Source organism: Nilaparvata lugens, chromosome 1 (assembly GCF_014356525.2).
Source record: "Nilaparvata lugens isolate BPH chromosome 1, ASM1435652v1, whole genome shotgun sequence".
In the NCBI taxonomy this organism is placed as follows: Eukaryota; Metazoa; Arthropoda; class Insecta; order Hemiptera; family Delphacidae; genus Nilaparvata; species Nilaparvata lugens.
The window spans coordinates 49,464,079-49,536,167 of record NC_052504.1 but is presented as its reverse complement, the minus strand read 5'-3'; the positions used below and the strand labels follow the sequence as shown (position 1 = coordinate 49,536,167).

Sequence of the window (72,089 nt, the reverse complement as noted above, 5' to 3'; positions counted from 1 at the left end):
ACGAATCTTAGCCTACAACATAAGTTATTGATGTGTGCATCCCACCTCAAGTGTTGGTCAAGGATAATACCTAGGAACTTTGTATTTTTTTCACTTTTTATGCTAGGGCAGTCACAGGTTCCATTGACGTTAAGCAAACAGGAAAAAATTTTTAGGTCATTAAGATTTCCAGGGAGACTTATTAGGTGAGAAAGTTAAATAAATACTTTTCTTTGAGTTCAAAGTTAAGGTGTGTTCCAGATAGTTTTTTATTTTTCTCAGACCATTTTCACAGATGACCTCCATGTCTTCCCAGGAATCAGCCGAAAAAACAAGTGTAGTATCATCTGCATAGGACAAAATTTCACAGTTTTTGACTCCCATTCTAAGCATATCATTGATGTAGATCAAAAATAGTATTGGAGATAATACTGTCCCCTGAGGCAACCCATAATTCGATAAATTAATAGTACTCGTTTTACCATCCAATGTCAGATACTGAGAGCGTTCTTTTAAATAATTAGTGAATAATTTTAGAGGGATGCCACGTATGCCCAAATATTGTAGCTTTTCGAGTAGTCTGTCATGAGGTATAGTATCGAATGCTTTACTGAGGTCGATAAACACAGCTAAAGTCTTCTTTTTATCATTAAAATTCTTGTATATAATATTTATTAACCTAATTATCGCATCCTCCGTACCCCTACCCACCCGGAAGCCATATTGATTATCCTGAATTATTTTATGGTAATTTAAATATTTAATGAGGTGGCATTTTATTACTTTTTCCATAATTTTAGAGAAAACACTCAATAAACTTATTGGCCGATAGTTGGAAGGATCCTTATGGTCACCAGATTTAAATAAAGGGACAATTGAAGCAATTTTGAAATGTTTTGGAAAGACTCCTTCAGTAAAACATTTGTTAATGATCAAAGATAATGGGAAAGCAATATAATGAGCTATTCTCTTCATGGTTAAGTTAGATATTTTGTCTATACCCGGAGATGAATTATTTTTCAAAGAAAGAATTAATTTTAAAATCTCATTTTCATTCGTAGGAAACAGAAAGAAAGAGTTAGGAGAGTTTATTTTTGAATCTGAACTCGACATGTGAGATGATGGGCTACCATAATTATTTGTGTTGTTTTGCGATTTAAGTATTTCCGCATATATTTTACCCACATCGGCAAAATGTTTATTGAGTACATCAGGGTCGATTTTTGGAGATGTAACTTTTTTTCTTTGCCTAACAGTTCGTTAATGCAACTCCAAGTTCTATTACTGTTCCCTTTAGCGCCTGAAATTTTGTTCCGGTAATACATTATTTTACATAGTTTGATGAGTTTGTTTAACCTGTTTCTGTAATCTGTATATTCCTTTTTAAGAGTGACATTATAAGGTTGTTTAGTAAGAGTTCTATGCATTTTATCTCTGGTGCGGATAGATTGAATAAGTCCTTTTGTAATCCAATTTTTTAATGGTTTTAACTTATGTGGGATGGGCTTTTTAGTAGAAGCGATCTGAATAAAGTTTTGCAATCTGTTTATTAGAATATCAGATGATTTATTTGCATCGTTGAGGGGGTCATTTATATCCACCCACTTTTCCGACTCTAACATTTTAAAAAGTGTATCAAAGTTTATGATGTCTCTTTGGGTTTGGGTTTTATTATTACATGTTATTGGTAAACTTATATGTAGGCAAGTGGGATAGTGATCTGTTATATTGGTTTTAAAAATAATCCCCAACATATCGTTATCCTTTAGATCGCGGGTTTTAAGGAAAATGTGATCAATGCAAGAAGATGAATTTAAGTGAACTCTAGTTGCTTTATTAATGTAAGACCTGAAGCCATAGGAAGACATTGAGTTGAAATAATCATCTGTGTATTCATTGTTTGAATTTAAATTTATGTTGAGGTCCCCAAGAATTATAATATTTCTATGATCTCTAAAAAAGTGTAAACAAATATTGAAGCTATTTAGAGAGCGTTCCATGTTAGAAGATGGGGATCTGTATAATGCTAAAATAGTTATATCCACATTTTTCAAAGGCTGAGATATATTTAGTATAATGCTATTGCATTCATCCAAACTATAATCTACTCTGGTGACATTTAATGAATCTTTGAAAAATATACAAATACCATCACATTTATTCAACTTACTGGGCTGATTGAGTACGCTATATCCATTAATAGAGAAATCGAAATAGTTATTATCTGTAATCCATGTCTCCGTGAGAACAATAACATGGAAAGTAGTTTTGCTATTTTGAATTAAGTATGCAAATTCGTCAAAATTCCTTCTAATACTACGAATATTCAACTGTATTATATTTATGCCACTTATGGTTGATTTTTTTGTATATGACTTAGGATCAAATGTAGTGATGTCATCAACCAGTAACGTATCGTAACATTCTTCTGTGATTTCATGATCAAAATCATTGAGAATAACCATAGAAAGCAGAAAAGTATGTATTAAAAGAGAATAAAAATGAAAGAGAAGAAAGAATTGATTGTTTGACAATCGAAGAAAGTGTGGGTTGAAAGGGAAGATTAGGAGAATAAGAGATAAGAGATAATAGTGGGTTGACACCGGACTGTCGTGCTGAAAGTTAGATAACTCCAATCTAAGCTAGGATTGGAAGCAGTTTCAAAATGTAATACGCCAATTCATATAATATGTGATTGAGTTCAGAGTACGGTTCGTAAGAGAAAAGAAAAAATATATAATTATAAATTTTGTAAATTAGTAAATTAGTTTTAGCTTCTTCAATGTATGTATGCCAGGAAAAGAAAATGCTTGTGAAATAAATCATTAGTCTACTATCATACGACTCTGATTCACTTAATGATAGGTAATTCAAAACGTGATTACATAGGAAAATTTTTTTTCCAATGTTAGAGAAAAATCACACATTTCATAAAAGAATTCACATATGAGTTCATATATAACTGTAATTAATATAAATAAATGCACAAACGAAAAATGAAACCTTCAGCAAATCAAGACTAGATTTAGAAAATTAGAAAATATCATTATTGTAGAGGAGGAAAATTCAGATCGACTTCATTTTTTATGACGAATGTCTTTCCTTCCGCCTCTTTTCGAATCTTTATTGAGCCGACCTGGTCGACCCAAACATCTTTGATTTTGCCGTCTCTCTTCAGCTTACGAGCCAAGCCGAGTAGCCTCCTTCTGCCAGACGTGAGGCTGCGGTTTATGTAGACGGGTTCCTGACCAGTAAACCCGCCAATCTGGTGTCTTCTCAGCGGCCCCATTTTTCTTCTCAGCTCCATCATAAGATCAGCATGATGACTTTTCATGAACTTCACGATGATGCCGGGGGGAGGCGGCTTCGTACCCAGTCTCGCTTTGATCGGCTTTAGACGATGACATGCGGCCACCATGTCCTGCGATATTTCCAGGCCAATTGAATACTGAGATACTAAAGATAATATGTAATGTTACAAAGATTCTTGTGAGTCCAGATTGGAGAATAGACTTAAGAACAAATTGATTGAGGCTGTTATAATTGAATTGATTATCTAGAGTTTGTAAAAAAGGCTTGGAATTGCCAAAAAACAATAACATTCATGATAAAAATTCTTATGAATAGAAACAAGAGAATGGAATTAAGAACCACAATAATTGAAGCTGATAATTGTAAAACAGATTCTTACGAATCCAAACAAGGGAATGGAACTAAGAACCAAAATAATTGAAGCTGATAATTGTAAAAAAGTTTCTTACAGATCCAAACAAAGGAATGGAACTAAGAACCAAAATAATTGAAGCTGATAATTGTAATCAAAAGTCAAATTGTAATAGCTTTGACTAGAATGAAAGATAATTGAAAAGATTCACAAAAATTTTGTGTGTAAAATACATGATAATTCAGGTTTGAACCAGTGAATGGCAATAGGAAAAAAGTTGCTGAATTTCAAAATGACACAATGTAATTGGCCAATGAATAAATGGTCAATAAAATCTGATTTTTAGGTTAACTATTTTGAAAATCAAAAACAGTAGATAATACATTCTGAGTAGATTTTTGCCCACACCTTCTTCTACTAGAACTCCCAGTGTCGCTCTGGGCCGGCTAGACTCAGTCGGCGTCTGGGGTGGGCTGCAGCAGGGGACAGGAGTCTTGGTGGGGTGTCCACCAACCACCCTCGTTCGAGTCGGGGGTTGAAACAGGGCCTTGAGTACTTTAGAGAAATGTTTCCCACTTTTAGGTAAGAGGGGCCGTGCTTTCGCACTGCCAAACAGGGTTGGGTGTGGAGTGAGAGGAGTAGGATCGCTGCGGTGTCCGCAGTGAAGGAGGTCTCTGTGAAGGGAATAACATTCCCGATTGCCACAATGTGTCCTCTTGTGCGTCTTGGATCTATTACTGGAGTCGGTCACTGGGTCACTATTCTCAGGAACCGGATGTTTTCCGGAAGTCCAGATTGAACTCGGGGTTCTCGCAAAGGCTTTCCCTAGCCTTTCTTGAGGTCCTCTTGCGATTCCGGATTGTATCGGCAAGCTGCGGGAGCCCGCGCACCGGACTTCTCTAAGTCCTAATCCTCGGGCACCGGGTGTCTTCCTGGGGTCCGGATCGGTCTCGGAGTTCTCGCAAAGGCTTTCCCTAGCCTTTCTTGAGGTCCTCTTGCAATTCCGGATTGTATCGGCAAGCTGCGGGAGCCCGCGCACCGGACTTCTCTAAGTCCTAATCCTCGGGGACCGGGTGTCTTCCTGGGGTCCGGATCGGTCTCTGAGTTCTCGCAAAGGCTTTCCCTAGCCTTTCTTAAGGTCCTCTTGCGATTCCGGATTGTATCGGCAAGCTGCAGGAGCCCGCGCACCGGACTTCTCCAAGTCCTAATCCTCGGGCACCGGGTGTCTTCCTGGAGTCTGGATCGATCTCGGAGTTCTTGCAAAGGCCTTCCCTTGCCTTTCTCGAGGTCCTCTTGCAATACCGGAGTGAATCGGCAAGCTGCGGGAGCCCGCGCACAGGACTTCTCTTCTGAGCACTAAGTCCAAGTCATCGGGCACCGGGTGTCTTCTTGGGGCCCGGATCGATCTCGGAGTTCTCGCAAAGGCCTTTCCTAGCCTTTCTCGAGGTCCTCTTGCGATTCCAGAGTGAATCGGCAAGCTGCGGGAGCCCGCGCACCAGACTTCTCTTCTGAGCACTAAGTCCAAGTCCTCAGGCACCGGGTGTCTTCCTGGGGTCCGGATCGATCTCGGAGTTCTCGCAAAGGCCTTCCCTAGCCTTTCTCGAGGTCCTCTTGCGATTCTGGAGTGAATCGGCAAGCTGCGGGAGCCCACGCACTGGACTTCTCTTCTGATCACTAAGTCCAAGTCCTTGGGCACCGGGTGTCTTCCTGGGGTCCGGATCGATCTCGGAGTTGCCGGAAAGGCTTTTCCTAGCCTTTCTCGAGGTCCTCTTGCGTTTCGAGGTTCCAGCAAAGATGTACCAAGATGTAGTCAGGTTTTAACCAAAACCTGACGTGTCGCTGCTGGTTGTAACAGGCAGGTTAATGCCCAAACTTGTTGAAAAAGTCGAACAACACTCGTCCAAGTGTGTGTTGAACTGCGGAGCTTCCAGTGTCTGAGATTAACCACCTTTAACCTCAGACACAACTCCCGGTCGTCGAAGTATTCGGAGTACACTCAAAGCACGAGTTGTAATACTTTGCTCGCTGCGCGCTGCTTCCTTCACTCTCTCTATCAACCACTCGCACTGGACTTCCGAACTAGACTGCTTGCCTACCAGCCTTTTACGAGCCTCCCTCAGTGGCCGAGATGGAGGGGAGTAAGGATGCGCATCACTGCTGAGCGGTAGCCCAGCGGCTGGCTTGCTCATTGACCTCTGTGATTCCATCAGAGATAACTGAGCGTCTTATAACAAGCCCTAAACTCAATTCCCTTCATCAGTTACGATATACATCGTGACAACATGTATGTAAAAGAAAAGGTAAAATTAATACAAAATACTTAGCTCAATGTAGAGTTAGCAGCTTCAAAGTGCCAAGAGATAGGACATGCCCAGGCCAGGACATGTCGATGGGAAATTGCAACAGAGGCAGGACTACCAGAGGAGCAAATGTTCTCACGAATCAAGAGAAACATGGAGTTGAGTGAGGATCCAAAATGATGAAGTCGTTCCAAGGGAAGAAAAATGGCAACAATGTAACTGTTTAGTGTTGAACAGCTATGACACAGTAAAGCCACAGTGCAACATGATGCAACAGCAAGACAATCTTGTGTGAATAACTTGGAGCACAACTCAAATTTGTAAAAAGGGAGTTTGAATTGCAGAACGAATGTTTGAGAGATGCAATTTGATTGAAATTCATTGAAACCTGAGTCCAAAGTAACTTGGAAAAAACAATTGAGTAGACATGAAACACGTAGTTGCAACGCACTGAATTGAAAGTTATGAAAATTTAAGCTTTCAAAGTTTAAAACTCAAGATTGATTGTTGACTTGATTGTAGACATTTCATAACATTTGAAAAGTGATCTGAAGATTGAAATTGAGTGCAAAAGATGGTTTCAAAACTTGAAGAATGCAGAGCTACATAATCCCTGGACAAAGCAAGTTGGAGCAAAGACAAACGAACAAAACAAGTTTACGAGAGACAAAGCAGGGGGTAAAAGCAGTGTTGTACGCAGAACCAAAAAAAACAAGCTATAAAAGTTTAGACCTGAAAACAACCTAATTACTAATTAGGACAATCATCAAAAACCTTTAAAAAATATGCAATGTATTCTAAAGATATAATTAAGAAAGAATTATGAAAAACAAGAAAGAACAACAAGTCAGCTGTTCAAAATAAAGTTGGCAGTAGAAGCATGCCAAGATTCAAACACTGCCAGCGCGTCTACTATGAAGAAGCTGATAAGTGAAGAATAGATAGCAGACGAAATCTAACACTTACAATACATCAATATTATAAATGAATTTACGTAATATAGACTAAGAAAATATTTATTGAACTGCATATGATATGAAAAAAGCAATTGGTAATAGCCATAGATAATATTGTTATGCATCTACATAAATTGGCAGAGCTTTGGACATATCAATATCCATTCTGTGGAAATAATATTCTTCCCACTAACTCTCTACCATAACGTTGAATTCATTAATTTAAGGAAGGATTTATTTGTAAATGAAAATATTGTAAAAGTTTTAATTAATATAAAGATTTGAGAGAAAAAACTGGAAATTGATAAAGTAAAATAATTATACAGGTAGATAAGATCAAATCATTGATTAATAAAATGGAGTAGGCTGAAAGTAGATCAGGGTGATCAACTTTTTTTTTTTCTTGAAATTCCGTATCAAAATCATGTATCGCATGACCACCTTCCTATTTCAAAAAAAGTTGCATTCAAAATGGCGGATCCAAGATGGCAGACCAGATTTTTAAAGTCATAGTGAAGTAGTATTTTCAATTCGAGTAGCCTAACATCCCCAATCACACCCACCTTGGAATCACTTCTTTTTATGAGATACTAAGCCATTCTCAGACTTGTTTCTTTCTTTTCTGCTTTGAATAGTATTGATTAATAATGTGAATATTTCAGAAACGGTTTGAGATATCGATATACAGTCTCTGCCATTCATTTTTTCTTGAAATTCCTCATCAAAATCATGTATTGCATGACCACCTTCCTATTCAAAAAAATGAAGTTGCATTCGAATGGCGGATCCAAGATGGCGGACCAGATTTTTAAAGTTATTATAAAATAGTTTTTTCAATTTGAGTAGGATCCCCAATCACACCCACTGTAAAATTACCTTGTGTATGAGATATTAAGCCGTTCTCGGACTTTTCACCCACTCTGTATATACATACAATTTACTCTATAACAGGTTTATAGGTTTGTATTGGTGGGATGGGTGAGGGATGGTTGTCATGTGATCGTTCTAGGGTTGGACAGTTTCAGTCATTTGTTCCAAAAGATGTTTTTTTAATGTCAGGATGAAGCTCGCTCGGCTCTCGCTGGACCTGATAGAAACAGGAAGTGCATTCCATGCACGACAGGCACTGACTAAAAAGGATTTTGTGAAAATAGTGGTTTGATGGTTGGGTATCCTTAAAGTACTTTCTCCGGTTCTTGTATGTGAAGCATCTATTCTCCTACCTTCAGAAACAAATTTGAAATCATCTTTGAAATAGTTCAGATTCCCATATTTCAAGTTATCTCTAACAAGCTGGACTATTCGAAAACGTCTTTGATCGGGAAGCTTCAATGTTGCACTAGCAATGTGGGCTTGGGTGATTTGATCATGGAGTTTTAGAGAGCAGACGAAACGTAGACAATAATTTTGGCAACGCTGTAGTTTATCATTCAGAGTGACTTGCATATCGTTGAGAATGAGAACAGAATAAAAATACATCAAATGTGGGAACATAAGAGATTGAACCAATAATAATCTAATGTTTCTAGGGAATATATCGTGCATTTTCTTGAATACCTTTTTACAAGTTTTGTTCTGACCAATCAAGAGTATTATTCATAACAATGCCTAAATTTTTAGCTGAGCTACAGTAAGGAATGTCATTACCATCTACACTAATTTTGTGAATCGATTCAAGGTTAATATTATTTATAAGACGAGAATATCCTATTATAATGGGTTGTGTTTTGATGGGATTAAGCTTAAGGCCATTTTTCTTTGTCCATTTAACTATCGAATTGATATCCTGATTCATTATGTCAACTGTTTCATTAATTTTTGTTATGGGACAGCTTAAATAAATTTGAACATCTGCATAACATCTGCATAACATCTGCATAAGTATGGAAGCTGGAGAACTTGATAATGGAAGAAAGGTCATTAGCATACAAAGTGAATAGGAGGGGGCCTAAAATTGAACCTTGTGGTACTCCATGCTAGGATAGGTAGGATTTGAACCAAACTATTGAGTTGTGACTAAAACCAAGAATAGCTAACTTATTAAAAAAAAACTTTATGATCAACAGTATAAAATTCTTTAGAAAAATCAAATAGGGTGAGGATGGTGCATTTTCTTTGGTCCATAGCTGACCTTATATCATCAGTGACACGAAGGAAAGCTGTATCAGTTGAATGGAATTTCCTAAAGCCTAATTGAAAGTTATAAAGCTTTCCATTGTTGTCTACAAATTTTACAACTTGAGCATGAATAAGTCTTTCTAGCATTTTGGACAATGCAGGTAGAATACTGATTGTTCTGAAATCCTCAACTTTATTGGGTGATGCAACTTTATTTAAAGGGCGAACCAGAGCAAACTTCCAGTTTTCAGAGAAATTGCCTTCTTCAAGTGACTTGTTGAAAATGTATGTAATGGTTGGTAAAACAGCAAATAACATCTTCTTAATAAATTTAATAGGAATTTTGTCTACACCCATGGCATTACTATGAATACGTTGAATTGCTCTGAATGTGTCTTCTTTTAAGATTGGATGGAGATGAAATTGATCAATAAGTGGTATATCTAAGTTTGTAACCTGCTCTTCAAGATCATTGATATGATTACCAATGACAACTTCGTCACGTTGGTTGGAATGTGAAACGAAATGATCATTTATATTGTCCAATGGTAAATCAATTTGGGGTTTTGATTTCTGTTTGCCAAGCCCAAATTCTTTTATTCCCTGCCAAAGTGAGTTAGAGTCTTGTCTATTGTTTGTCATGAACGAATTCAAGTACCTAATCTTTGAGTTTCGTAATTCCTGTTTGACTCTATTTCTAAGGCTCCTATACTCTATCAAACTGTCCAAGTCGAATGTCTTTTTAAATTTTCTATGTGCTTTGTCTCTACGCCCCATCATCTTAAGTATGTCTTCAGTCATCCACGCTACTCGTCGTTTTCTATTAATCCTCCTTGTCACATAAGGTGCATGTTTGTCATACAGAGTTTAAGTCCAATTCTCGAAAGTCTTGACCATGTCGTCAACTGAGGGTAATGCTTCAATTTGATGCCATGGAGTCTGAGCCATATCATTCAGGAAGGCGGCTTCATCAAAGTTTTTGAAATCTCTATATGTGATAATTTTCTGTTCTGGCTTAGGTATCTTATTGGAAAGTACACAGTAGATCAAATCATGTCCAGAAATAGCTAGAACTGGGATTTGACCTGTTTGAACAACCTCGTTGGGATAACTAACAATGAGAAGGTCAATGAGTGTGTCTGATTCATTAGTATGATGAGTTGGATCGAGAGGTAGAATAGTCATGTTCAGGCATTGGAAAATTTTAGTCAGTTGAAAGTAGTCAAAGTTATGATTTGTCATGTTCAAGTCGGTGTTCATATCCCCCACAACTAGTATACGTTTATAACAAGGCATAAGAGAAAGCAAGGCATTTTCGAAATCTGTAAAATGACCCATTTTTGGCGGGCGATAACAGATACCAACAAGTAATTTATCAGAACTGGATAAGGATATTTCAAGTAGCAAAAACTCTGGTCTGGAACAATACTCCTGTTTAGATGTGATTAAAACTTTTGTTTTGATACCATCTTTCACATAAACTGCTACACCCCCACAAGCTTTATTTAATCTATCATTTCGGAAGAGATTATATCCAGGTAATGCAAAAAGATTTGATGGAATACTAGGCTTTAAAAATGATTCGGAAATTCCAATTATATTGAAGTCCTGAAAACGGAAGATTGCTCTTAGTTCATCAATGTTACAGCTGAGGGATTGGATGTAAAGGTGAGCAGCCTTGAAAAGGTTTTTGAAAGAGTGGAGCTCATTTGATAGAAACAAACCTGAGTCATTATTACTATTATTGAAATAAGCAAACTTGTGGGCGAGCGAGCTGACGTGTCAGTGAGAGGCATCATGGAAACAGCAGACCAACCTTGAACCTACTCTTCTGTTCTATTAATAATTCTTTACACATTGCTTCTATTATTCGAGCTGTGACAATAGTAGATGATATCATTATGTACACCTAACATAGAAGAGAATACAACCTATAACATATGTTGATTATCCAATTTATTTGAAATTCAGCATTTCGGAAATTAATTATTTTAGAACCAATTTTGGTAAGAGATGTAATTGGTAAGAATAGAGATAATAATTTTCTTAGTACCCTCGGGAGTATAGCAGTTGATTCATAGAACGTAATTTGGAAAATTAATATCAAGATAAATTATTAACAAATGTGGATTTCCTTAATTTGAAATAATTTCCGTATATACAATCATAAATAACAGTGGAAAGATTCATTTATAGAACAGAAAGCCAGCTCATAAAAAATGCCAAGGTAATGCTATGGTGAAATTTATTAATACGATTTTCCTATTATTTTAGTGAAGGGCACCTGAGTCATTGCATGCTGAAATGATTCAATTTACCTTTAGATTTAGGAGGTCGGTCATCCTCTCGACTGTGTGGCCCCTCTTGGATCCTCCATCGCCGATAGAGATCTTGATCCTCTCGTCAGATGACCAGACATTCCTATGTCCATGATGGTCAGCCACAGCGTTGTGGATCTTGAGACGCTCCGCAGTCAGATCCTCGCGAATGGTGACGCTGGAACCCTTCAGCTTCCTCTTAGCATTGAAGATCATCTTTCTGGTCCGGTAGCTGCAGAGTCGAACTATGATGGGTCGGTCCTTAGGTTTTGCTTGCCCTTGTTGAGGTGGTTGATGCCTTCCAACGCGATGCAAGCGGTTGACATCCGCCAGAGTCATGGGCACGTTCAGCTTCTTGTTGAAGACATCAAGTGCTAGCAGGTCTGTGTCTTCTTTGTCGCTCTCCAGGATCCCAAAAATATGTATTGGATGTCGGCGCCCGTATTGCTCGAGGTCGTCGACCTTCAGGTGACAAGACACCTCCAGCTCACGAATTCTATCGTGCAGCTGTTTGTTCTCCTCCTTCAATGCCTGAAGTTCCTCGAAAATAGACTTCACAGCCATTGAAACAGCACTATGGACAGACTCTTCGATTTGCTGTCGAGTAATGAGGAGGGTCTCTTCGGACAATGCTCCAGAAATAGCTGGCTTTGGAGCATTGACCTCATTCTTTGGCGTGCCTCTGTTCGGTCGAACCATCGTGTACTGTTAGGTGGATTTACACTTTTATAGGCGAGAAGGTGAACTGAAGAATTAGGAATGTTTTTCAAGATAAATAAAAAGAGTGTGAGTTAATCAAAAATATAATTTCACTATTGGATTTAGCTCGAGAAACTGAATAACTTGACGTATAATTTCTAGTGAATTGAACTGTATAACCCTATGAAATAACTCAAGAGAGTGAGAGAGAGAGAGAGAGAGAGAGAGAGAGAGAGAGAGAGAGAGAGAGAGAGAGAGAGAGATGTTACATATAATTTCTGTAATAAAATGTTTTGATGTGCAATGGGTCTGTCTAGACCTAACACAAAATAAAAATCAATCAAAAAAACATAATCTCTCTCTCTTAAACAACCGGTCAAAACAATATATCAAACAGATATCCTTCTCTAATAAGTTGGAAAACTACACTGTTTCGTGTGAAAACATTACTGTTATAGGTCCACCACAAGTCGTTATATTTAATCACTAAGGCTATTTTACACCGCCATAGCGTCTTTTAAAAGATGTCGCCGACGTATCTTAATTCATTTTATTCAATTTCATGCAATGACCTCCTACAAAAAGGGTACAGTATATGGATTTGTCAAATTTATACCACATAAAATGTGTGCCATTCTCTTAAACCTCCTCCAACTTGAGGTTTGTAATTTCCATTGAACTCCTCCACTGAGTATGCACCAATTGACAGCAGCTCCATTCTCAATTGAATTCTAAATTTTCTTCCTGATAATTCTTTCAAGTGGGTGGGTGGCAACAGGATTCGAATACCTGAGCTCCGTACACCTCGTTCACACAGCATGGTACTGCGGTGCGCATCCTCTCTCAAGTTACTTCTGTACCTGGTCAAGTATCTATGAAAAGCTTCACTCGTTTTGAATAATTGTACATAGCCTAAGGTTTTTTATGAGGCAGTTGTTTCAAAAATATATATGCTTGGGAGTAGAAGAATTCCAAGATCTCTGAAGTAGGGCCGACATCTCTCAATCTGTCCATTTCAAACCGGCGTACATCGCATCGTCGAACGTATCTCGGGTAGCAAAAGCGCTCTGAGCTGAACAATGACACTCGACCACATATCAAACTCTGATCAAATACAAATGAATGAAAACATATATTTCGGTGTAAGGGCCCTTGATTAATATGCTGAGATACGTGCTACGTCGCCCGAAGTCCTGAAGACGTCGCACAAGCTGGTCTAAAAATAGCGACAGTGTAAAATAGCCTCAATTGCTCCAAATAGTCTATATCAATGGAAAATTATTTAGTGGTCCAGTCACGAGGTAGTGAAAAAGGCCGTTAGCGGAATTAGTTCCGAACAAGCTAAATTATTCGTGGAATGAGTATTGGACAGCTTAAATATAAAAGGTTGACCTATCCCTGGAGATTTTACAGAGTGCCCCTTAAACCACGGATTTTCAGTTCACTGAGAATCCACCGAAGTTCGGACCACTTTAAAGTTCGAACCACTTTTCCAGTTCATTGAGATTAACGCAAAATCGAGTCATCGGACAGAAAAATTCACTCCCAACTTTTTTTCAAATAATAAAATTTTCAATAATATGAAATAATTCTGATCTCTCTATCTTCAACGGGTGCTGAGTTACAATTTTTCAAAAATGAGTTAAATTTTAGGAAAACCGGAATTTGGAGGAAATACAGTTTTCAATCAACCAAACTCTCCAATTACCACAATTTGAATCTATGATTCAAAATCCTGGACGTAATTTTGTGCTCTACAACCTGAGACCAGGTAGGCCGTTCTATCTCAAACTAGCTGTCCCGGCGAACTACGTTCCGCCAAATAGTTAATTCATCTCATGACAAACTTTAGCTTGATGCACCCCTGAGGAGGCGCGATGCGGCATTTTGCACCCAGGTGCTTCTTGCGTATTGGTTTGAATGGAAGAACTCACACACACTAAATTGCACATGACGTGGAACGGTGTGATAAGGCAATCTCCATAAGATCAACACTTTGTATCACTAAGCCGCGCCTCCTCAGGTGTGCTTAGCCTTAGCTTAATCTAATGAACTACATTTTTATGAAAATTATACAACAATCTGTATTTACATTTTTATTTCAATATGGACTTCCTATATGCTCGATTAGTTGTGCAGCAATTTGTATTTTTAGATATAGTTGGTTGCAGCTTGGTGGGAAATTGAATGGTATATTTATTTATTTAATCATTCAGGATTACAAAACTTACAGAAAAGTACCACAAGCTTATAAGCCCAAAACGGTTCCAATTCTAATTTATACAACAGCCTAAATGTAGCTAGGTTATGTTGTGTTTTTTAACATTCTTCAATTACACACTCAATTCATATCTCCTTGCCCTACTGACTTTCCCGTGCATATTATAAATTTACAGCATTTCGAGTTCTACGACCCAAGTGTGGACGTCGTTTGTAGCGCGGCATTATTATTGGAATTAATTTTTTTTCAGTTTTTTACTTTCCTTGCCCTATTACCATAGGTAAGGAAAGTATTGTTTTCCGAAAAAAATTAAGGTACCCCAATTTCTAAATTTCTATACGTTTCAAGGTCCCCTGAGTCCGTAAAAGTAGTTTTTTGGGTATTGGGTATTTGTGTGTATGAGTGTATGTGCGTCTGTGTACACGATATCTCATCTCCCAATTAACAGAATGACTCGAAATTTGGAACTTAAGGTCCTTACAATATAAGGATCCGACACGAACAATTTCAATCAAATAAAATTCAAGATGGCGGCTAGAATGGCGAAAATGTTGTCTAAAACAGGGTTTTTCGCGATTTTCTTGAAAATGGCTCCAACGATTTTGATCAAATTCATACCTAAAATAGTCATTGATAAGCTATATCAACTGCCACTAGTCCCATATCTGTAAAAATTTCAGGAGCTCCGCCCCATCTATGCAAATAGATATAATATTTGATTTTAGATTCCCAATTATCAGGCTTGAAATAAAATTTAAACAAGAAATTTCAAGTGGAAAAGATTGAGCATGAAAATCTCTACAATTAATTTCAAGTAACTTTTTCACTCAAATTGAAAATAAGCTCGAAATTCGAGAAAATGTTATTATTTCAATTACAAACTGTTGGCAACTATTGATTCTATTAAATCATGCACTATGAAGAGATAGCAAACTTCGTGTGTCTCCAGCCTTATTGTCCTGTCACCAGCTGGCTTGGATCTTTGAATAGTAGACTTGAGATGCGCGTGAACACTAGCGACAGGTGATCAATTTTCATAACGGCAAGGAAAGCTGTGTGAGTGCGCCCAATACCTACTATTACTTCAAGTATTAGTAGGTATTGGTGCGCCACACCAGATTTTTTTTTCTTGAAAGAAAATAGAAAAACAGATCTACCGACAACTGTTGGATGACGCAATGATTATAACAGCTGATTTTTATTTCTGTGTGTGGCCAGCTCATAAATCTTCTCCCCATAAGGATTACATGTAAACTTTGATGGACCGTAGGAAAGAGTCCTGAAGTCGGATCATAAATTTTATAGGCCATAAACCTGCCCCTGAACATAATAAACACAACTAAGAAAAAATAATCAAATTCGGTGGACACATAAAAAAGTTATTGAATGTCAAAATTTGAGGCTAGATTTTTATTTATAGAGATAAATTTCCAGGTACACACGATAAAAAATTGCCTTGCTTTCGACCAGTTGGTTTCTATGTATCCAACTGTTGGTGGTAGTATTATTTTGATGGGCATTTAGCGCGGAAAAACGTACATTATGCAGATTAACTGGACAATTAAGATTATATAGGACATCAAGAAAAGTATGATTTATGAGACACCATTTTGAAGGTATTGAAACGAGCTATAATTTTTATAATAACTTTCAAACATTTTTTTTTTTTGAAAAACGGAAGCGTTAACTTCCGTTTATTTCGAGAAAATATATGAGGTGAAAAGTTTATTATTTTCTGGATTTGTATGAGAATAACTTCCTGAACAGTAGATATACGATAAATGTAATAAATGACATCAAATTGTAGTTCTATTCATCCTTGAAACGATGAAATCAAAGTCAGCTCGATACCTTGGTACCGAGATAATATACTAATAGTTTTATGAAACCATTGCTGTTTCAAACTTGGAGTGGGGCGGTCCCTTAATTAGTTGCGCGAAATATAGTTTTTTCTTTGCCTTTGTTGACTGGGATAATATTAGGAGATGTTTGGTCAATTACGATCTTTCGATTAAGCATGGTATGCATGGTTATTGTAAATTAATATTTTTTGTGAAATACCCGATATGAGAAATTAGAAATTTGGTCGAGGATATAGAAAATGTTTTCCTCTTTTCACTCTGATAAACGATTCTATTTTTACGATCACAAATAAGAAGTTACAGCTGAGTAAAAAGATGGCAAATTTAATTTTTCTCTTTTTTACGATTCTACTAATGATTAATTAACAACCTCTAAATTTATTTATTTATTTATTTATTTATTTATTTATTTATTTACAATGTCAAGGAAGACTACAGGCATTACGCCCAAATCAGTCTTCACTACTATTTACCAACAAAATGAACATGTAAGAAATGAAAAAATAAATGGTTATACAATGAAAGATACGGAAGATGATATTATGATACCAAATTCATACAGTGTGTGCTGTGTAGCAATTAGGTATAAATAACATGGTATAAATATAAGCATGGTGAATGGTAAGCATGTGAAAGTAGAGATTGATTAAAATAAAAATAACTAATAATAATACAAAAATTGAATTATGTTAAATGTAATTTAAAGCTACGGATAAATAAATTGGAAAACATTATTATGAAGCAAAGAAGAGAAAATATTGAGGTTAACAAGTCAAGCCATACTAAATAAAATATAAGTGTTACATACATAATCATGTAAATTTGAAAAAATTAGAATAATGAGAGACTAATCTAAGAATTACTAGTTTGAAAGAGAGACAAGTATTATTGAACAACAGATTCATTTGCAAAAATAATTTACAATGCATGCTTCAGAGAGAAAAAACAAAAGAAAATGTAAGTGAGTTATACTATAGTAACTATATATCTATAATAATAGGCTTGGTTAATAATAGGCATGGGGGAATTTACCTTCTTTACCTATAATACGGGGGGAAATAATGGGAAAATATATTTCCAAGAATAAGAGAGAGCATCAGAGCAACTGACTTTATCCCAAAGACTGAGATTGATGTATTCAGTGAACAATAGCGTCATTGATTCGCCTTCTAGCCTCACTGGCAGGACCATGTACATCAACTCCATCACAAAAATCATTGAAAAGCCTAAGTGCTCTGTTTAATGGAGAGCAATAATTATGCAATGTTCTTGACCTTGGGACATGAAAGGTCCTAACTCTTCTTACATTGAAGGAGGGCACCTGAAAACCAATCCTTGTGAGGAGACTAGGTGAATCGACAGTACCCCTTAACAGTGACAAAACAAAAAGCAACGAGAACCTGTCACGCCTAGTTCCCAAAGAGTCTAAATTGAAAAGGCACCTCAAACGTCCAGAGGGAAAACCCAGAGGACATGCTCTTCCGAATTTCATGTAGAAAAGGAAGCGGAGAAGCTTATTCTGCACCCGCTCGATTCTCAATGCATCCAGATGAGTGGAAGGACTCCAAACAATGGATGCATACTCGAGAGCACTCCTGACCAGAGATTGATACAGGGTTATCACAGTATTAACATTATTAAAACTAGCAGAGTTTCTCAGGACAAAGCCCAAGAGCCTGTTTGCCCTGCTTATGACGTGGTCAACATGTGCTGAGAAGGACAGTTTACAACGAAATTAGGAGCATAGTAGGAGGTTTATGATATAAAAACTCGATTGCACTAGGTCTCATCCTTGGGAAAACTCGTTGAACGACATTAAAAGGATAATTCATCCTTGGCTGTGTAATATGGTTTCAATTGTAGTTTTTTGTGCATTTCTTTCAGGTTGTTGAACTGATCAAAAATTGAACTAATTTTTTCCGATATGAACTCTTAGTGAACTTTGTTTTTTATTGTTAATGAATTTATTCATGCACAAAGTAAGCAACTAAATTTTGCCTCGCCATAAAATATTTGCTAACTTACTTCTTATTCATCCAAATAATTATTGTTTCTTCTAGCATTTCCATAGTACTGGCTTGGATTTCGTAATGAAATTAATGCAAACGTATTTAGAAATATATTTATTTGAACCGTGCGACCCCACGACGTTTTATTTTAACCTGAAATTAGGCCGGGTGCTCCACGTATTTTCTTGAAAATTGGAAAATTTGAGTGGAAGAGCGGCAGTTCTAATCGAGTCGTCACCGCGAGAAGATGTAGTCATAGAACAAGTCTCGGCCTCTAAATTAGGCTTCGGCCTATTTGGATGGAAAATATCCTTATTTTTATTTTGTATAAATTAAAAGCTTGTAGTCTGAAAAATAGTATCGTAGTTAAAATGCAAACGTGAGTAATTGTGAGTGCCGATTTATTTGTTAAATGTTCGATTCCATGGAGAGTGCCAAGATTATTTTATTAAGCTCAAATAGATTGATCAGATAAATTGACCGAGGCCCTAAATTTATTGTAGAGTGAGTTAGCGAATTCTCCTCTAAATATCAATTATGAATCGTTGCGATAAAGTCTTTGAGAAATATTATTTAAAATTAATTTTTTTAATGTTGTAATTTTGAAACAAGTAATTGAATAAATAACCGGATTGATTACAGTGAAGATGATGATTCGATGTAACAGAATTTCAAACATGACCGATAATTCTATGTTTGAATAGGTACAACTAATAAATTAATGTCAGTAGCATTTCTAACAAAATCTTTTATTCGAAGTTCCTGGCTCGTGTGCTAAAACCTGTGTTGTTAAACAGTAGTGAAGATCTTGGCATTCGCATGAACGAATCCATCCAAATTTCCCAACCGTGGATTCAAATAATTTAAACAGGTTTATAGTTGAGTGGAGATTTTAAAAACAATTATTATATATTTTCCTTGTTACAAAATGTGGGACTAACAAAGTCCCCCTGGCCTCCCACTGTTACAAATGATGTCAAGTGTGGGGTAGTGGTATAAAAATACCTCCACCCCTTACAATGGTGTCAGGTGTGGGGTAGTGTTATAGATATCTCCAAACCGATTACAGCTGAAACAGCTGAGACTTTCGTCGTCTGTGGATAGTAAAAAGTGAGCGAGTGATTCTGTGGAAAATCAAAATATCGCATCCCCAAAATTCATGAGCTGATGTATAGCCAGCTGTAAAATATAAACACGATTATTTTAGAAAATTGTGTTCTGTTTATAAATAAATAAAAATAAATAGCGAAGCTCGGTGCCCCAATATTGATGATGATAGGAACTTGCGATTGGTCTCAAATTGTAGATAACTCCATGCTCTACTTGCTTAGTTGCCTCAAATCCATCTTCATCGGAAAACTACGGAGAACATAAAAATGAGAAGAATATCTCCATTTTAATGATTTTTTTGAAACGATCTAATCGCACTTTCCCAATATATATTTTTTATGAATTATTCACGTCAAATGAAAGAGAAGATTCTGTCCTATAATTTAAGTCCAAGTAAATTTTTTATAATAATGGGTTTCCGAAATAAGCAGCTTCGAATAAAGAAATTAACCATTTTTCATGTATGAAAGTATAGGTTTAAGTACAGTTGGAGATAAATTTCCCATTTTTTGACCAAATTTGACTTATGATACACGATTTCGAACCGCCTGAGGGAGTTCAGAAGAATGAGAACTGTAGAATGAGGATTTGCGATCATTGAGTCAAAAGTTATCATTGTTTGAAATTTTGATCCTTGAGGTGTCCTTATGCGTGCCCTCCACTAGAAAATACTGAAAAAAGTTCATCTAACGGGTGAGTTCAATAGAACATGATTTCATTGACCTTTATTATTTTAATAATTCTCAATAAGACGATAATGCAGTTAATGACGAGGGTTAAAGTTCAAAATTGGGTGTTTTTCGAAATACAAGGAACATTGTTATCCGGCATACCTGGGAAACTATATGAAATAGAACGATCTATATCACAAATTTCAATAGAATCGGAAGATATAGTTGATCAAAGATGGAATTTCGTCAAATTTTTTGTGTTTCCAATGAAATACTCATTTTTGAAAAATTGTAACTCAGCACTCAATGGAGAGAGAGTGCTCCAAATTATTTCATTTTATCGAAATATTATTATCCAAAAAAAATCTGGTGTGAAAATGCCGGCAAACCGGCTTAAAGTTTGCCGCTATAGGCTACACTATATTATAGTAGCCTACATACGTTACCTGACTTACAGGCCAGTTCGATCAAAAGGAGCAATGGCCGAGAGTGTAAAGGCGTGTACTCAAAAGCTCTAAGCTCAGTGAATTACAAACATGATCTAGGTTCGAACCTCGGTCAGTGACATTTTTTTTGTCGATGAATTTCGACTTTTATTAGCTATTTTTTATATTAGTTACCGTAATTTAAATTTCAATCAATTTTTTAGATATATTTGAGACAAAACTGTGAAATATGCAATTATATTAATTTTTAATCACATTATTTCACAATAGTAATGAAAATTCTATTCATCCATCTATCCATGAGATATTGCACCAGGCGCAAAGCGCGAGCTATAAAAATTCAAACAATTATTCGAAATATTAATAGTATAAAAATATTGTCACTATTGTAAATCATTAATTAGTAATATTGAAATTAATTGACAGTGAAAGTTGTCATAACCAAGATTCAAACTATCAAAATAGGCTGTTTGAATTTTATTTATTTTTAATTTCTTATATATTGGGAAGTTTTTTTTTGGTGTGGCGAAAAATAGCGTTCGCACCATGGGCAAAAATGTATTTCCGGCTCTCAATCTTTTCTAGTCCTCGGCCTACGGCCTCGGACTTAAAAACCGATTTCGAGCCGGAAATATCTCATTTTCGGCCCTAGGTGCGAAATATACTATTCCGGCTTTCAATCTTTTCTAGTCCTCGGCCTACGGCCTCGGACTTGAAAACCAATTTCGAGCCGGAAAAATATCATTATCTGCTCTAGGTGCGAAATATACTATTTCGGAAATCAATACTTTCCTTACCTAAGGTATAATAGGGCAAGGAAAGTAGAAAGGCAAGAGCGATCTTTTCTGTCCGATGAATCGAATCGGCGAAGGTCTCAAAGAACTGGAAAAGGAGCCGAAAATCCGTGGTTTTTGGGGCAGCCTATAAAAAGCTCCAGGGCTAGAAGGTCAACTTTTTGTATTTAGGATGTCCAACCAAGTAGTTACACTTACGTTTAATTAATTTTAACGCTAGAACGTAAGCTGATATAAATATGCAAAGGAATCTTTATTCAATTAGGATTTAGATTTTGGATTTTTATAAGAAGTTCCTAAAGAAATGCAATGGAAGCCTTCTTATCTTCACTGTAATTTCCAAAAACCTCCGAGTGAACCGCAAGATTTCACATCTGTGATGCTGGTGTGGGAGAAATAATAGTACTATCCATGGAAAGAAATGAGGGAAGTCAGTTTGGTGTAATTGGTTAAAAATCATGCCTAACCGGCAATAAAGAGGTGCTAGGTTCGATTAATCGAAATAATTTTTGGATATCACCTCTCACCGAATTTCGTTATAGCTGTTCACCTACTTGTCTATATTTGCAGTAGCCGAAATCTTGAGGGCGGATGACCCGTTGACAGCATCTAATTTGGATTTTCATTAAATAATTATTTCAATTATTCTATAAAACTATAATAATGATTCTATTGAAAGCAAACCTGATTTGGACAGTTACGTGACAGCTAAAAGAGTTGGTTTACGAGTATATATTTTTTCAAGTATTGTATTTCTTTTGGGGCGAAATCGAACTGATTAAAATCGAAGTCCAAGTTCAAAATAATAATATGGGTTAAAGATTTATTTATTTGTGCGATGCCCTACATTAAACTATAGTGCGTCAAGATAAGAACAGCTCATTAGAAGAACAATTACTACCGTATTGTAAGGGAAATGCATCGCAAAATCAAAGAATACTGTCTAGAGAAAAATGCAAACAGTTAGTGATTGATGATAATATTATTCATGCAAATGAACTTTGGATTTTCGCCCATGGCTACACTTGACCTAGTATTATTTTGCTATGTAGGTTTTCTTATCTGATTTTATTTTTGGCTCCTACGCTTCTTACAAGTACTAAATTTAAATTTCAAGTGATCCTTTCGCAGTAAGTTCCGGTGTTAGATAAATCAGCCAGTTTCAATATGATAAACTTGCCTCTCCTTACATTAAGGACAATTGGGATATTACAATGTGAGAGATGTCTGGATTTTGATTTATTTTCTGTAAGCTGTCTAAATAGCCGAATCATTTCAACAGAAGTAAAATCAAAGAATACTGTCTAGAGAAAAATGCAAACAAATAGTGATTGATGATAATATTATTCATGCAAATGAATTTGAGACATTAGAATTGTAATTATGTACCAAATGTACATAATGTTTCGGATGGACACGTTAAGTCGTCGGTTCCTGCTGCCTAAAAAGCAGTCCTTAGGTCATGTCAGAGGCCCTGAAATTGATCAGTTGCGACCTAAAAACTCTGACACCAGACCTGAGCCAGCCAGATCACTCGATATTATTGTTATTATTTTTATTACCAAATGTATAATTTTCGTTCAATCAACATTCGTTGGTACATTTTTTAGTATTATTTGACCATTGAAATAATATGAGAGAGAAATAATGTGAGAGAGAAATAATATGAGAAAGAAATAATACGCAGGCTGAGCTCGAAATAAAATGTCTCTCCAAATCTATATGAATAACGGTTGTCCGAAATAAGTTGATATTAAAAAAATCATAATGAAAATAAATTAACAAGTTCCGTTGAATGGAAATAAAATGAATTGGAAAAGTTGAATTTTAAAAACTGGTTTTATCTGCTAAAATTTGGATTTTGCATTAGCAATATTTATTAATGAAGCTTCAAAGTCTGAACATGAAATGGCTATTAAGGAAGTGAAGAGCATAGACATAAATCTATATTTATTGAAAAATAATTTATTGACTCTTGATAACTATTAGCAACATTGTTACTATTCGGTTATCGAACAATAATTGTTAACACTTGAACAACTCGTGTTCATGTTCATCATTAGTTTTGATATTCCATAAGGATTCAAAACTCGGTCATTCTCATTCCCAAAAACCTCTTTAAACAAATAATTCTTGTTTCAAATAATACCAAAAACATTGATTTATATTTTCAGATTCAATACTGAAATGATCTCGTTTTTACTTTCCTTGCCCTAATACCATAGATAGATAAGGAAAGTATTGTTTTCGGAAAAAATTGAGGTACCCCAATTTCTAAATTTCTATACGTTTCAAGGTCCCCTGAGTTCGAAAAAGTGGTTTTTGGGTATTGGTCTGTATGTGTGTGTGTGTGTGTGTGTGTGTGTGTGAGTGTATGTGCGTCTGTGTACACGATATCTCATCTCCCAGTTAACGGAATGACTTGAAATTTGGAACGTAAGGTCCTTAGACTATAAGGATCCGACAAGAACAATTTCGATCATATGCAATCCAAGATGGCGGCTGAAATGGCGAAAATGTGGTCAAAAACAGGGTATTTCGCGATTATCTCGAAAACGGCTCCAACGATTTTGATCAAATTAATACCTGAAATTGACAAGCTTTATCAACTGCAACAAGTCCTATATCTGTAAAAATTTCAGGAGCCCATCTATGCAAAGTTTGATTTTAGATTTTCAATTATCAGCCTCCATATACAATTTAAACAAAAAATTTCAAGTGGAAAAGATTGAGCATGAAAATCTCTGCAATTAATGTTCAGTAACATTTCCACCTAAAATTGAAAATAAGCTTGAAATTCGAGAAAATGTGATTATTATATCATTCACTACGAAGAGATAGCAGACCTCGTGTGTCTCCAGCGTTATTGTCCTATCACCAGCTGTCTCATAATATCTTTGAATAGTAGACTTGGGATGCGCGAGAACACTAGCATCAGTCAGGTGATCAATTTTCATAATGGCAAGGAAAGTTGTGTGAGTGCGCCACACCAGATTTTTTATAATGTGATATCATTTTTAGCTTTTCAAGTAACTGAGCAAAAATCTTGTGTGGCGCACTCACACAACTTTCCTTGCCGTTATGAAAATTGATCACGTGACGCTAGTGTTCCCGCGCATCTCAAGTCTACTATTCAAAGATTTGAGCCTGCTGGTGACAGGGCAATAACGCTGGAGACACACGAGGTCTGCTATTTCTTCATAGTGAATCATTTGATAGAATCAACAATTGCCAAGAGTTTGCAATTGGATAATCACATTTTCTCGGATTTCGAGATTATTTTTAATTCTAGGTGAAAATGTTACTGGACATTAATTGTAGAGATTCTCATGCTCAATCTTTTCCACTCGATTTTTTTTGTTTAAATTGTATCTGAAGCCTGATAATTGAGAATCTAAAATCAACATGAAATTTTTACAGATATGGGACTTGTGGCAGTTGATAGAGCTTATTGATTACTATTTTAGGTATAACTTTATTCAAAATCGTTGGAGCCATTTTCGGGAAAATCGTGAAAAACCCTGTTTTTGACAACATTTTCTATTTTTTAGCCGCCATCTTGAATCGCATTTGATCGAAATTGTTTGTGTCGGATCCTTAAATTGTAAGGACCTTTCGTTCCAAATATCAAGTCAATCCGTTAATTGGGAGATGAGATATCGTGTACACAGACGCACATACACTCATACACACACACACACACACACACACATATACAGACCAATACCCAAAAACCACTTTTTCGGACTCAGGGGACCTTGAAACGTATAGAAATTTAGAAAGTGGGGTACCTTAATTTTTTTCGGAAAACAATACTTCCTTACCTATGGTAATAGGGCAAGGAAAGTAAAAATTAATTTTCATAATATTGGTGATCAAAAACTCACGCAAGCCATAATAAACCTATGGTTTGTGATGCACGATTTTTAAAATAGTTAAATTGAACAATCAAGTCGTAATAAACAATTTTCGAGTATAATATGCTTTGACTAGTAAAATATGAATTGGTTTACATAGACGTATAGAGACTTAAAAATCTTGATTTTTTAACTAAACGCCATCAGTACGATCTTTGAGAATTAAGTCTTCCAAGTTATCGTTCAAAATTTATGAGAAATCTTCGATGGCATGAAATTTGAAACAAATCTAAAAATTGTTTCAAATTTTTGAAAAATAAATTGTAAAAATAACCGACCGTTGAAAGAAGAGGGGAAACTGATGATCAAAAAGGTCATGGAAATGAAAAGCTCAATATTCAACGTAAGTGCTTGTTTATTTTTTGTAACAATAAAAAAATATTCATAAAGACAATAATTTTCATTGAAGCTTCAACAGATAGAAAAAAAATATCTTATCACTTCGAAACTACGGTGTAAATAATAAATATACAGAAACAAATTTTCAACTATCTAACTAGATTTTAAGTATGTAACATTTTTATTGCACTCCCCTTCTTATAATCATGCATAACCGTTCACACACACTTACGTACAACTCACGCACGCACGCAAGCATGCACTGAAGCGCACTACAATACAAATTTACAACAATAAATACCCCTCTCACTACACCTAATTGTATAAAGAATTTTCTAATTATTATTATTATTAATAAAACCTGATTCGTGCATCATTTGAAACATGTGGACTCAACGACACAACAAACTAAGCAACAATCCATTTATTAGCTAATTCCATTGCAGTATTATCGTCACAACTCTATTATAATTATAATAATTGATCTTGTGCTATCAGTAGAAAAATTACATTCACATCTTCAACATTATAAATACTTAGTTTTACTTTGTTGAGTTGAAAATTTAAACTAGAATCGAATTGAGAAAACATGTAACTGTAATAATATTATTAATATTCGCTGAGGCAGTATCTGCTAGTATTAATTATTTATTATTCAAGAATAAAAACAGATTTTCGATAAATGTGTGTTTATTTCGTTGATTGCTCATTGAGCGAGGATATTACTTTAGATTTGGGTGGATTGAGGTGGATTTATTGTGTTAAAGCTGTGTTAAGCTAGGTTGTAGTAAATGAGAGAACATGCAACGATAGAAGAGAACTTGTCTTAATGGAAAGAAATCACAGATTGAACCGCACTAGCAACTAGAATGAGATAGAACTAGGATGGATGTCACTCGTCGTCCGAGTCGCCATCACTCGAGTAGTCCTGCACCGGGATTGGTCGCGCGCTCATCGGCGCAATCGACATTTGCCTAAAACAACACCAATCACATTACTCCCATCTTCTTCTTCTTCTCACTACATGAATGCAGAGTGATTCCATTCTTCTCCATCTACACCTACTATTACTATAGTGATATTTACTTCAAACTGTCAGCATTAGTTTACTAGGAATCATTGATGCAAGGTATGCTGACAGTTTCAAGTGAATCTCACTACGGTGCCATGAGATGCCATGTGTCTGGATTGTCAGTGGCATACGGCGAATATAGTAAGTATGCGAAATGTTATTGAAATACTATTGTTGCTATCTCTGATTTGTTTGCACAAAGCGCGATATTTATAAACGGTTCTTTATAATATGTTATAGCCAGTCGTAATTTACGCCACTTATATTCTCAGGTTTACTGATAGTTACAGTCAGTACAATGTCGTTAACAATATTCGAGTTATTTGTCAACTTCTGTTATTCGTTAAGTTGGCTTTAAATAAAAGTAAAAGTAGTACGTTGAAAATAAATAAACAGATAAGATAACAGGTAAAGATTGTTTGATTCAGGTGAGGGTAGGGTCAGGCGGGAAGTAAATTGCCGCAGTTTATTCCAGTAGAATGTCGCAACAAAATGGGTTGATTGAAAATGGTAGGTGGGCAGACGCGCTGTAAAAGGACAAAAGTTCTATTTATTTCATAAATAGTAAATGAACAATTTTTGCCTGTCGCTACAATTTGCTGCTGAATTGATGCGGCGGTTTGCTGCCCGTCTGGCCCAACCCTTACTATTACTCCAACTATTTTTGTTAAATCATAGAATTAAAATTTTCGTAAAGCCAGGTTCATAATCCTTAAAAAAATTATAGCAGTTAATTTAGGATGAGGTTTTCAGAATATCAAGTTGGCAAATAACAGCTTAGCATGTAAACTTTAGAGGTCTAACAAAATAGTGGATACCCCTGTTATGTAATTCGTTCAACATTCACAATAATACATTAGGCTTATAAGTATGCTTTGCACGCATTGTTGGCAGCGGAACTCTTCATTCCTTTCTCCTGGATCAGAATACCCAAGTCCTACTTCTCCTTCATAGGGTGTAGAGTAACTACATTCATTACGGTATTTAAAAGGCCAAGTTGGAAATGGCAACCGTTCAAGTATTTCAACAGAACAGAAAATGGTATTCAGAAAATCTGTTGACAAAATTCCCACCTGGAGCGCTGTATGTTGGTCTGATTGTACTGGTCCAATGTTCATTTCAAATAAGTTTCAGTTGTATTTTTTATGGATAGAAATATGATTATTTGAATTAATAATGCCAGATTAATTTAGTTCTACTTACGCAAGCCGCCTATAGTGATTGAGCCACTCTTCAAGCATTTGGGCGACTAGAAGAGGACGCTTATTCAGGCGTTGCTTAGCAACCAGAAGACCGTTGTCCGTCAGGCACACGTCCATCCACTGTCTCAGTAAAGCCTCTTCACCTCCCGCCTTCAAAACAAAGCATTCATATAGTAATACCATTTTTACAAACTGTTCAAATAAAAAGAATTCATATGTCAGATATTCATTATAATTTTCAGAGATATTGTAGAATAGTTCCCTGATAACTGGTCTTATTTTACTAGAATTGATAAGAAGTAGTACTAGTTTTCAGCTACCCAACATTTATTATTTGAGGACTTATCTTGAAATTTTTCCTGAAAACACGTGACAGGGGGTAGTAATTCTGTTCTGTATCAGGACTGGCTCATTTAGTAGCATGCCTACCGATCCTATTATAGTAGCTGGATCTCGAGAATACGATTGGCTAGCGCAGAGGAGGTTCAAGTTAGCTGCTGCTCTGGCAGTTAGTGCAAAACAGATTCCAAGAGATAAAAATACTTCTCTACTCCTCACAAGACGTATAGTTCAATTTGAAACATTCTCATGACTAAACTATCTATATTCATTTATTCATTTACATTAACCAATGCACAGATCAAATACATAATTAGAAAAGGACCAACAGGTCTAGCCCAAAACTTGTTCCGTTTCCGAATATTGATAGTAATGAGATATTACAATTTTCTCCATATAAAAATCGAATCTTCGATTCGATATTTCAAAATCGATAAAAGTCGATAATCAATATCAATGTCTCTATAAACGAGAAGTATGCAGATGACTTATTTCTATCAGCTGTATACTCGAGAAATGTACATGACGCTTTTTTCATTAGCTGTTCTATGATGTTGGAATACTTGGTAAATTTATTTTTCTGAATTAACAAATAATTATGGTCAAGATAAGGGTTAAATAAAATTCGAAACAAATTAAAGCTGCGTTTACACCGGAGTTAATAACACGAGTTATCAAAAAAAAAAAGTTATTAACTTGAGTGAATCGTCAAAAATTTCTCTTGACAAAAGTTAATAACTCATGTTTCTAACAGAAAATTCCTTGTTATTAACAAGATCCTGTTATCAATATAATTGACTTCCATATAATTTCATTTAACGAGAGTATATGATATAACAGCCGGAATAAAAGGCAAAAAATTGTCTTCAAAATACTTTAAATTGAAACATGTGTGTGATTATCAACATAATGATCTTCATCTGATCTTAGTTAATAACTTTGTCACGTGTTTTGTGTGCAGCTGTAGTTATTAGGGAACAGCTGTAGTTGTAGGGTAGGGATGCTGGGCGAGGGGGTTGCGGGGAAGATAGTAACCTGTTATTAACAAAAGTTGATGCGATAAAAGAGGCTTTTGTTATTAACATAACACATTTCCTTTGATCTTTACCGACTCTTGATGGATAACATAAATCTTGTTAATAACAAGGAATTTTCTGTTAAAAACACGAGTTATAAACTTTTTCACAAGAATTTTTTATCGATTCAGTCAAGTTGACAACTTTTTATTAATAACTCATGTTATCAACTCCGGTGTAATCGCAACTTAACATGATGTTATTGACTTTTTTAATTAACATCAGTTGATAACAAAAATGTTAAAAACTTGTGAACTCAATATGAATTTCTATAGTAAAATCCACTTCAAACTGTTATTATTCCTTATAAATCAAATCAAAGTTTATTCATCAAAAACAATTACTATACAAATTAGAATACTATAACAATTAATACAATTAAAACAAACAATGAAGTTTTGTGCATTGAATAATTTCTTAATAGGCAAAGATAATTCAATGAATAAATATACACCCCACTATAAATGCTATGTGTTGGGATAATCGTATCATTAGTTCCCAATTGGATCTTACTATACCACATTATAAGCTTCACGACTACAATGAGTGACCATTTCAAGTCTTTCAATTTAATGTAGTTATTTCTAAACATATTGATAATACAATTTACTTGAGATATATATTTATTTAAAATGTAAATTGCTTGAAACTATTCACCTATGAATATCAATTGCTAGTTTTCTATACTTACTTGTGATAAAGCAACATTTTCCAAGTTACTTAATTAATCACAAGTGAGTTTAGTTCTATACAAAACTGGCAATTGATAATCATATATTAATAGTTTCAAACATAAACAATTACATTTTTTCCTAGTTTAGAGTAGAGCCTTCTTATTGTTTCATAAAATTTTCCATTATTTTCTCCACTTTCACCTTTCATCTTTCCTTCTGTACAGCCTTCTCTCCGTGTATTTCAATAAATTTAGTATGATAATTAAAGTACCTAAGTCTCAGCTAACCCTCATCAGTTGTCTTCCTAGTCTTAATAATAGAACACTCGGACTCTGCGTTCACGTTTTAGAGCCTTGCAGGGACCTTTTCCTTTACATATTTACTAATCTTCTTCAATGATTTTTATTATACAGAGTGTCTTAAGAAAGGTGTAACAGCCGACAATCATAGATTGTACAATCTATGTTGAATTTTCATCAAAATATGTATAGTAAAATTTTGTTATATCGACATCAGTTTACGAGATACTTTTCGATATTTCTGAAAAACATCAATAACTGGAAAACTATTAGTCAAAATCTAATTCTAAGGATATGGTTGGATAGAGAAAAAAATTTCCAATACGATTCATATAATTTGTTCCTTTGTTTGACGTTTTTGAACTTGTTATGAGCGTACAAACTGTTTGAAATTTCGCTTTGAATTCGACGAGTGTGCTTTTTCAAATTTGAGCGCTCATAAAAAATTAAAAAACGTCGAACAAATTATATGAATCTTAATATTGGAAATTTTCTTCTCTTTCCAACCATATCCTCCTTAGAATTAGATTTAGACTAATGGTTTTCTAGTTTTTCAAAAATACCGAAAAATCTATATAACTCGAAAACTAAGGTAGATAAAAGAAAATTTTACTGAACATTTTTTATTGCAAATTACATGTAGAATCTATGCTCTTCGGCTGTTACAACTTTCGTGGGATACCCTGTATATTACTCTAATAGCGATTGTGACTGACCTCGGCGTGCGTGACAAAGTGTATGGGCAGCAGCTTGCCGTCATGGTCGACCAGAGGCAGGAAGTGGCAGGGAGGTGGCGCAGAGTGGTTGGTGGTGGTGGCGTGTGGTGGTTCAGGCTCAATGGCCACCAGTGCCGAGAAGTGGCCGCGAGTGTAGCCCAGCGCCACCGGCGACCGAATGCAGAACGACGTGTCCCACAGCAGTGGCAGATACACGCCTACAAGCACCACCAAATCATTCACCAAATCACTAACAAGTCAATCAAATTGAAAATTACATTAAACCTAGAAACCTAGTGGTCGTTGAATTCAAAGGAAAGAGACAATAATCGAATAGTTTACTATTCATAATACAAATTTATATTCTATGAGTAGGAATCACTCAGTAAGAAAATACATTAATTGGAGCAGGCCTGCAACAACGTATCTAGCAACCAATCTACGTTTCGAGTATTCATGTATGTTAGCAGGACGTTTATTGAATATTTAGCTAGTTAGCTCTTCAAAGTCGATCCAAATACCTGTTTCATAAAACGTTGAACAATAGCTCTTTTAAATTTTAATCGAGATGAAATGCCAAGAGAATCAATCAGAGAAGGCAAAAGAAGGAATTCAATCATGGTTTTGTGCAACCAAGCCTATGCCATAATGCGGTAGAAGTATATAAATTGACAAAAATAGTCCGAGAACGAATTTGAATTCACTTCAAGTTCGAGGTATTTTTGTACTTTGGAAATATGTGGGGTCTCTAGCTCAATATGACAACTCATTTCTAAGTTCTCTAGTTATTCCCAAATTAATATATTTTGGCACAAATTCATTCATTACATAATTCCTTCCATTAAAAGCTAGAATAACTTTTTCAAACGATTTTCCTTAAAATAAAGCTATAATAACAAGAATATCTGGAAACCACTATCAAAACAAATCGTCTGAATTCTGGTGGGAGGTGAGATTTTATAATTGAAAAGTATAGATTCAAATACCAAATTGATTCATTTTACTAAATTGATAAATATTGACCAATTTAGATAAGGTTACATGAGTAACTAAAACGGGCGGGTCTCAGATCGTCAAGATCGCAGTTTATCAAGTCTATTTTGACCATTTCTTGATACACTGAAACAAATGGGAAGTTGAGCCATTCAGTTCGTTGTAGGTTGCTACACAATCAGCTAGACCGCTGCACACTAATTTGGGATTAGTGAGGATAAGTTGGATAAAGGTTAATGGTTAGGGTTAGGGAAAGGTAAGGAAAGATGCGGGTTATGCCGCATCTAAATGTTGGCCCAGTCTGCAATTTGACCAGTGCTAAACGAATGCCAATGATAGCCAGCGCTGGCAAACCACCCATCCACACATTGGCGCTGGTCGACATTGGCCTTCATTGGGTCAAAATGTAGATTCGGCATCAGGTTTTGCTTTTAAATGACAATATGCTGGTGTTATGCTGGTGAATTTTTAAAAATAATTTTAAAATTGAATTTATGACACTGTACCAATGGACATTCTAAAAGGAACAGGAGATTGACGAACTGAAAAATTAACGTAGGCTACTGAAGTTGTCTACCTGGGGTGATTCTTGATAAACTGAGATCTTGATTAAGTGAATGAGTTTGAGACCACTTGATAAGTCAATTTGTAATCTAGTCTTGATATGTCAATTTTCTTTCGTGTTATCTTATGCTGTTTCATATTATCTGATGTTGTTTTATGTTATCTGACATTGTTATATTGTATCTTAGTTACCTAATCTATGTAAATGCCAATCACTTTCCTTTGTACTTGACCGACGTGAAGAGATCCATGTATATATATATATATATATTATATATATATATATATATATATTATATATATATATATATAGAGTGATTACCGGGAAACGCATAAATAACGAGAACTATTGTAAATCAGAGTAAAAAATGCATTTATTTGTGAAAATGCAGTGTACACAATATGCAATTTCAAAATGAAATTACTTACAATCTATTATTTGAAAATTACATCTCTAAGGTGGTCGCCTGCTGCTTGGATACATTGTTGAAGGCATTCTTTAAAACTTGCTACGGATTTTGCTAACATGTCTCTAGGAATGCCATTGATTTCCTGGCAAATAGCTTTTTCAAGTTCTTGGATTGTTCGTGGTTTGTTTATGTACACTCTTGCTTTCAAGAATCCTCACAGAAAGAAATCTGGAATTGTTAGATCCGGTGAGAAGGCCAAGTGACATCACCAAAACGCAAGATCACTTGTAGGGAATGTTTGCCGAAGGAATTCCATACTAATACTGTTTCCCCGTCTTGTTGGAACCATACATTACGTATCTGTATATGTTGACGGCGCAGTTCTGGCAGGAAATATTCTTTCAACATATCCAGGTACCGTTGTGCATTCACTGTGACTGTTCTGCCATCGTTGTCTTCAAAAAAATAAGGACCAATGATCCCCTTTTCACAAACTGCACACCACACAGTCACACGTAAGCTATGATGAGGTCTCTCTGCCAGTATTTGAGGATTGTCTGCACACCAAAGCTATTTGCCAGGAAATCAATGGCATTCCTAGAGACATGTTAGCAAAATCCGTAGCAAGTTTTAAAGAATGCCATCAACAATGTATCCAAGCAGCAGGCGACCACCTTAGAGATGTAATTTTCAAATAATAGATTTAAGTAATTTTATTTTGGAATTGCATATTGTGTACACTGCATTTTCACAAATAAATGCATTTTTTACTCTGATTTGCAATAGTTCTCGTTATTTGAAAAACATGCGTTTCCCGGTAATCACTATATATATATATATATATATATATATATATATATATATATATATATATATATATAATATATATATATATATTTGTTGATCAATAACATCTATTCTATTCTATGTTGATTAAGTGAATGTCACCCATCGAACAGCGAGTTCAAGACCAGATAATGAGAAAATTTGTAATCTTTGTACCTCAGAGCTAGAGGAGCGTCCATTTTTCAACAAAATGATGGTTTTAGTGGGTCTTCTTCAGTTTTTCGTCCTCTGCAGTTGATTGTTTTGAAGATAGCCAGAGCTGAAAGAGCCTAAGTCCAGTAAGCATTATACGTGAGTCTAATAATTCACAAGTAAGTGTAATAATGATTCGACTTACGCTCTTTTAGCCCCGGCTGGGAGTGTAATACTTTTTGGACTCTCCTTTAAAATCAGCCGTTTGAGACTTACGCCCCTATAACTCTGAGGTACAGATATAGTCCTGATATGCCAATATTCTTTCGAGCTACCTTATGATGTTTCATGTTAGCTGATATTGTATTATGTTGTCTCTGCGTTATTTCATCTTTGTAAATGTCTATCATCTTCCTTTGAACCTGAGCTACTTGACAAGATCCATGTGTATGTTATATATTTGTAGTTGTACCTTGGAAACGGGCGTAACCGATGTCCTCGCCACGGAAGCTCTTGACATACTTGACGCCGTAGACGAGGATGGGTCGCCTTAGCACGTGGGCCAGGGCGAAGACATGCAGCTGCTCGAGGCTGCAGCCAGGCCGGGTGGCCAGTGACTGCAGCGTCGCCCAGTCCTGCTCCCACTGCGACTCGTCCAGCGAGTAGTGCATCAGTCGCGCCTGCCATGACTCGTATTCGCGCCATCGCGCGTACAACCTACACCATACACCGTACACTATTTACAACTTGCTTTGCAAAAATATTCATTCATTGTTTATTCGACAGAGGCTGGATCAAACAGCACTCTGGTTTGTGGACTGTATCAATTACATTGAGAACATTTTGGGGTTGTCTGGCGTCGGGTAGCAAGTGCACAATAACATGGGCCTACCTTCATGTCCAAATCCTCCTTGCTTCCAGGATCCCGGGTCCAGATCACAATACGAGACGAGACGACACTTGTAAAAAATCACAATAAATCAATAGATCACTTTGCAAAAAATCGACATTACGAGAAGTGAGCTGTTCGATTGGCTGGCAGTCGGCAACTGGCAGTATTATGCTATGCGCGTCACCCTTCAATTGCCTCCTCCACCACACAACGCCAGACAACAAAGGGGAACATTGAATATCATGTCCGAACATTCATAATACCATTGATAACTAGCATGTAACCTGTGCTTTGCACTGGGGGTGAATTTAGTGTTGTGGAATGTCCTTATTTCCAAGAAACATAATAAGATAGAATAGTTAGTTTTAATTTTGTTCAAAATTATGTGGATAACCGTTATGAGTTTAAAATTCCCAGCAAAAAAAATAGGCTAGAAAGGTTAGGTTATATGTATCGAACCTGCAACCTTTAATTCATCAACTGCGCTCGCTATAAACTAAGCTACGGAGTCTCTTGGAGAAAACCCTGTTTGGTTGGGATTTTATAGTTACTTTAGTTGGAGTCACAAATTGAATAAATTTGTTTTAATTACTGAATTAGAATTAATTGATTAATAGCAATTAAAAGAAGCCCAGTATATCCATCATCGGTAAATTCAGAATCTTTATGCAAAATTTCAAGTTAATCAGTTCAGTAGTTCAGATGTGAGGATTCGTCATTCATGTATTTCCTATCCCGTACATGTTTAAGACGATTCATTTCATTATTACATTATAGATTATAGATGTTCCAAACAATATCTTCCCATTACAGCTTTATTGAGTTACTAATATTATGTTGAGAAAAATATTCTCTACAAGTGGTGTCTAGGAAAGATCTCTAAAGCTCTGCTTTCAAATGAATCTAGAACTAGAAATAATTATATATTTCTGCTCTTCTGGATAGTAAAAATAGCACCATTGCTATTTCTATTTTTAATAGGAATTTCGAATTAGCTGTTTTTAAATAGCGCCATGATAGGAAGAATAGTACCATTGGTTCTTATGCGATTGTTAATTGGCAGAATGAGATTCGTTACAAGAAGTTTGTGAAGGGTGAAAGTTTGATACTTACACATGACCAGCCTGAGTGAGAGAGTCGGAGAGAGCACGCCGAAGAAGGTTGTCTCTGTCGAACACACCCAGCGTCGCTTGCATCAGGGAATCCAGTAAACAGTCACCGGCAGATCTAAACAACACATATTTTATACTGATATTTCTAATTAATAAATTACTTTTTGTCAATCCTCTAAAGATTGAAACAACACTTTACACCAGTAAAACTATTAGGGCCAAGCTACACAAAGCGTTTTTTTTCTGAAGAGTCGGCAGGACAGGAAGATCCGATGGGCTGATTGGGTTGGCATTAGGTAATCAGCTGATAAACATCCATTTGGAGAGCTTCCTGCCCTGTCAACTCGTCTGAAAACGGCTGAAAAAATGCATCATGTGGCTTGGCCCTTAGTAGTCATATTGATAAGATTTACCATTTCAAGGATTGCAATTTCACTTGAATAAATAAACTTCACATTTAAATTTATCGAAAATAGAATGCATATTACTTAAAGATTAAAGAGTAAGTTATTTTTTGTAATCAGAGAAACTCTCTTTCAGCATTACAAATAAAATTAATGGTTTGTGATCATGTTTTTGGCAAAAATATTTTAAAATGATTTGTTTAAAAAAATTGAAATAATTTGTTTTGTTATTGTTTGAAAAGTCAAAAGTTTATAGAATTAAGTTACAAAGGTTGCACTTTTTTAACAATTTATATTGAATGGAGATTGTAAATGGCAGTTTGCTGACCTATTCCAGAGCGCATATAGCCTGGATCCCAGGTGCACGGTGAGCTCTATCGACCAGTTGATGACGGGGGGATCGGCCTCTAGCTGCTGCTGCGCGTCCTTGTCTAGCAGCTCTTCAAATAGCTGTTCGGTCACTGCCTGTGGCAGGTCTACAATTTCTGCAAACAGTACGTCACATTAATACAATACATTGAAATAATGAAAATATTGTGATAGTTTAATGATGACCATAAAGTGTAAATGATTCAGTCTCGAAAAAAGTTCGACTGCCCGACAGGTATGTTTTTTTTGTTCAATTTTATGACCACATAGGATGACTGTAGTCTCTGGTTAGTCCTCTTTCTTCGTTTATTCGCTTCAATTCTCTTCCTTTCTTCCCAGTACCTTTTCATTCTGTCAGATCTTTCTTTTCTCAATTCATCTGAACAAACCTGCTGCCTTCTCCTAATTGTTTTTATAGATAAGATCCTCTTTCTGTCAGTGATGGTTTCCCTATAGATTTTTGTGCGATTTTTGACATCGTCAATAGTTGAATTTAGTTCCGATATGTCTTTTTTTATTTCCACAAGCCAAGGAATTGTGGCTCTGTCTGTTTTCGCACTCATGAATTTTTCAATAAGTCTTCTTAACAATCGATTCGCTGCGGTTCTAAGAATATGTCCAAAGAAAGAAATTCTCTTTTTGCGCATTGCGTCAGTTATTGGTTCGATTTCTCTATAAATCTGTTCTCTTGGAAGGAGACTGAACTGGTTGTTAACTACATGTTTTTCGTTTATGCAGGTTCTAAGAATCCGTCTTTCAACTCTTCTTATAGTTTCTTTAATTCCATTTCCATCAATATTGAAAAGTGTTTCACTGCAATACATTGCTTGTGATCTTAGAACTGCCTTGTAGTGTTTCAGTTTTGTATGAATGGAAAGACTTTTTCTCTTATAAGTGTCCCTAGTTACATGCTGTCCCTTGGAAAGCTTTGAAATTCTGGCCTTCCATGAGGCCTTTTTTCACTAAGATTATTATGTGATCCAAAAATCCAAATTACATATATCTTTCGAGCATAACCGCATATGGGAGTACCGAATACATAACATTAATACTGAATTACACATGGTACTGGCTAAAAACTACAGAATTAAGCAAGAAAGAATTGTTTGAACAAAATGTTACTCTCTTAAATTCCAACTGTCATAATATTGATTGAACATTAAGAACATAAATGAAGAAAGTACCTAAAGTTCTAAAGTTACAGCGACAGTAAAATAGCCATATAGTGAAGTCAACCACTCTACATCAGAAGGTTATAACAAAAAGCACAATATGTGAACTACGCAATAATGTTGTGAATGCTTTCTACATCTTGTTCGGGCATAGTAATTGGAAAAATTTTCAATTTAGATTCTTCAGATTTTCAATGTGATTATAGTGTTGATTATGAAGTAGAAGTGATGATGATAATAATGAAGTAATATTGAATTCTAATGTAAATATCATTCAGTAACAATCATTTCAAGCTGGAGAGAGATTGATAATGGAATAGGAAAAATTATCAACTATACAAAAAGTTTGATGAATTCAACAAGGAAAATATAAAGACGAAATTTCTTCTTTCAAATTCTGTGTTAGTTAAATTCCATTTTACTCAAATCCAGTTACTACTCGCCTTATCATCAATATGAGTTTCTTTACAGGACTAAAAGTCTCATCAAGAAGTAACACAGTATTATCAACTTCTTAGTGATTCCTAAATATAATATTATTATTTGATTCAGTTTCTAATTAGAAATTCGTGGTTTACATTTTGTGATACTAGACATTCGATGAGTTTGCAAAAGAGGGAACAATTGAAACAAAAACTGTAGTCTGATCATGGAATACATTGGAATAGACAATAGAAAAATAAACAAGAGAGTAGAAAAAGAATGGAATTTCACTGAGAGGATTGAAAAGAATACCATCGTAAAAATGATAAAAAGTTAGGTTTAGAGATTTAGATTTCGGCCGGGAAGTTTCAAACAAGGATCTAGAGAAGGCTTTCGGAAGTTTTAATAAAAGGAACAGGCAACGCTGTCTGCATTCCTTTCGAATAGCGTCAATGCATCCCATCCCATTCAACCAATGCTGAGCTGACACACTAATAAGGCTGACACACTAATAAGGCGCACTCACACAACTTTCCTTGCCGTTATAAAAATTGGTCACCTGACGCTAGTGTTCACGCGCATCTCAAGTCTACTATTCAAAGATCTGAGCCAGCTGGTGAAAGGAATAACGCTGGAGACACACGAGGTCTGCTATCTCTTCATAGTAAATGATTTAATAGAATCAACAGTTGCCAACAGTTTGCATTTCCTCGAATTTCGAGCTCATTTTCAATTTTAGGTGAAAATGTTATTGAACATTAATTGTAGAGATTTTTATGCTCAATCCTGATAATAGGGAATCTAACATCAAACTTTGCATAGATGGGACGAAGCTCCTGAAATTTTTACAGATATGAGACTTGTGACAGTTGATAGAGCTTATCAATGACTATTTTTGGTATGAATTTGATCAAAATTGTTGCAGCCGTTTTCGAGAAATTCGCGAAAACCCCTGTTTTTGACAACATTTTCGCCATTTTAGCCGCCATCTTGAATTGCATTTGATCGAAATTGTTCGAGTCGGATCCTTATATTGTAAGGAACTTAAGTTCCGAATTTCAAGTCATTCCGTTAATTAGGAGATGAGATATAGTGTATACAGACACACATACACACACACATACAGACCAATACCCAAAAACCACTTTTTTGGACTCAGGGGATCTTGAAACGTATAGAAATTTAGAAATTGGGGTACCTTAATTTTTTTTCGGAAAGCAATACTTTCCTTACCTATGGTAATAGTGCAAGGAAAGTAAAATGACTCACTGTAAAATTATAATTTTATAATGGCTTGAAAATAAAATAAATGCTTCCTTTTCAAACAATTGTTGTAAATGTTTAGGCGGCAATAGAATGGTTGGTTACCAGCAGGCAGAGCAAATGTGGCGAGCTCTGTGAAGAATGGAATGGGTGGGTTGGCCTTGCGGTGACGCAGCGTGGCGGCTGCGTGGCGGCGGATGTCGGCGGCCAGATCGGGAGCCACGTAGGAGGGAACTCGCTTCACGCCCGACCCACTGCCTTCCATGCGTGACAGTAGCGTCGCCAGCATGTCCTCGCGGTGGAATCTAAGCCAAATTCAAATTCACATCAATTTTCAAAACAATCGACATCAAACACCAGTTCCAACAAATCTAGTGTTAGCTCCTGGTAGCACTTACGACTACTAAACTAAACTGTATTCATGTGATTACATCTAAAACAATGAACCTGGTAAAATTTTTGTATTTTTGTTGGCACTATGGAATTTCTCGACTGTGACGATTGTTTCAAACCAAATATTCGCCTTTACTGATTTTTCAATTGAAAGAACAAACATGGATATTGAGAGTTTCTTTGATGATTGAAATGAAGTTGTAAATTTTCTACTTCACAAACAAATACCAGTCAAAGAACCACGCTTCTCGAAGAGATTTTAAAAACAAAAATTATTTGATTGAAAAATATTTATTCGAGAGTATTTTTCTCTCTTTCTTTGTTTCTGAGAAACGTTTTATAAAATGAATTATTGTTTCATGCAAAACTGAGATACGAATATCTAAGAAAATACAAGAAAAATCCTGATGATTTGAAATAGATGTTTACAAATTTCATGTAGAAATACTACTTGACAATACTTGTCAATACTACTCAAGTCAATACTAGTTTTGTACTAATAAAATAATATAGGCTAGTTCAATTAATTTTTGTGAGACTGGGCTGGAAACAAGAGTCTTATTTATTTATTTTAATTATACAATAAGACAATTCAATATGATACACTATACAATATGAGTCTCACCATATCTAATCAAATATTTTATAAAAATAAACAGCTTATATCAAAGATTTGATTCCTAATTTGACCAGTGTAGACTATAAAATATTTGATAATTCATAATTGATTAGCCTATGTGCGCTCACCGACCTGATGGCAAGATGCACGAGGGTGTGTCCGGTGTCGAAGGCGGAGGGGCGGTCGAGCAGAGCCACCTCCTTGGCGGTGAGCTGACGGGTGGGGTCGCCGCCCCCGGAGAGGTAGTTATCGACTGGAGTGCACTCGCCCTGCACCACCCCCAGGCAGGCGTCCAGCCACACCCAGTCGGGCATCGCACGGCCCCCACTTTCGTCTATGCGTCGCGATGCCGACCTAAACAACACAGCAAGAATTAATAAATATACAGTATTAAGAATAATTAGTTTATCTGGTTCCTAATACAGGAAATGGTTTCTGTATTAATGAGAAGATGTAATAGACAAAAAATTTACAAAAATTTCAACTATTATCTATACCTAACAGGTATGGTTTTCATCAAAGCCTCCTACAATAAATGCAATGCTCAACGAATTGACAACACTATGAATGTAAGTTTAAATCAATTGTTCGTCAAACTATTATCCATACCCAACAGGTAGTATGATTTTCAGCGAAGCCTCCTACAATGAATACTATGCCCAAAGAATTAACAACACTATGAAAGTAAGTTTAAAATCAACTGGCAGCTGCAGCATGCAATGTATAACTTATTACATTAATCGTGTCTTGGACTTTGAACCCTATTTGCACTGCCTCCAATTCTGGCTGACAAGCTGACTACCTACATGCAGTTGTCATCCTCCCCAACAAGGGGCATTATTAGTGGTGACTGTGGTTGTGTCCCCCTGTGGGCCGGGGAGCTTTGAGTTGAACATCGGACTCAAGAATTTGTTAAACACCAGAATAAACCCACAGTATCCCTGCTTGTCGTAGGAGGGGACTAAAAGGGACCCCCCGTTCCAAAGCCCTTCCCCCGAAACCCTTCTTCTTCTTCTTATGCTTTGGTACTTTTCATTTCTAGAATGGCACTTTTTCGATAGACTCAGCTTTGTGCCATTCTTTCTTTCTCTGCTATCTTTCGGCCTTCCTTGGCCATTTTCTTAAGCCGGTTGCATGGGCGTTGATTTTGGGCGTTCGATTTTTTTGCCGTACTTGTGGATTCGGTCGGGTTGGACGGAGCTCGACAAACAGCATCTGTTGGTCCGGTGGGGTTTATAGGGCCGGCGGGGGGTCGTGTGTCCGGGGGTCTGCGTGTGTGTAGGCGGCTTTACTTATTCTTTCTAATTTCCTTTTCCACTTGTGAAATCTGATTTCACAAACGGTTGTTAGGACCCCATGAGGAGGCGGCCCCTCCACCTAACTAGTTCATGGAGGGCTAATAACCCACATTGAATGAGCAAAAATTTATTCAGAGTCAAATAAGAAAGAGAAACGGACCGGAACTCAGGAAAAGCTTGGAAAAGAAACAAATTTCGATTTTTGGTACATGGAATGTTACTTCTATTGCAGGGAAAGAATGTGAAGTGGTCGATGAGATGGAGAAATACAAATTGAAGATACTGGGTCTGAGTGAAACAAAAAAGAAGGGACGTGGTGAGATGGCTCTAGATAAGGGATACACTCTCTTGTATTCTGGGTGGAAATGAACAGTAGAGCGAAGGTGTGGGCATTATATTCAGTGGAGAGTATTTCAAACGAATTGTAAGCTGGAATGCAGTCAACTCAAGGATCATTTCTGCAAACTTGGATCTCGAAGAAAAGGTGTCACTTATACAAATATATGCTCCTACAGATGATTCTGCTGAGTTGGAAAGAGAGACTTTCTACCTAGCACTACAGGAAACAGTAGATAAGGCACGACAATATGCAGAGCACATGATCATAATGGGAGACTGGAATGCAAGAGTAGGTAATGACATCACAATCGGTCATGGATGTTTGGGGAAGCATGGAGCTGAGTCGGTTTTGAACGGCAGTGGCAAGAGAATGCTGGAATTTTGTATAGACAATGATCTTCTGGTTGGCAATTCCTTCTACCCTCACAAAAATATCCACAAAATCACATTTGAGTCACACAGCAGAGGAGTCAAGAGTGCTATAGATTACTTTGTATATACAAGGCATTTTAGATATGCAGTGACTGATGTTAGGGTGTACAGAAGTGCCGAACTTAGTACAGAGCACAAACTTGTGATCATGGGAACAAGAATAAAACCCCCAAAGAAGTGTAAGTCACCGAAGTATAGGAAAATCTGGAAGAACAACAACAAAATGAGGTGCAGATATCCCTCCAGGAAGTTCTGGTCTGAAATTAGGTAAGGCAGCTGGATATGATGATGTTACCCCAGAACTAATAAAATTTGGTGGACAGGATGTGGCTAAATGGATATGGCATCTTTATAATGATATCTGGCACTATGCAAAAATTCCCTCAGAATGGGAGAAGAACGTTATTATCCCCATACACAAGAAAGGAAGCACAGTAAAATGTGAAAATTACAGAGCCATCTGCCTGTCATCAGTATTGCTGAAAATCTACTCTAGAATACTAGAAAGAAGACTGAGAGTAGAGGTGCAGGAAGGGCTGGAAGAGGAACAGGCAGCCTTCAGAAGGGATCATCAGACTAGTGATCATATGTTTACAATAAGACAAGTCATGGATAAGAGATTGAGCCGAGCTGGTCAAACATATATTGCCTTCTTAGATTTGAAAGCAGCTTTCGACACCGTATCTAGACAGTGCCTTTGGGATGCCCTTAGTGAAGCAGGTGTGTCACCTGAACTTACCAAAATAATTGAAAGCCTGTACAGTAATGTCAGAGAGGTTGTGAGAATAGGAGGTGCTGCATCTAGAGAATTCAAAATAGATAAAGGTGTCAAACAAGGAGACAGTCTAAGCCCACTTCTATTCATAGTACTGATGGATCAAATAATAAAAATGCGCAAGAGAAGAACGACTCGAAACAAGATTGGAAACCGCAACCTCCGCCCAGTATATGTTCAAGCACTGATATATGCAGACGATATCTTGCTAATAGCTAACACTCAAAGAGATCTACAAAATGCTGTAACAGAATGGTGTAGTGCGATAAGAGATAAGGGAATGGTTGTCAACATTGAGAAGAGTAAATTGATGATAGTATCAAAGAATCAAGAGAATGTGGAGTTGGATATAACATGGGATGGTGAAATATTGGAAAGGGTGAACAACTATGAATATCTTGGAACATTAATCTCTGCAGATGGAAAAGTTGATGAAGAGATAAACAACAGAGTAAGGAAAGCCAACCAAGTGTATTACCAGCTTAGCAGAACCATCCTAGGTAAACGAGAAATAAGCCAGGGAACTAAAATAAGGATATACGAGTCGATATTTAAGCCAGTTCTACTCTATGGAACAGAATGCCTCACAATAATAGAAAAGCACAAGAGTAAAATTACCTCCTCAGAAATGAGTTACCTAAGGAGGGTGGTTGGAAAAACCAAAAGAGTCAGAGTGAGAAATAGTGTGATCAGAGAAACATTAAAACAGGAGAAACTGATTACCACTGTTCAATGAAAAACCCTTGGATGGTATGGCCATGTAGCTCGGATGAGTGATGAACGAAAGGCAAAGCTGGTTATGAAGGCAAGACCGGAAGGAAAACGAGGCAGGGGACGACCACGACTGCAATGGAATCAGTATGTAGAGAGTATAGCTGCTGGAAGAGGAAAGACAATGAATGGAGTAAAGAGAATGGCACAGGATCGTATAAAGTTTACAGAATGGTTGAAGGAGCCCGACGCTTAACGGCAAAAGGGTATGAAAAAGAAGAGAAGACTGTGGTTGCAGACATTACGAGATGATGAATAAGACAATAATCTAATAAGTATCCCATTCCACTTTACCAAGTTGGATATAGAAACTAGAGTTATTATTTGGATGTTCCCTATGTAAGATTGAGAAAGTTACAGCGTCATTCTGAGGTCCTACATTAGAGATTTCAATAAATTACCGTTGTCTTCCAGGAGTCTTAGAATATTTGTCTTCAAAAAGAAAGTGAAAAGGATGCTTTTGGAGAACACACTGTACAGTGTTGGAGAGTTCTTTGATCTCCCTTGTGATATTGTTGTCTCTTTCAAGTTGACTAAATCTTTTTTCTTTATTGATTCATACAAGAAGTACATCATCAAAATCTAAATGATATTATATTGATATAATGGTTGGAATTGTTATGTTATATTGATAAATACTTAAAAGTTTGTTGTAATCTGTTATATAACGTTATGTTGAAGTTTAAACATATGAATGTACTGTATTCCGTACTGTAATCCACATTATATGTGACATGGCCCACTGTACTATTTCAAGTATTTATCGACGAATAAATATTTCTATTTGTATTTCTAACACTATTAATAACAAACAGCATCAGAAACTCTAATAGCAGTGTTTCATTTATAAAGTAATTTATTTATTAAACGACAAGCAATAAGAAATTGTAAATGTAAATTTACCTTCTCAACGAAGCGGTGAGGTTGTTGGGCTGCTCAGAGTTGTTAGAGGCGTGGCGATTGGTGGCGCCCTCGGCGGTGGGCGAGAGGCGTGGATGGGGGGGTGGAGTGGCGCACATGACACAACGAGTCGCCTTGGGCCAGTTTTCGTAGGTGCAGACAGAGCACGACCACTTCGAGTCCACCGAACTGGCCGCCGAAGGGACTGCGTCAGAGTGGTCGGAAATGCGCAACGGTTTCAGGCCCTCCTGCAGCAGGTCTGTGGCGTCGTTGGTCGGTCGGCTGTTGGAGCATTCCTCGGCTGCCGTTGGCCACTCGTAGGCTGACGAGCCGGAAGACGCCGAACCCTCATCTCGCAGCCGGAAGATGTTCTCGTTGAGCAGCGGTTTGGCGCCCCGACACATCGTACACTTCAGCGCCGACGGAAAGTTGGCGAACGTACAGTACTCGCACGTCCATTTCTGAACGCTAGAGTCGTCGCACATGCCGATCCGCAACGAGTTCCCGCACAAGTACACACGTATAGTCTTCCAATCACAATTATTTCAACATAAATGTTCCAGTCTACTCAACAAAATATAGCAATCCTGATATCCTCGGTTTGGCGAGGATCAGAGTTTATGGAAATGGGTATTTGAAATTATGGGACTTGTTTTATCCAATTCAGCTTATCAAATCACTATTCAATAGCAGCGATGATCAGTTATTCGAAAATGAATGTTTAGTCTACCTAACAAAAGAATCTCTTGTTTTGTAGAATTCAATAATTACTTGATAAGTAGTGTTTAGTAGAATTTGAATGGGAATAGGCTAATGATTATAAGTTATTTTTAGTTCAGTCTACTCGAAAAACAATCTCGAAACATGTCTTAGAATCACAGATTCAATAGTCTTTGAAATCATCCAATTCACGATACTAGAACACTCGATTCCAACACCAATAGCTAACTCGAAGGCGATATTATATTAAAGGAAACAATCATGTAGACTGTTTCCGAGACACCTATTTCTTCTTGATTTATAGAACATCACTTATTATTATCACCAATGGCACTCAGCACAGCTGTCAGGGATAAAATCACAAGTAGTATCACTCTCCTCAGTCGTTCTATTGAGTAGCATTGGAACTTGCTCTGGATTATCTGTTGAAATAGAGCGAATAACGGTCAAGAAAATGTCCCACTGGAATCACGTTTGAACATTTTCAACAACTCAACTTTGCTATCATCAGCCGTAGAAGACTATTATTAGTGCCGACAATCAACGTTCATTCCAGGACAGTTTTCGATTCTATGCAGCATATTTCAACAAAAGCCACAATTGAGAAGGCAGCCATCACCAGTCTGCATATCTGCAAAATGAATGCAACTGATTTGAAGTTGTCGTCAGTAGAGACAGGGAAATCATTTGACAAAAAAATGCTTCTTTTGATAGATGGTATACCAATGTTTCTTTTTTATCACTTAATTAAACATTAGGTATATTCTGTATATCTTATTTATAGTATTTATATTACTAAAATTGCCACAATAGATCATTTGACAAAGAACTTTGAAGGGAATGTCTGGGACGCAATCTTTTACTTTTCAGATCTAGTGAGACTAGTATTGAGAGTAAAATAATACATCAAATGAAAGAGACTTCGATGATCTTCAATCCTACGGTGAGTATTTATTTTTTGATGCATTGTTGGAGAGATACAAGGCCTGAAACTGCAAAAATTTGGATTAAAGCCTGTGTTTTTTAAATCTTACACTGTCAAGATCATATCGCAAAAACTATCGGATATCACAAAACTCTACAAGGCAAAAATTATAGGAGATTCGTCAAACTTCATTTTTGAATGATTAGTCAGGTTCCTAAGATAAAAGCAAAAAATGCAACTTTTAAACGACACTCATCTATTTAGCACAAGGGATAATGATGGAGACTTACGTTATGTTTACCTCCTAACTGGACGAAACAAAGCTGCTAAGTCAAAAATTAAGTTCCAAACATTCCCTCCGAATTCCTTCGTCAATAATCAATCTATTGTTACAGAAATAAACATTTCATACTCAACAATATAAATACTCGATTGTAAGGAAATGCATATAATTGAAAAATTATACATAAAATTTAAGAGAATTCAAAGGATATATATTAAGAAAACTCATAATGGATAAAAGCTCAGCATGGATTGAGGCAAAAAATGGAGGCTAACGTGTCTTTTCTAAAACAAACGAAGTAGGGCTCAGATATCTTGGAAAATATATTTAAGAGATATGGAAAAAGTTGAAATTTGTAAGCTTTAATTTTGTTTACAATAGTTATGTCTGAACAATTTTGTTTACTATAGTTATGTCTGAAAGACGCGTAGTTTTCGAGATATATGCAAAAAAAAATCTACTTTCGAACCACCCTCACTTTCTTAGCACAGAGGGTAGGGTTGTAGACACTAGCCAAAAAATTGAGTTCTAATCCAAGAACTAAAAAAATAAACATTTTTAAAAAGATCTATTCTTTAGTCTATATATATTGGCTTTCATCAACAACTTGCATTAATATACAGTATCAATATTGAGTTGAAGTAAGCTTCAACAACAAAATTACAATAAGTTGAATAGGTTAGATTATTTATATATCATGTTATAAAGATCAATGTTTTCTAATTCAAAAATCATATGCTGAAAATTTATTTAAACTGAATGTTTAAACATCAATTTTTCATAGAAATCATTTTTTATCAATTAATTCAAGTTTCAGTAGTAACTTGAATGATATCTGAAAAGTGAAACTTTAACCTGAAATCCTCAAATTGGTTGATAACAAGACATTACTGGTAGATTACAAAATTGACATATTAATGACTAAAACTTTAATTTAAAATTAAAATTACAACCTTTGATTACTCAAGATGAAAATAAATCATATATAATGCAACAAAAACAATCACTTTTGCCAAAAATATTATTCTATCACCTTGTTCACCTTCAACTTGAAGCTTCCTAGACGAATGTGTAGTGTTGATAAAACAAGCAAAATTCCTGCTGACGTTGGAATTTTGTGAAATAGTATCGTAGAATTGGAACACTTTTTGTATCACTACATTAAATTTTACTGAAAACTAATTATTTTGGGAGATTTTTAAACGAACAGGCCTAGAAGAAATTTTAGATATAAGAAACATTACGTCACACAAGTGTTCCAAGACCCATTTTGCACCTTAGACCAGTTATAGAATAGACACGATGGGAAGTCTAGCTTCTGAAACCAACATTTACTGCCATATCACCCCATCGTGACGTCAGCATCGGATAGGAAACTTTCAGATTGTGTCTATTTCAAATGGAGGTGAATTATTATTTATGAAAATGGTAAATTTCCGCTGAAATAGACACAGTCTGCTATGACAAACAATGTAAACAAACTCTACAGTAAAGTTCTCTATCCGATGCTGACGTCACGATGGGGGGATATGGCAGTAGATGTTAGCTTCATCGACTTTCAGCAATATGAATCTATGAATATACGCCCAATGGGGCTTGTCTATTCTATAACTGGTCTAAGTTTTGCACTTTATAAAATTAAACAGCTGACAGCTTTTAAACAGCTTACGTTGCTTACGGAACTACAAGGCTAGAACACTCAGGTGATCAGCTGTTCAAAAGCGTACACTTCAACCCGTGTTTACATTGAAATCCCTATGTCGAGTGGAATTTTTCGTGAATAAACGTTGATAATTCTACTGTTAATTACTTTTTAGAATAGTGGCTTGTTATTTTATTTTCCCGATACATATTTCGTCACGTTAGTGGCAACACCTGCTATCTCATTTTTTAGCCAAAATGAGTTATCAGCTGATTCTGAAGAAAATCGGAACGAGAAATCGACTGGTGATGTTAGTTTTCTAATCTATTCAACAGATCGCGCATAAATCGCGATTCAGTCAACAGTGGTTATCTGAAAGTGTTTGTCAACACCAGCTATCTCAGCAACATTACACAGGATTTGTGTGAAATGGATGACGCTCTGTCTGGTAAGTACATTTTCATTGAGTTTTCTTCTTCTATAAGTGAATTTCATGTTTTCTTAATTCAAATTAAAGTTGTAAGGTTCAATTAAGCTTGTGAACAAGGGCAAACAATAATTTTTAATAAATAATTAGCCTCACAAAGTACAACCATGAGATAGCCTGTGTTACAGCAAACTGAGTCATTGGAGATAGCGCCTGTTGTTAAAGGCTTTGCTATGAAGACTTTTGTCTGTAGGCTACTCATAATATCCATTACAAGCATATTGGAACCATTTAATTATTTTTTTAATTCATTTAATGCCGTATTAATACCAAAATAACAACCTTCATAAATGAAAAAATTGATAGTGAATCCTGACAGCACATGGACAGTGTTGATGATTAAAGAATTATTACATCTGAAATCACATAAATTAGAAATCTATAGCGAAAATAATAAAATAATTTACCCCTATAAGATTCATTAACAAGAAACTGGTGTATGGATCAGCTGTCTAGATCTACACTTTCTCTATCTTTCTATAACACTATCAATAAAATTATATTCGACTCTTCCAGTGTATCATTAACTGTAATAATGAAGGCCTTGCTTAACTTCCTAGTACTGAACATGACTTCACTTGTTTTATAGATGAGGTGATATTGTAATAATTATCCATATTGAGTGATAATTAGAAACTAGAAAGATATTGTCAAACCACAGATTCACATAAAATCGAGATATCGGTTCTGGTTGATACACCGTTATCAATCTCTGGTAAGCTCTTGATGATAAACTCTGGGGTCCACCAGAGATTGATAATGGTGTAGCAACCGAAACCGGTATCTCAATTTTTAATAAACCTGTAATTTGACAATAATCTAGTATTTTTATACAAAAACCAACATCATCATTATTCATTCAATTCTCATTTCATTTTTTCAGACCATGATGGAAGTGATTTTGCAAGCCAAGACATCCACACAGACTCCAAGGGCGATTTGGACTTCTACACAGACCCCGAGGGTGATTTGGGCTTCTACACAGTGGATGAACTACACAATGCTTTGTGTAATGATGAGACCACTTCAGTATGGCTACCGGTACTACCTGTCAAAAATATCGAATCTTCTTCTTCTTCTACTGTAAGTAACAAACCAACAGTTGTTGAATGTCCTGATGAGTCTCCAACAGAAGCAGCTGAAACACTCATCACCGCAGCTGAAGTAAATGATAAGACCACTTCAGTATGGCTACCGGTACTACCTGTCAAAAATATAGAATCTTCTTATTCTACTGTAAGTGACGAACCAACAGTTGTTGAATGTCCTGATGAGTCTCCAACAGAAGCAGCTGAAACACTCATCACCGCAGCTGAAGTAAATGATAGACCACTTCAGTATGGCTACCGGTACTACCTGTCAAAAATATAGAATCTTCTTATTCTACTGTAAGTGACGAACCAACAGTTGTTGAATGTCCTGATGAGTCTCCAACAGAAGCAGCTGAAACACTCATCACCGCAGCTGAAGTAAATGATAAGACCACTTCAGTATGGCTACCGGTACTACCTGTCAAAAATATCGAATCTTCTTATTCTACTGTAAGTGACGAACCAACAGTTGTTGAATATCCTGATGAGTCTCCAACAGAAGCAGCTGAAACACTCATCACTGCAGCTGATCAGGTTTTCGTCAGTAAAGAAGCACTTTTCGAGGGCGTCATTCTGGATGTTGAAACTACTGATGACATCACTACGCAACCTGAAGATGTTGGAATAAAAAGAAAGAGAAAAATTGTGAAAAAGCCAGAAGAATGGAACCGAAATAAGGAAAAAGAGAAGCGATTGAATGGTGAGCCTTATATAGGATTTAGAAGAGGAGTCAAGGGGAGCACAAAAAAAATTATTCAAGATGTACCACGTGAGGGGCGAGTAATGGGTCCAGCCTGCAATTCTCAACAGTGCATAAAATGGAAAAACAGGGAATGCAATTTGATTACTAACGAACAGAGGAAAAAATTATTTCATGATTTCTGGAGAAACATGTCTTGGGATTCCAAGAAAATGTTCATTTGCTCTACTGTCTCATTGGAATCAAAAAAACAGCAAACGAAAATCAAAAACCCCGAATCAAGGAGAAATTTGAGTTTTTTCTATCATTTGAAAATTGAGAACAGGAAAGTCCCTGTATGCAGGGAGATGTACTTGAAGACACTGGGTATTAAACGGTCAGAGCTTCATTATTGGCTGAAAAATTATGGCTCCAATAATGTTCCACATAACAAAAGTCAAGAGAACCAATCCTTTCATAATTCCTGTACAGAGTCTTCTGCGGATGAGTTGAGTAATGAACAAGTCAAAGAGAACAAGAGTCAAGAAATGGACAAGTCTTCTACAAGAGAAACATTCCAGCAGCAATCATATGACATGAGATTATTTTTTGATGAGCTACCATTACTACCATCACACTATTGTCGAAAAAACTCCATGAAGAGTTATCTCCAGACTGATATTCGGTCCTGGAATCAGTTATACCTACTGTACACCGAGAGGTGCAACAGGGAAGGGAAGAAACCCTTATCAAAATTTTCATTCCTTCGCATGAAAGATGAAAAAAACTTGGCAATTCACATTCCCAAAAAAGACAAGTGTGACATCTGCTGTAGTTATGAATTGAAACATGTTTCAGAGGAATTTTACAAGCTTCATCAGCTCAGGAAAGAAGCAGCCCGTGATGAAAAATCAAGGGATAAAGTGGCAGCTTCAGAAGGACTTATTCATGTTCTGTGCTCTGATTTGATGATGGTGCAGCCACTACCTCGCTTAAGAGCTTCTTCAGCTTACTATAAACTCAAGTTAACAGCACACTGTTTCACTGTATATAATTTACTGACTCATGACTCAAAAGCATACTGGTTTGATGAAACACAGGCTTCTCTCAATGCTACAACATTTGCAACCTGTCTTTGGGACTATTTAGAAGAGATCTTATCAGAATCCCCCAAAACTGTTGTACTATGGTCTGATGGATGTAGCTATCAGAATCGAAATTCGATTCTTTCAAATGCCCTACTCCATCTGAGTATGCTCCGTAATGTCACAATAATTCAAAAATATTTGGAAAAAGGACATACTCAGATGGAGTGTGACAGTGTCCATAGCACTATTGAAAGGTACATTCAACACATGGACATCCATCTGACAAGCCAATATGCATCACACACTACATCTGCAAGAAAACTGCCAATGCCTTATCGTGCCACTGTTCTGAACCACAAATTTGTAAAAGATTTTGGAGTATCTACGATCTATTCTTCCATTCGTCCTGGGAAAAACAAAGGTGACCCCACTGTCACGCAGTTGCGTTGGATACAATATGAACCAAATGGGAAGATAAAGTACAAACTAAATTTTGCTGATGACCTAAAAGATCTGCCAATCAGGCCAAGGCGGTCAGCCCCTAGAGAATCTTTCCCTCAATTCCATCCAATGCGGCCGTCAATTCCATTAGACAAATGGAAGGACTTGCAGTCCCTCAAAAATCTCCTGCCATGTGATACACATGACTTTTATGACAACATCCCACATGAGGAAGAGAGCAGGAGGGCTCTCAAACGCAAAAATCAAAACAAAAATGATGATGATTGAAAGATGTGACTTATTAATAATAGTTCTTTGACTATTCCACTATTCCTATTCCACTAGAATCAGTTTTTGAATAATGCATAATCATTTTATTCATTACCATGTTCCTACAATATCAATATAATTACAATCTACTGCCTCAAAATGAAAGACACAGCAACACGAGTTTTGAACTAAGTACTAATCTCAATTTATGTTTGTCAATTGTCACAATTCTAGTATCTATTTTCATTTCACAATATTATTTTTTGTAATACTGTAATATGTTCCAATTATCAGTAATATTATATAGAGTAGGCTATACCCGCAGTTATTCAATACAAAGAAATTGAAGGGTAATATCTTGAGGTAAGATATATTTTAGAAGTCATATTGTTACCATTCATACTGTAAAATGTCATACTTTATTCTAAAGTTTAATGCCTCTACCATTTAGGTTATATGGTACCGTGATTTAAGTTTAAAGTGGCTTATTTCACAAACACGTTTGTACAATATCAATTACATTACTTAATATATATCATATCACTATCCTATTATAATAATTGCAATCTACAGTCTCAGATCGAAGACATGTTATTAATACAATTTCTTGAGAAACAAATATTTCTGAGTTATTTTTCTAATTAGGTATGTCACAATTTATCATTTTTGTGTAATTGTGAGAGTGTTTGTATGATAGCCTAATATTCTTTGTGTTGAAAATTTCAATACCATGCTCAAGGTTTCGTGATTAAGAGTAATTATGTGATACTATAATATTGTCGTATTCATTCATGTAACAATAATATTCTCTTGTTTAATATTGTGAGGAAGTAATAATGATAATAATAATTATGTTATATTGTCAGCTCCAATATGAAGAAGTATACTATACTTATTAAAGAGTAACGATAAGTATTATTAAAGTCTTTTACTCAAGTTATTTTTTAGTTATTAGTTAGTAACAATCATATTGTTACTATTGATACGTAGTGTTACTATATAATTCATATTTCATGTTGATAAAATGCCTCAATCATATGAGTATTATTGTTATAATACTGCAATGTGTATAATATTAATTGAAAACTAAAGACTGGCTTAGTTGAGGATATAGATAGGAATTTTTGCAAGATAATGCATAGATTGATTTTTGTAGTTCAACGTTCAAGTGCCTCTCATTCACTATTTCATTCCTTTCTTATAATGGTAGTTCAGGTCTACATTAATTTTGTATCAATTTGTATTATTTATAAAATAACATCATAGTATATTAAATAATAGATTAAAAACAAAAAAGGTGTTTTTTATATTAAAAACTTTTCAAAAAAGGGTACTATTATGTAATTTTATAAAAAAATTAAGTAGCCCTGAAAACAAACATTTCAACAATTTGTATTAGTTTTTGTATAATTTTTTATCAATTTTTCAAGTCAGGCAAGACTGAAGTTAGACTGAAAACTAGTTTTGTTTTGATAGAGGCTTTTGCAAGAAGATGAATAGACTGTTTTTTAGTTCAAGTACATTTACTACTTTAATCCTATTTTTCTTTTATAAAATAAAGAAACATTATCCAGAAAAATGTATCATCAATTCTATAACCTCTTCTCTGTTTCTTTGGTGTTTTCAGCATTCAATAATAAACAAAAAATTAAAAACCCATAATTTTTGGGTTACTTGACATCATGCAACAGCAGCTAACTCATCATGTTAAATTACTACAGTTTGCTATCTCATTGAAAATGTTACATGCAACACCAGCTAACTAAACTCTGCAAACACCAACACTTGCTATCTCAGTAGATTTTTCAATCATAAAGTATTATTTGTTGTTCCTATATTGAATCAATCATAAGGTACCTTTTCATTGTATTCTACTACAGATTCGGGGTGGAAAATAATTAATAAATTAATTATTGAGTTTTTTAGCTCTCCTGAACACTTATGAAAAATGAGATAGCAGGTGTTGCCACTAACGTGACGATTTCAACATCTATCATTAATTTTAAGGGCAGCAATCATTGAGTTCTCACAAAATTCCTATTTATTAGTCAACAAATTTGTAGGTTATTTGTACTTGAGTTATAATCACGTTAAATTTCAAAACACGTAGTCTAATAATTTATTGTCATGAAATAAAGATTATAGTTGAGTTGCTAAAAGTTTTAAGAACTAGGCCTACAGATTGTTTTTTTATTTTTATTACAATACACCTTGATTTCCAGAGAGGAACTCAGACTCCCCATTTGAAATCTTGTAGTATGGCAATCTAACTTTATTTGATTTCATAACTTTTCAGATGAAATACACAAATAAGTCTTATTAGAAAGTAAGGCGAAAGTAAATTTGTAAGTTTTTTGTCATCATATAATATAATAAGTATTTCTTTTTCTTATAGAGCTTATTATTGGAATATAAATTCTACTTCTACTTGAAGTACCTATACCGTAACAAGAATGTTATGAAATTGGAAACTTTTATGGTTTGGATTATATTGAGTAAAAGAGCCCAACATATTTCCAATAGTTTTAATTATAGACTAAAATATGTTTTAAATGATTATATTGTTAGCTTACTCAGCAAAAGATTTCAATATTCAGCCTTATCCAGTAGGTACCGGTAACTTATATTTTATTTTCATTATCATAGGCTATCTATTTCCAACTCTAAACTAAGGTTTCTTTATGGCTGATAAACACACTGTAAATAAGTTAGCATAGTAAGACCATGTTATATCATAACAAATCTGTGCATTATTCAGGAGTGATTATTAACCAATGATGAAAGCTTATTACATTAAAGCTCGCTATATTCATTGAACAAATTGTTATGATATGGATAACGTAAAGGTGTGGTCACTTACTTATTAAATTTGTTACTTGTTCCTATTCTTCATAGTCAGTGACCAGGAATTGTCATATTTTCTCTCTTTGGCAGGTTTTCTCCGTTTGTGTGTCGGCAGTCTAGTGCGATCACATTGGATGCGTAAATGTGCAAGTGTACGCCGATTCAAGCATGAGCCAAAAAACAAAATTTGAAAAGTTTCATTGGAACACATTGTGCCTGGCATGTAGCTTCTCATACTAAACGCAACCAACAAGTGGACATTTTAATGTGAGTGTTTCCCATTGCTCGGACCCAAAATCCAATAAGTGTCGGTGAACCTTTTTCCTCTTCGGTGGATATGGGCATAATCTTGAATATCTGGAAGGGCAGGAGGACAAGTGTGATATCGTCCTTCTAGGGGTCGTGCTTGCCAAAGGAGGTGTGCACTGTTAGCTCCATGAGAGCCTGCAGCCAACTGGGTGTGGCTTCCTCGATAGTTTTGCTCAGTTCGTCCTTACGCAAGTACTATGAAGTCATAGTATTTGCCTGTTCATTCATAACAAAGCGTGTACTTGCACATAATACGCACACAATGTGATCACACACCAATCTTCAATACATTTTATATTTCTATAGTGTTATCTAACATGCAAAGGCTAAGAGTCCCCCAGCTGAGTGCTGTATTATCTGCTCAATGGCAGAGGTATCATTGGCGCCACCCAATTCATTGTTGCTCTAAGTTTGTCATGTTATTTCTTCCTATCTGAAAATTTGTATAAAATTGAAAAATTTTCTGCTCATTTTATTTGAAAAAGCTCATAAAACGCCGACTTGGGCATCTTCTAAGCCCTTACAATACAATATTTCTTCATGATTCAGCTTAACTTTTGTACTAAATTTAAGCATTTTCTCTTAATTATAGAAAAGCTGAAAAAACGCTAGTGAACGCTGGAAAATTGCCAATCTTGTAATATTGAAGTCATAGTAATTTTGAATTTCCAGACCCCAGCTGAACCTCTGCGCAAAATGTTACATTTTCTGTTGATTAGTTCTTGAAAGAGTTGAAAAAAACGCATAGTGTTTAGACCTATTGTTCATATGTTTTAATTTTTTTCTAATCCGGTCCTAGTGCGCCTCTAGAAGGACAAGTGCATGAGCACATTTGTCAAATTTTTAATTATTTTGTCCAGTAGGTAGATTTTATTTTAGTTTTGTTCATGGTGAGTGAATCAGTGCTATTTTACTTTGACATGATATGTAATATTATATAGATATACCGTAATGTATAATATATTTTATTATGTATATAATGTGTAGATAAGATAATTATAATGTATAACGGCTAATATACATTAGGATAATGCATATCGAATATGTCTTAGGGCTCCTACTTTGCCTTATTATATTAGTCAATTGAAAGTCTGCAGTTTCCTCTTTTTCAAATTTGAATCTGTCGAGTTACGACTCGAGAGGTGATCATTGCGCATTTTTGTATAATTATTCAAAAAGATATTTGCAATAATATGTGATGCTCTATTTATCAAATCATTCATAGTTTTCTCACAACTGCACGATGATTTTCAAACTGTTTATAATAAACTAAAAATGCAAATCTGGTTATATATTTGAGTACTTCACGCTGTTTCTTACACTTGGTGAATTTTTCCTCATACTCTGGAGATATGAGGCAGCTAAATATTTTGAATTCCAGGATAACAAGTTGATGTATATACTCTGTTGGTTCCTTCAAACCTCCACGCGTAATGCAGTTTAGGTACTGATAGGCAGCTACGTTACTTGCCTCTACCACCATATCCTTTCCTGATTTTACCAATCGACAGCAGCATTCACAACTTCCCATGTACTTTATCATTGCATGACACACATAGCCAGCTATATATAGAAGAGAGACGGACTCAGATTCTGTTATAGAAATTTCTTCACTTTTCTCAAAAATAACATTTTTTTGAAAAATTACAATCTTCAAATAATGCTGAACTTATTGGAGTATCATTCATATCAGCTTCAATTTGCAACCTTCCTTGTTTTTCATTAAATTGTTTAATGCTGAATCGGCCTAGACTTGAAGATTCTAGTTTCAGTAAATTCAAGACTTTTAATTTTCTTTCTGAATCAACAACCTGGCAAACACTAACATTATAATTTGATCCACTCATCAGACGATATCTTCCAAAGCGACCCTCAAGACAGTCTGAAGACAATTTACCAAGTAAAATGTATTTGAATTGGATGTTTGCAAATACATATTCAATCAGCTGTATTATACTTTTGCAAGTCTGATTAAGAGATGAAAATGTATCTGGCGTCAGTTTTGCAGTATGCTTAGGATTTGATTCATCTGGTACAAACACAATGCTCTCCCAAGCATTCAACCATTGCACGAAATCTTTTAGAAATTGGACATTTGAGTCATCTGGATTTTTTATTGGATCTCGTAATGGATCTCTTAGTCTTAAGCTGGCCACTGACGAGCGTTCAACAAGCCAAATGGCACGGTAGCGTGCCATTGGAACGACGTGAATGGTGAATCGCGCTCGTATTTTGGTGGAGCGACGAGGCTCGTTGGAATTCCAACCGGTTGAAAATCCATCGCGCCACGCCAAACCTACGGCACTCCAACTCCTCGTGAATGGGGAATCTCGATGGCATGCTGGAACGACGGAACGACCGTGAATGTGGAAACCTGTGGGTTGTCCCGTCTCAGTGCGTGTCAGACCGTTGACTTGGAAGGATAGATTGCTGTTTTGCTCTTGTTTGATTGTTGTTTTGTTCTTGTGTTGTTGTGTTGTCATGAGTTCGAACCGGGATTTTGTAATCTCTGTGATCGAGATGTACAGGGATCATAGGCTACCTGTTTGTGGAAAATAACAGACCCTGGTTACCATGACAAGGTAAAAAGGAACGCTGCTCTGGAGATGATCCTTGAATTTTTTAAAACTGTTGATCCACAGCTACAAAAGATGTAGTTACTAAGAAGCTCAACTCGATGAGAGGCTCATTTCGGAAGGAAATGAATAAGGTTAGTTGTTATTATCAGGTTTCAGGAATAATACTCCCAATCTCTGCGGTGATATCGCTGTGATGAACTTCAGCTCTTCATAGTTCATCCCGGTGGCCAAGAAACGTAGAGTTGCAGCCAACCTCTCATGGGGAATAATGCACTGTCTCATGACTGTATCTTTCTTTGTAATCATCGGTGTTACCAAACGAAGTAAATGGTTGTAGGTATCTTCATCCATACGCAAATAATTCTTCCAGTCCGAAGGTTCGACACTAAGATCTTGAAATAAATTCAGATGCGTGTGATTCCGCCTATTCGAAAATAAACGTTTCACCCATTTCCGTTTGGGTTTTTTCTTTTTACGTACAAACACACAGCTGTTGAAATCAGGAGAAGTTCCTCGTCCATACTTGATCACAAATCATCAACTACTGGAGTGATGGAATGGAGTGCTCGTGAATTGACCCACAAAATATTTACGGATTTGGATCGTTCCAGCTGGAGTGACATCGCGCCGCGCCACGCCGTTTGGAACGCTCGTCAGTGGCCAGCTTTATACCGCCTTCTGGGGTGCGAACATTACTATTTTCCACCAAGACATGATAATTTTGATAAATTCAACAGTGCCTTCAACAAAGATATCATTTTATTTGCAGTGCAGCAATCACTTTCTCGTCAAAAATTTTGCATGCGAGGAGCACATTTTGTCTCTCAAATATTGTAGGATACAAAACTTTTTTCGATAAGCTTGGTGCAGTTTTCACAATATTATTTTCTTCACTGGCATGTAATGCTTTCAAGTCATGAACATTTGCACACATAATATTTTGTTGGTTGTTAAAAGCGGGGAAAACAAATGACTGCTCTTCATTTTTTTGATTAAGCCAATTATTCCTTATGGATTTTAATAGATGAACCGTATCAAACAGAAGAAAGACTTTTTGTTGAGAGTTGAAAGGATTCACAATGTACTCTCTGTTATTTTTTGCATTGCACAAAATTTGATACATCCCTCTGTTGAGTCTATGATTGTCACATATAAGGCAAAGCACATTGAAACCAATTTCGTTTAGTGCTTTCAGTACTTGTAATGTGCATGTTTTAAATTTTCAGAAGTATTGCTTTTTATGGGATACAATGCCACAATGTCCTCATATTTACCAAATGCCGATGACACCATAAATGCTTGTATTCTGACTGCATTTTCAACTTTTTCCTCATCCATAGCAATACCTTCTAATCGGCCTCCTCTGTAACAAAGCTTACCTTGCACATTTATCTCATCAAAATCACACTAACAACCTTTTGTATTGGTTGGAGATTTTCACACCGTTCCTTTAAATACTCTATCTGAGACTGGTTCAACCCAATTTCTGATTTTATATTCCCTGACAATCGGCGCAGATGCTTTGGATGAGGAAGATTTAACAGGCCTGAATTCCTTATCATATCATAAGCCGATGGAAATGATAAGGCTATATAAGAAGCCCAAACAATGGTTTCAGTTGAATAATGTATCTTGGAAGCTGAGCAGAGAAGCAATTGTTCATTTAAAAATTTTAGTTTATTCAGTTTATCTTCTAAATTTGCCAAATCAACCTCATCATTAGTAATTATTTGATCCTCAACTCTCAATACTAATCTATTCAAATTGTCAGAAATTGAAACTATTTCTGATTTGATTGGCAGCGAAATATTTGTTGAAAAAGTGCACAGGTGATTCAATAGAGTGTCAAACATAGACCACTTTGATAACTTGCCATTTGTAAGCCATGGGAAATTTTTCATTGGCAAAATGCTATCATTAAAATAACACTTCACAGATAAGTCTTTTAAAATTTTGAAGCTTACAGCAACTTTTGGTATTTCTCGTATTTCTTCAATTTTTACAAATAGAACATAATCATCAAATGCATGATACATAAAATCCCTACACTATCTATTCTGGAATGAACTAGCAAAAGTTTTAAAATCGCTTATTTTATCCTTTTTACACAATTCTGCTAGTTCTCGTTCGTCTCTCTCATTTTGTTCTCTTCTTCTTTCATGGGTGTTTTCCGTGGAATAGTAGGAGTTGGACCAGAGATGTTTGGAAATATACATGGAACTGCATCTTCCAACAATTTTAGATGTTTTCTCTGAAGTATTTGAATGGTACCATCACTGGAAGTAATTTTATTTTCACGAATTATGTGCTTTTCTAGAAAATGTTTTATGCACACAACGCTTCTTTTTGTCGGTTTAAATTTGACCTTATTAACATTGCTTATTATTTTTGTCCATTCATTGTTTTTTTCAATGTCTGTAGGAAAAGTAAAAACTGATATATTACCTTCATTTAGCTTCGAAGCTCTGCTATTTGAATTACAGCTTGAAACAGAACAGGCAGTAGGCATTTTTAATAAGTCTGAACTTCAAAGAAATATAAAGTGATAGTAGGCTATAGGTATAGGCCTATACAGTACTTCATTTATTATTTTATGATACTAGTGTATCATAAATGTTGATAGAAAAAGCTAGAGTGTTAAGGTAACTTACAGTTTATTTTGTAGGCCTAACGAGGTATAGGTACGGTATATCGTTGAATACACTGTAATTCATACCGTACTCTATAACATAATTTTGCCATAAATTATCAAGTTTAAAGTAGCACTTATCATATAGACCTTTGTAGATATAATATTTCTTCTATACAATCCCAAATCAATACTTTCTTACTCGAAAGTTTTAAAATAATGATGGAAATAGAGTCTCAAATACCGGAATGGAATTGAGCGCATTAGTATACATCGTACTTAATTTTGTTTTAAAAGTAACAAATTTAATTCAACAACACTTTTTATGATATTTTATTGTTAGTCAATAAAATATGATTCTGATTTATCAATAATTACTTCACTAAAATCAATACTTTTGTAAAAAGGATGATTCAAAATTATGTAAGTTTGAATTTGAACTCAATTGACGCCATGAGAAATACCAACATTTGTACGCTTTTGATCAGCTGATTGGTTCAACGTTCCGGCCATGTAGATCTTAGTAGGCACTGCAGCTTAACAGCTTTTTAAACAGCTGACTTGAGTTTGCAGTGCGATAGAAGTGGAGATTTGAAGTGGAGAGTTGCATTCAGTGAACATTGTCGTTGGGTTGTTGATAACCTAGACCAGTTATAGAATAGACTCGCTGAGAAGTCTAGCCTCTGAAGCCAACATCTACTGCCATATCCCCTTATCGTAACGTAAACATCGGATAGAAAATGGTAAAATTACGCTGCACTCCCACTGAAATAGACACAATCTGCTATGGAAAACAATGTAAACAAACTCTACAGAAAAGTTTTCTATCCGATGCTGACGTCACGATGGGGCGATATGGCAGTAGATGTTGGCTTCATCGACTTTCAGCCCCATACAATGGGACGGAGATCCCATCGCATCTCCTTAAATCATGAAGATGACGCGTTGCACAGAGAACCTGGGTTAGGTTAGGTTAGGTTAGGTTAGGTTAGGTTCTCTGTGTGCGTTGCTTACGAAACTACAAGGCTAGAACCATCAGGTGATCAGCTGTTCAAAAGCGTACACTTCAACCCGTGTTTACATTGAAAACCTATGTTAAATGGAATTTTCGTGAATAATTCAACTGATATCACTTTTTTGAAATAATGACTTGTTATTTTATTTTTCCAATTCAAATTTTAACCTACATCATAAATTTCAAGGGTAGTAATCATTGAATTATATTAATATTTTTAGTTATTGGTTAACCAATTTGTAGGTTACATGTTTCAAGATAGCTTATTCAAATTCAAACTTACTTCTTTTACAAAAGTATTAAGTTTAGCCGAGTCATGGTTATAAATAAGAATTATTATCATGTTATTGATCAACAATAAATTATAAAAACATTGTTGATAATCTAAATTAGTTTCTTTTTAAACGAATTTAAGTATGATGTATTTACGGGTGCGCTCAACTCTATTCTGGAGTTAAGACTAAATTCATTATTTTTTCAAAAATTTCAAGTAAAAAAGTGTTGATTTTGAATCGTGTAGAATAAATATTACACATATTTATATTATCAAAGCTTTTTTAGACTTAATATGATTCATAGCTGGCATACTGTATATACCTATACTTTCTTCAAAGTTTAGAATCATTAAAATGCTAGTAGTGTTTTGAATTACGGTATGTGTTTCCTCTGATCCCACAACCGTGGCTATTTAATAAAGCAAAAGTTATTAAAGATTGTGCTGTAATTCGAATAGCAGAGCTTCAAAACTGAATGAAGTATAAACATATCAGTTTTTTGACATTATATTTTATATTAATATATATTAGGTAGAAGTGAAATGACACTCATTCTTTTACCCATTAATCTATTTACTCACCCAGATAAGTAAGAAAGTCGTGTTTCAGTTGATTCATTGTTGATTATCCATATTTTTTACCAATATTATTACAAAGTATATGTATTTTGATAACTTTAAACTGAAAAAAACACATTCTTTTGGTGTAACGACGACCGTTTAGTGCTGGTGTGTTGTACATTCTCAAGCCGAACAGAAACTTGAAACAGTAGTCGCCACACCAAAAGAATATGAGTGTTTTTTCACTTTAAAGTTATCAAAATGAAATATAGTTAATGTTCTACCTTCTAGAGGCGCATTAAGACACTACCTCCGTAAAGACGGAGGTGTAGTGACTGAGACCGTAATTGAAAAAAAATTCAAAGATGGCCAATACGGTATGCACTTTTCAAGAATTGACAGAAAAATGTTGAATACAAGTTCAGTTATAGGGTCTAGAAATTCAAAATAGCTAAACCTTATTGACTTCTATATCACCCAGAATAGGCGATTTTTTTGCTCTTACCAGCGTTTTCTTAGCTTTTAGAGAATTCTTACGTTTGGTACAAAATTTCAGGTAACTTGAGGTGTATTAGTTATGTAGGCTATTGCAGGGCCTAGAAGGTGTGCTAGATATTGGCGTTTCCCGTGTTTATCTGTGTTTTATCAGCATTTTCAAAACCTAATGAGCAGAAAATGTTCAAATTTTATACAATTTTTTAGCATAATATGAAATAACAGTTCAAGGAATGAAATGACAAATTTATAGCAACACTGAATTGGATTATTAATTGCGCTATAATGATACCCCTGCCATTTAGCAGATAATCTTAACTCAGCTGGGGGACTCTAGCCTTTGCATGTTAGAAGAGACCATCATAAATATTAATATAATTTGTGCAAGAGCGCGCTTAATTATGCATAACCAAGCGTGCAGACGAGAAACATACAATATCTGAAAAGAGCAAGAGGAACACTCACACTGTAAGCATGCACTTGGTTGCATTCAGTGTGAACAACGTGTTTCAATAGCATTTTTCAAATTTTGTTTTTCGGGTCATGCATGATTCGACAAAAATTTGCACATACCCATTCAATGTGATCATACTCTACAGTAAAGTTCTCTATCCGATGCTGACGTCACGATGGGGGGATATGGCAGTAGATGTTAGCTTCATCGACTTTCAGCAATATGAATCTATGAATATACGCCCAATGGGGCTTGTCTATTCTATAACTGGTCTAAGTTTTGCACTTTATAAAATTAAACAGCTGACTTGAGTTTGCAGTGCGATAGAAGTGGAGATTAATAGAGTTGCATTCAGTGAACATTGTCGTTGGGTTGTTGATAACCTAGACCAGTTATAGAATAGACTCGCTGAGAAGTCTAGCCTCTGAAGCCAACATCTACTGCCATATCCCCTTATCGTAACGTAAACATCGGATAGAAAATGGTAAAATTACGCTGCACTCCCACTGAAATAGACACAATCTGCTATGGAAAACAATGTAAACAAACTCTACAGAAAAGTTTTCTATCCGATGCTGACGTCACGATGGGGCGATATGGCAGTAGATGTTGGCTTCATCGACTTTCAGCCCCATACAATGGGACGGAGATCCCATCGCATCTCCTTAAATCATAAAGATTGACGTATAACCAAACTGTGTGAATATAGATATAACCTGAAAGGTAATGGAGACCAATAGGTTTGAAAGGATAAAGGTAATTTTTGTTTTTGAATAACAATATACTAGTGTTATTTAGAATTCTTTCAATAATTAAAAAGCTTGTATTTCAGAACATGATTGTGTGGTATAGTTAGAATTTACGTCAGCTTATGATTTTCAGCAATGCAATATTGGAGATAGCCTTCAGAGCTCCAGTGAACATTTTGTCAACTAAAATGACATAGTGCTAATAATAGACCTATTATTAAAATTGTTTTGATAATAATTTATTGAAAAGCAGAAAGCTTGCATCTCATGAATTTTTTATATACTTTATCTTATAGGGTATATTGAAACGGTTAGGATATTTTGCTCACTACCTTTTCCTGACTATAGGCTAACTAGGACTGTGGCAAACTGAAGTAATGACATTGGCAACTAACTGAGCCTTTTTCCATTCCCAGTCAAACGTATGCAACTCAGGAATGTGACGATTGAGACCCTATCTGTCGCCGTCCACTGTATCGGGAGACGAATTGAAGAATCCAATAGGTAGCTTACAGTTGCTGATTTGAAATATCATTCCTGGGCTGATTTACATTTACCCCTTCGAGCATCAAGACCAGTAGCGTATCCAGAAAAAAAAATTGGGGGGGGGGGTGAGAACGCACCTAGACTTCGGGGGTGATACATGGGACAGAGGTCCACAGGTAGGTGTGTGAGGGTATACCCCCAACCAAAGAGGGATCCGGAATTTTTTTAAATATACCATTGATTTGGTGCGATTTTATGATTTCCACTTCAAAAAATAATATTTTAAGTTATGCCACTTTAGTTTATTTTGATTTTCCGTGAATATTTCATGGAACTGAGAATTTTTATTTAAAATAAATTGAATGGAATAGAATTTTAATCAATTTAAAAAAAAAGTAATTTTGTAGTAGTCATGAATAGGACTACTCAATATTAGATAGCATGATATTGATGGTTGGCTACAGAGCAGTTTTTAAACTAACTTTGCCATCATAGGCTTAGTTTCAACTTTTTTCACGATTTTTACCAATTTTTACTCTACTCTAACTTGGAGGGATTAAACCATTTTTCCAAATATTTATAGAGAATGCTTTGGAAATGGAAAAAAGTACCAAAATTTGAGGGTTTTCAGGCTGAAGACACCCTCTAGTGTTTCAAAAAATTCCAGATTCGAATCCATCGCCCCAAAATACATACAAAACCGACGAGGAAAATTCTTTCGTGGCCATTTCCTGAAAAATAACTATTCGACTGCACTCAGCTGTCATTCCATACCTTTCCCTGCGTATCTTTTAATGATACCTATATAGACAAAGGTATGGTTCGCGGGGTGATATCCATGTATTTGCAAAAGCATAGGCTCGACCACATGGAGGTGCCTTCATGCTCATCCATCCCTATAGAGTATAGATTGAAGGATGCTGCCTACAGAGCTACTGAGCTTACTAGAACTTTTCTAGCACCTTAGATGCGCGCATTTATTTAATGCTCTGCAGAATTTCAGCAGACCTAGTCTCATGATTATTAAAAAAATCAATTGATTCTCTTCATTTCATACGCAATATGTATACACGAATTAACAAGATATCGTGAATCATAATTGATCAATTTTTAATTCAACTTGCATCTCCCAACAATTCTCATGATATTACCAAACTTTCATCAACTTCTAATCGTTAGTTTAAGAATAAATGTGTTATAAATGAAAAGGAAATACTAATTACAATTCAAGTCTGATTATTATTAAATTCTAAGTTATCTTCTAAATGAGTGGAACTACGTTAAGAGTGTGAATGACAAAAATATGCGTTTGGTTTTATAGGATAAAGTTTCTTTTGGAGCAATATTAGAAAGTTTTCAAAAATAGACTATGTTTTCGAACGTGTTGGTAGTATTGACATGTAGTAGCCCTCCGCCAGTAGGCAAAGCTAGTAAAGGACGGGGACTGTATACAGTAATTATTTATCCACTTTCCGCTGACAAAAAGGTACGGTATCCAGGTAAAACAATCGCTTCACTAATATCACATATTATTCAACCGAAAACGACCAATATGCCACTACAAATTATCACGTAATCAATATAGGTACTATTATATAGGTTATATAACTTACTGGTCGCTAAACTGATAAGTGATTATTTTATCACAGTGATATTGTAGTCCTACTTGTACAATAAAATAATTTTTTTTTTGAAATTTAAAAAACCTTTCTAGAGGTTTTTTCAGACAGTGATGTGCTTGGTTAAGGAAAATAGCAAATACAGTAGTATTTTTAAACTTTTATTAAAATGTAAAAAAAACAGTTTTACATTACGTACAATTTAATTGAAATTGACTAATAAAGAACTTGGGTGAAAAACGCACGTTTGTAGGCGACCATTGTTTCGTGCTGTTAAGAGTAAACTATTATTAAAATTTAATACATACTTTTCTAAGTAATCGAATGCTTTGAGCTTAATAAATCATTGAATAACAGAGACAAAATATAAAGGTGTCTTTATACAAACTCTGAATAATATCAAAACGGGAATGATATCTACAAATTAAAAGAACCTTATTTTGATTTAAACAGGAAAAAAGACAGCGAAAAATAATCAGGTCGTAATAAAATATTAAGATATTTCGTCGATGAAGAATATACATTACAAAAAAATAATAACGATTTTATATTGAATCTTTTGTTTCTCCAATATGAGAATAAAACAATAAAGAAAAGCACAAGAATATTCATTTCTAAAATTAAAACGGCAGATAAAGGAAATCGGATAAATTTAGCGCCTTTATTATAAACGATTGTTAAGAACGTTAGCCAAGCATGCATTCGTTGCCTCGCAGCCAAATTTTATTTGGCTCAGATTATTATTAACAATTCTTTATGAATATGTCCATCAGTTCAAGTGACTACTACAGACAGAAAAATATTGATACACTATAGAAGTATTAATAGAAAAATAGCAATAGCTTCTCAACAACAAACTCGAATTATACACATTTTAATTGCTTACACAACTATAAATATATAGTTAATATACATTGTATACAAGATTCATGAATATCATGAACAACAATACAATCTTGAGAAGGTAAATTAAGATAGTTTCAGGAAGGCACTGATATGATACATTAATAAACATAAGAGTTGAATAATGATTTGATTTGAGTCTGTTTGGAAAAGAATCAATTTATTTCCATGATGAGTACACTATAATAATTGACCAAGTTATGCAAATAATGGTACTGGTTAGTTCAGTGATCTTCTAGAGTAATAATAATTTTATTTATGAAGTGGTGCACAATAATCATCAAGTCTCGCTTATAGTTTTATACTTTACTTAGTCAACATGCAGTAATCAATTTATAAGAAAGGATGTACTAATATTCTATTCAATTACTACAATAATATATTTTTCTCAACTATTTACGATAAGCTGATTCGTGGGTAATGAAAGAGAAATTATAATAATCACGATTAAAGATATAAGAGCCTACAATTAGAACCTTGTAAGAACCTGAAGGTATGTTCCGAGCCACAGGGAAGTGATTTCAAAAACACACACAGTAATTGAAATTTATTGGTGATGACCTAAAAACGGTCACCTGTCCAACTGTAGTACTGAGAGCTCGCCACTCTAGTGTTCAGGTACAGAGCTGACGATTTTCATTCATCAAGTTTAACGTATGAAAATATGATTAATTTATATTACTCCTTAAATAATATTATTCGGTTGAATCAATCACCAGTATTACTTTTAACTGATTACTAAAATCTTGAAAAAGCAACAGTTTTAAGCAAAAGATTCTTCTACCGACTTCTCTCAAACTACTGTATTCAATATGTGAATAAATAAATATAAATACAGAATGAATACATTGTACAGTAGCAAACACTAATTAGGGAGAATAAAGTTGTATGGACGGGTGATTCATGTATCAAGCTGGGCCTTTGTCCAAGCATGCTTTCAACACAACACTCGCTGAATCCACAGAAAACGAACATGAAACTTGTACTGAATGACAGATTCCACAGCCGAACGACGGTACAAACATGAAACCACAATAGAATACTTGCAAACACATCTAATGAGCGTTATTGAGTTAATCTCAAAATAAAATTTAAGTAACTTTACTAGACGAATCATTTATACTATTGTATCTCACACAACCAAACTGAATACTGCAGTTCATTTTACATTTTAGCATCTATTCCGTAGTTCACAACAATTTTTCAACTAGATGTGGGTCTACTACTAAGGAAAGGTGACTGTAATGGATCATCATTCAGAATGAAATCGAATTAGAACTTCAAGGTAAGGATTTAGCTAAAAGCACGGGATCACAGCTGTCAATCTAATGTTTTTTTGCTGAGGGTGATGCCCACTTGAGTTCTAGGCTTGTGCGTGGGTAATGAGACAGATGATGAAGTTGAGTTGGTCTACAGCTTGAGGTGGATTCCGAGCCATCAGGAAGCGATTTTTAGACTCATAATTTTTAAAATAATTCCTACGTTCTAGACAAAACGAAGTTTAAAAACACGGTGAAATGATGAGTTGTTCATCACACATAGACGAATAACTTTAGCTAAGTTACAAAATAAAACACAAAACATTCTACAATCTACATAATGAAAGGGCTTCAAGCAATAGTTTTAATCATATTATAAAAATATAAATATTATATCATAACAATACATCAACGTAAAATTTTTGGGGATAATATAATTTAAACAGTTCCAACACAATAAAACATGCTTTGAACAATAGTTTTGTTTGAAAAATTATTACTCTTGCAATATATTTACGTAGAATAAGGGAAATATAATATATTTATATTTGCTTCAGCATAATAAGACAGGCTTTAGGAAATATTCTTATGTACTCTCTAACAATGGCCTAACGTACTAAATTTACGAATAATTCCAAGTACAGTCGCCTTTTGAAGGCTTTTTATTCTTACTAGAAATATATATTTTCAATTTTTGTAACTGAAGAAACAACAAAGTTTTCAACTTAAGTTGTTGCTGAGTTTACAAGCAAAACAAATGACTACGGCAAATGTACTAGACATTTATATAAGCAGTCGAAAAAGGATGTATCTTTTAGAGGAAATTATTTTCACCAACTGTAAGGTACTGAAGATCCAAGAGCTCGAATACTTAATGATGCAAATATTATGCAGACGACACTAATTGAATGATTAAACACAATGATACCATAATGAACTATTAAACCTGTTATTATTATTATTATTATGTAAATTGTACAGGACAGTCATTTAGAGTATTTAATTGATAAATTATTCTACAGTAAATTATTTGTTTGTTGCAACAACGACTTCTCCCAATCTCCAGTCTGCTATCACAGAACAATCGATACACAATTATGAAGACAAGCATTGAGCTAATATACATTAAACTTGTCTTACAAGATTACAATAATGGTCTAAGCTCCTTTAAGTACATATGTGTTAATAATACTTAGTTTTGATTATCCTCCCGACTGGAATGATCTGTGTCGAAATATAAGATGATCACAAAAGGCTGCATATTGTTAGAACTTTTACCTAAAATATAAGAAACAATGAATAACATTAGAAATTGAAAATAATCTTGAAATCAACAGTCGAACGGAAATGCTGAGAATGAAAAAAAAATTATTCAATTGAAAAAAATTATATAATTGAAGTGGATAACTACTTGTTTACTTGGAAGCTACAAGTTGTCATTGGTCAATAACATTAGATCGAATTAGAATAATTGAAAATAATTCAACATCAAGTTTTTCTAATAATGTATCAATTACCTTTACTTCTGTTATAACGTTTTGTTGGATTTTTAATTCAGACATTTTTATGTCTCACTAACCTATTCATCATACTGAATTCTGCAGAAGTAACTTATAGGTCAAATGATCAAGAACGCTAGTTAACAAAGAGAAATACATCAAATGAAAAAAAAATCTTAAAAAGGAGAAGTAATGCGGAAATGAATGAAATTATACAAGGAAAGAACATAAAGTTTGAAAGAATAATTACCGCTAAAGCTTCATTCCAGTATCAAGATTGAGAGTTTGTTTCATGAGTTCATAGGTGGAAAACGACACAGCTACCATTGGAATGGCGCGAATGTAGTTGATGCTCATTCCTCGATAGAGACCCTTCAACACACCATTTTCCCTGTATATCAGCATCAAGGTCTGCATCATTCCCATTCTGTAAAAATTATTATTCACATTATTCAGTAGTAGGAAACATAATTCATCAAATTCAATTAAGGAGTAAAAGAATAATAAAGAAAGATACAATAATTGATTAATGAATTCAGTCTACTGGAGTCGTATGAGTCTCAGATCAAGGTCATACAAAATTGACAGTTCAACAGAATGATATGCACAATGAAATATGATGCTAAAAAAGAATATTTTCATTTCACATTTCATTTTTAAATGAAAATGTATCGAACACTGATAAGACCTGTTGTGACTTATGGTTGTGAAGCTCCCGTTATTAGCTCTCAAAACACAAACGCATTATGGATTTTTGAAAAAAATAAAGGAGAATTTGAGGTCCGATATGTGAGGAAGGTGAATGGCGAATAAGAACCAATGCTGAAATCAACACCATTCTACAGGGAAAGCAGTATAGTGCTGTACATAAAGTCTACACCAATCAGTTGGTTAGGACATCATAGCCAGAATGGTTGCCAACATCTGGAACGGATAGGAACCAAAAGAAGAAGAAGACCATGAGCAGAGAATGGAGGAGATTGATTGATTGTTTTTATTTTGTGTTAGGTCCAGATAGACCCATTGCACATCAAAATATTGAGAGTAGGATGCAGAGACAAATGCTTGCTGGAAGAATGGAAGGAAAAAGAAAAAGAGGCCGCCGTAGAACATGCTAGCTTCAGGATGTGGAGAAAGATTTAGTGTACTTGGAAGTGAGAAATTGGAAGAGATGGGCATGTCAGCGAGATGATTGGAGACGAATTGTCGAGGCCAAGGTCTACACAGGGCTGTAGCGCTTTGTAAGTACGTAAGTAATAAAGAATATTTGAAATAAATAAGGCAACAATAGACCAGCTTTCAAACTATATTTGATCCTCTTTAATAGAGCGGTATAGAAAAAAAATCTGGTGTGGCGCACTCACACAACTTTCCTTGCCGTTATGAAAATTCATCACCTAACGCTAGTGTTCACGCGCATCATAAGTCTACTTATAAACAAAGATCTGAGCCAGCTGGTGACAGGACAATAGCGCTGCAGACACACTGCTATCTCTTCATAGTGAATTATTTAATAGAATCAACAGTTGCCAACAGTTTGCAATTGAATAGTCTTATTTTCTCGAATTTCAAGCTTATTTTCAATTTTAGGTGAAAATGCTACTCGACAATAATTGTAGAGATTTTTATGCTCAATCTTTTCCTTTTGAAATTTTTTGTTTAAATTGTAACTGAAGCCTGATAATTGGGAATCTGGAATCAAACTTTGCATAGATGGGGCGGAGCTCCTGAAATTATTACAGATATGGGACTTGTGGCAGTTGATAGAGCTTATCAATGACTTTTTAAGGTATGAATTTGATCAAAATCGTTGAAGGCGTTTTCGAGAAAATCGCGAAAAACCCTGTTTTTGACAACATTTTCGCCATTTTAGCCGCCATCTTGAATTGCATTTGATCGA

General features: G+C 35.4%; 2 protein-coding genes and 1 non-coding gene across 6 annotated transcripts in view; 1 reads left to right on the top strand and 2 right to left on the bottom strand.

Annotated features, from left to right (window-relative positions):
* Positions 1 to 25,399: 25,399 nt before the first annotated feature.
* LOC111045124 (ubiquitin thioesterase trabid) lies at positions 25,400 to 48,111 on the bottom strand. 2 transcript variants are annotated; one of them, XM_039435603.1, is made up of 10 exons: positions 47,850 to 48,111; positions 44,892 to 46,239; positions 40,506 to 40,727; positions 39,467 to 39,666; positions 36,463 to 36,619; positions 35,732 to 35,845; positions 34,199 to 34,443; positions 30,782 to 30,999; positions 27,679 to 27,827; positions 25,400 to 26,377 (listed from the first exon to the last, which is right to left on the bottom strand). In XM_039435603.1, exons 2-10 carry the CDS (start codon positions 45,371 to 45,373, stop codon positions 26,296 to 26,298), a joined length of 1,869 nt encoding a protein of 622 aa, XP_039291537.1. In that variant the 5' UTR covers positions 45,374 to 46,239; positions 47,850 to 48,111; the 3' UTR covers positions 25,400 to 26,295. The 2 variants fall into 2 exon arrangements, with proteins under 2 accessions (XP_039291537.1, XP_039291546.1); XM_039435612.1 differs by having other exon boundaries at positions 47,859 to 48,109.
* A 745-nt stretch (positions 48,112 to 48,856) lies between these two features.
* On the top strand, positions 48,857 to 50,316 carry LOC120351694. The gene is made up of 2 exons (XM_039429717.1): positions 48,857 to 48,906; positions 49,829 to 50,316. The coding sequence occupies exons 1-2, from the start codon at positions 48,888 to 48,890 to the stop codon at positions 50,314 to 50,316; spliced, it is 507 nt and encodes a 168-aa protein (XP_039285651.1). The 5' UTR covers positions 48,857 to 48,887.
* A 16,360-nt stretch (positions 50,317 to 66,676) lies between these two features.
* LOC111047017 overlaps positions 66,677 to 72,089 on the bottom strand; it is a 9,294-nt gene continuing 3,881 nt past the window's right edge. For all 3 annotated transcript variants that reach the window (XR_005572177.1, XR_005572178.1, XR_005572176.1), the window contains 2 exons: positions 70,440 to 70,616; positions 66,677 to 69,968 (listed from right to left, as the gene is read on the bottom strand). This is a non-coding gene — a transcript (uncharacterized LOC111047017). The remainder of the gene's footprint in view (positions 69,969 to 70,439; positions 70,617 to 72,089) is intronic.

Excerpts from the sequence above, each read along its gene's own strand:
- LOC111045124 (XM_039435603.1), bottom strand. The coding sequence starts at position 45,373 with ATGTGCGACGACTCTAGCGTTCAGAAATGGACGTGCGAGTACTGTACG. Across the intron at positions 36,620-39,466 it reads CACATTTGCTCTGCCTGCTG|AAATTGTAGACCTGCCACAG; the intron begins GTAACCAACCAT and ends TACTGTTTGCAG. Across the intron at positions 35,846-36,462 it reads CTATATGCGCTCTGGAATAG|ATCTGCCGGTGACTGTTTAC; the intron begins GTCAGCAAACTG and ends TGTGTTGTTTAG.